Source organism: Thalia democratica, chromosome 7 (genome assembly GCF_965202585.1).
Source record: "Thalia democratica chromosome 7, ktThaDemo2.hap1.1, whole genome shotgun sequence".
NCBI lineage: Eukaryota > Metazoa > Chordata > Thaliacea > Salpida > Salpidae > Thalia > Thalia democratica.
In genome coordinates this window covers 58,299,438-58,371,526 of record NC_139171.1, presented here as the reverse complement: position 1 = coordinate 58,371,526, position 72,089 = coordinate 58,299,438, and the positions used below count along the sequence as shown (strand labels likewise).

Below are 72,089 nucleotides of genomic sequence, written 5' to 3'. Positions count from 1 at the left end.
TTTTTACTCAAATTTAAACATTTAAAAAACTTTAGTTGTAATAATCTAAACTGTAACAAAGTAAATTGAAAATTTATCGCTGTAGAATTCTAAGCTTATCGTCGCAAAAAATTATCAGTTTCTTATCAAAAAATTTAGCTTATTATATACAGCATGCGTTCGGCAGCTTGTTATTTTTTTTATTAAACAAACAAACAAAGCTATGTTAAACTTTCAAAACAAAGTCATTCGAAAAAAAACAATGTTATATAAAAGTTATTAGGTTTTTAAGAACAAACAAAACAAAACTGCATTTAATATTGCATTTCTAATTTTACAAACAAAAGAAACTAAACTAAATATTCATACTAACATAACATCAATTTAACTAAACACTTCATAGATTTCGCTAAAGAAAAACAAACAAAACGAAAATGCAAGAAGAAATCATCAGTACTATCAACCTAGATATTGACGAAATTCAAGTTCAGATGGATGAGGTCCTTGACGACCTCATCCAGGTGTTGGAACGCGATGTGAACAACGTGAACGAGGGAGAAAACAGGAACAACGAGCGAGCTATTCAGAACCAAGGAGGAGACGCGGGTGGAAACAACGTTGAAGAACGCGACGGAGACAACGTGAACGGAAACAGGAACGACGGGCGAGCCGTCCAGAACAACGAGGATGGAGATGAGGATGGAAACAACGCTGAAAACGGGGGTGAAAGCAGAAACAACGCTGAAGACGGGGGTGAAAGCAGAAACAATGCTGAAGAAGGGGGTGAAGGCAGAAACAATGGAGAAGACAGCGAGCGAGCGCAACCTAACAATGATAATGCTGCGAATCTAGATCCTGCAAACGGTGCTGATAATGCTGCCGACAACGCTGTAAACATGAGACAAGGTAACTTTGTTTTAGTTATATTTGTTTATGAAAAAAAGCTAACGAGAAAACTTCTCCAGTTGCTGTTGTTCAGTTAAAAGTTTGGTTTGCGGTTAGAATTGTCAATTGAAGAAGTAGTTTCTATTTTTATAAATCAAATAGAATTATACTTTTAGTAACTTGTGAGATTTGCTTTAACACAAAACTGCTTTTAAATTTTGTTAAAAGGTACAGAAAAATATTTTTTAACTATTTCAGCGCCTCTAATTACTTTGGACCAGCTCATGGACGTGCCCCACATTGAGGCGAGGTTCCGCACGGTCCGACAATTCGAATGGCCCGGAGCGGGAAATTTTCGAATTGAAGAAGACGCCAGCAGAGTGAGACATTTTGATTATAATAATGAGATAAAATAAGAAAAAAATTATTTAAAAAAAATGTTTAATCGATAAAACGTCTGTCACTATTTTTTCAACGGGCAGTTAAAAAGTTTGGAAACTTCTAAAAAAACTTGATTTATTTTTCTTAAACAGCCATTTTTCTAAGCTTGTTAAAAGTTGTGCTTAAAAGTAAACCTAATTAATTTTGAACCATGCTAAAACTTTAGCTTGAAGCGTTTACCTAAAAAACAAATTATTTTTTCACAGTTTCTCATTCAAAACGCGGTGACCTTCGTGAAAGTCCTCTTGGGGATGAGCATGCAGAATGCTCTGGAGGACGACAGTGACGTCATAACGCTCGATCACGTGGAAGAATCGAGCCGCTACTACCCGGGGTACCCAAATTAGCTGTTCGCGTTCACATCTCAGGGTTGTTCACGATTATTTACGATTATTTAATCAATTTCCTGGGTCGCCATGATAATTTACAGCTATTTGTTTATTTTTGTCAATTAATAAACATTAAAAAAATATCAATATTTTTGTTGAAAACAACTTTTACCCAGTGTTTGGTTTTCGTAGTATTATTAGCACCTTGGCAACCCTGGTTTCTAGTTTAAAAGTGAAAAAATTTCAATGTTACGTCATAATTTACAGTTGAACTGTTGTTTTTGTTATCATTTGTCCTTCTTTTTTATTTTTTAACCTATGTTTATTCTTATATTTGGTTTTATTATTTTTTCTTGGTGGAATAAAATTTATAAATTAAACTGCTTTTATTTTTAGATCAATGTAAAGTAATAAGTATGATTTTTAGTTTGAACATTTTAGAATAGATGCAACGCAAGGTTAAGGATTAAAACTGTAAATTTCAGTTCAACAAAAAAATCTTTATAAAGTTGTTTTTAAGTAGCGAATTATTTTAGTAAACCAGCACATCAGTGAAAAGAGTTGTACTTGAACTTTATTAGAAACTATATAAAGCTTGTTTTATTCTCAATAGCAGAACAAAACAGACATATAAGTTTTGAATAAAGTTTACCTAGCTGCAATTATGTGATAAAATGAGAAAACAAGAGAATAATGTATTAAAACTTAGTTAATATCATATAAAATAGCTTCAGTCGTTATTAAACTGGTCATTAAACATAGAACTGAAACCGAAAAGTATATTTCGGCAATGAAAGCATGTAAACAACTTTATTAGGTAAAGTTCTTATTTGGTTTACTTAGACAAAAAATATTAATAATGGTCTGTATTATTTAAAATAGTAGTTAAATCTTGTTAAATAAAACTTATAGTATTTTTAAAATTTATCTTTATTAAAAAAAAATAATTTTAATCCAATTTTGGCGTATTTTAATTGTGCTTGTAAGCTGTGTAATACGATAGTTATGACTATGATGTTACTAATTTTACTTATCAACAACTGAAAGTTTTAATTACAATTTAAAACTAAACTTAGAGCAGTTACACTTTTAAAATCAGGCGATTGTCAAACACAACAACTTAAATACGTTTGTACCAAATGGTCACTTTTTGTAAGTATTATTTAAAATTATAAAAATTGTGTATGCTTTAACACAGTAACTGATAAAACTTATTTGTTGTTCTACGTTGAAAAAAAAATCACTTGATAAAATTGTACTCCTGTTCAGTCAGTGTAAAGCTAAGTGTACGTTTAAGAAGGTTCACTTTATATTTTCAGTAGCTAATTAAAATGTTAGCTACAAAGGAGAATGGTCTTAAAATAAAAAATTGTATACTTGTTTACTAGATTTAAGTTACTTTAGTTTGACTCCTAACTCGTTTGTTTCGTATTATAAATTTAAAAACAAGTACATTCACGTCCATAACTAGTAAAAACTCATAAATAATCTATAGAAAAAAAACGTACTAAAAAGTCAAAAAAATTAAATATTAAACATAAAGTCTTTGTTAAACCTTAAAGCAAGAATATCTTCGTTTTCACAGGTAATTTTTAAAACTAAAAAGCACTGATTGATCTAAGATTTATGTCTGAGAGTTTAACTTTCAGACACCGGCCTTATAATACTAAAAATATTAGTAACGTGAATCAGATTTTTTGTTATTTTAACAAATTAAAAAAAAAGAGTTCAATGCTTTATAGCAGGGATCGAAATCCTTCAGCCCGCGGACCAAATGTTGTCCTTAAAAAAAAAAATTCACCCCGAAAGGTGCTTTTTAGCTTATATAAACAAATGCAGTAGAAGTTTTTATAACAAAAGCTTACATATACACTTTTTTTTGCTTGTTACTAAACCGTTTCCTTTTTTTTTGTAGTACTCATTTATTACAATATAGATTGTTTTTTGAATTCAAAATAAAAAATTTCAAAAATACTGTGTTTTGTTAAATCTTTTCCATTAATTTTGTTGCTTTCCTCATAAAAAGCTGCAGACCTCTAAATTACAGACCTTTTTTAAATATTGTAACTATTTTTCAAATCTAGAAACTTTATTACACTTTTAAAAAACTAAAAATAAAAAAATCGTTATGAAAAAAGTATATAACTAATTGAAGTACTTTTATGCTTTTTCAATACAAAAACACTAATTTAGTTTTTTAACTGAAAACAACTTTTATCGATATTTTCAAAAATTATTTAAACAGTTTTTCACTTAAATTTGTTGTTTTAAAACAGTATTTACAAAAAATACTCATATAAGTTTTTTTTGCTTCATCAATTAAATATTAACTAGTTTAAGCTTATAAGTTTATAAGTTTTGTTCATAAAAATTTTACTTATTGAGCCTGTAATGTTATTTGGTCTTTTATTTTTGGCTAAGTATCTTTAAAAGTTTATAAAAAACAAGTATTTAAAAGTTTTTTTTTTTTAATTTGATGTAAGTTTCTGAAGACTAAAAATAAGTTTCTAATATCTGTATTGCTATGCTTTAAAAATAATAAAAAAAACTAAAAAATTCTTAACTTATTTTTCTTTCTCAGCCGAAGGTTTAATAGTTATAAATATAAACTATATAAATGTCAAAACGTATCAAAATATTCAGATTTAAATGATTAAAATAAAACACTTATTGAGAAATCAATATCTAATATGTACCAATTTACTCATAAAACAACTAAAACCCTAAATGTAGAAGCTCTCTTAAAAAGTTGTTGCTATTAGTCATTGATTTTTATTTTTATGGGTTCAATTTTTAAATTAAAAATTGAATATTTTTCGTACCTTAATGAAGAGAACACTGAACTATTAAGTGTTAACAAACGCTGTTCATTCAGCGGTTTTCAATAGAAAGAATTAAAAGCAGTTTTAAAATGTTAACTCAAAGAGCAAAGTTGTGATAAGTGAACTAATTTAACTAGTGAAAGTTTTTATAAATAGTTTTCATAGAAGTTTTTGAAAATAAAACTTTCTCAAGTTTGGAGTTAATTTTTTGTTGGTATATTTTACTGTAAAGAGAATCAATACTGTTAGAAATACAGATTAAAAAAAAGCATATTTCAATGAGACAAAAACAAGAACTTACAAGTTTTTTAACTTCTTTATTATAAAAACAATACTTTCAAATGCATATTCGAGTTCTTTAATGTTAATTAACTTAATATTTTAGCTTTATTACCTCGTTAGATACTTACAGCTAGATTGTTTTTTGATAATATGAATTATTTGCATTTTAACCTTGTTCTATTGTACGTCTTTGATAAAAAATAGCTGAAATGAACTAGATTTTACTATGTATTTATGAGGTAGTTTTTAATTAAAAAAAGATGTCATTATTACCTTTTTTTGTAGAGAAGCATTGACTTTTTGAATGAGTAAATTTTTCGACGAATACTTATAAAAAATGTAAGCAATCTAATAAAAACTGATATCAAATGTTTTTTAAAATGAAGTAATTTTTATTGCTAAGTGTGAGACTAAAACTTTTGTAAGTATTTGTTTCATAAATTCTATATATATAATAATTGAGTTTATCTTTGTTAGTGAATCTTTTAATTAAAACTTTTAAGGTCAGTAGCAACAGGCTGTATCTGATTCGTGGATGGACTAAAAATACTTTTATTACTTTTTTTAATAGAGTCTATCAAAGAACGAAGTATTTACTAGCAAACTCAACAAAAAGTTCTTAAAGAGCTATTAATTTAGATCATAGTAAAATCTGTTCGGAAATTTGCTGTTTGATATCTTTACAAACTCTACTAAGGTACTAAACTTTTATTCAATAAACCAGTTCATAATGCTTGGAACATATTTTTAAAACCAGTATATTAAAATAGCGTTCGAAAAAAAAAAACAATTAATTAGTTATTAATATAACAAATCTGTTCAGTTCATATTCATAGGTAAACAGCAAAACCCCTTGAAGTCGCATCCAAAACTTACCACGTTGAAGTGCTCAACTATGCTCCTTAAGTATCTGAGAAAGTAGAAACATGTTTCAGAGATTAGCAGTTAAGCGGGTTGTATAGCGCGAAATCAATATTACAGCATTGTATTGAAAAATGTTCACTATTCAAAACATAATAAGAGACATGAAAAATCTTCCCAAATCAGTAATTCGATCGCCATGAAATAGTTTGAACTTATGTATAAAATCTTAAAAAGTATATTTTTTATTTAATTGTATTTAATGTCTTTAAAAATAAAATTATTGTGATTACATGTGAAATGACAAAAGTACACAGTATTTCTAAATCATAAATGGTCTTTCCAGCGTTTTTGCAGAAAAAATAACCTCTAATAATCATATGTTTAACTATTGGTTTGGTTCTTATATATTTATGAAGCAACTAACTATGCATTTGACTCATCGCACGACTTTCACTAATCTTCGTTTTGAAAGTAAAATATTTCTACTGTACTTATAGAATATTTAATAAAATTACTTTAAATAACTTATAAACGATTTCATCATAAATGAGGATTTTGCCTGAGTAATAAAATAAAAATAAGCAACATTTCACCTTGAATAAGTTTGGTATTATTTCGTGGTATAAGTTACTAATCAATTAAATGTTGTACAGCTTAAAAACTAATATCCAATAACATTGCACTAAGTTTTTAAACTAATTATTTATATGAGCGTTAACAATTTAACAATAAAATGAATAATCTCATAGTTTATTAACAAATAGCACAGCAAAAACACAAAATCTCGACTCAGGCTCTTTTAACAGCTTAAATATTAAAAATTGAAGGCATTGTATGTACCAAATTATTTGCATATTATAAATCAGTGTCATGTTAAAACTTTTAGAGCATTCTCTAAATTTAGTAAGCTAAAGCATGCATAAAAATAAAGTCAATAAATAAAGAATTACAACTATTTACAGTTTAAATAGAGCGAGCAAGTAAAAATATAACCATTATATACACTTAAAACAAGCAAAACATCATAAATAAAACGTTTAACACAGCTATAGTTAGTATGATGAAAAATTATTGTGTACTATTAATTATAAAAAAGTAAAATTAGCTAGTTTGAAAAATTAAAACAACTTTTTTAAACTTGAAGATTCAAAATAAGAGTTAAATTTGGGATTACTTTTGGTTTTAATAAAAAAATATTCAAAGCTTTTAAATCATTTCAATTTATTTAACTTTTGTTATTTCAGTAACAGATTTTTTTAACTTTAAGATAATTTAAATGAATTTTTTACTTTTATCAATTAAATAAAAACCATTATGTATTACTTTAATGACTGAACAAATTATTAATACTTTAATACTTTCAATAATGTACTAATTTATTTCTTAATGTACCATACTTAACTATTTTACTTTTATCAAATTCTATGCTTGCTAGTTTTATATTATTTACATTAACTTATTTGATTAATTTTATGTAATGTAAAATTAAACATTCAAGTATAAATATTTGTTTTACCTTCTGCATACAGTGTTTCTAACAAGCTTATGATTACAGTAAAATTCAAGTTTTAGATTAATAATGTTATTAATAATTTAATATGAAGCTTATGATTAGAATTAATATGTTTAAGTATTTTGGATTGATATTTTTTTCGTATTAAATAATAGTTAATAGTGGGAAATCTTAATATAATAAAAATAAAAACAACTATAAATGAGTACTGAAAAGAACTAGACTAAAATGTATAAAATACTAAAGCTTTGCATAAAATAGTATAAAAAACAAAACAACAATTATACTAACAAACAACCAAATTAAACCATACAAACTCATATACATACTTTTTAAAAATGGTTAAAAACTTTGAATAATAAACAAAGACAACAACTACTCATAAAATACTAAAAAAAAACTTGACTAAAAGTTTTGCATAAAACACTATATAATGAACAAAATAACATTCATACTAGTTGAATAATAAACAACCAAACTAAACTATACAGGACTCATATAAAAGTTTTAAATTATTTTATTAACTTATTTTCCATATGAAGATTGAGGTTTACCGGCTTGCATCATCACATAAAACAATCCTCCAACTATAAAATTATTAGTATTAAATTGTAATGTAAAGTAATAAACTAAATTAAAAAAAACTATAATAGTCGAAGCATCATAACATTATAATTTTTTTTTTTAAATAAACCAAAAAATAACAAAACTTTAATTAGTATGTTTAGCATCATAACATAAAACAATCCTTAAGTAGACATATATTTACAAATGATGATTATGTTATTTTTACTGATATTTGTTCATTTCACATCTTGATAAATTAGTTAAAAACTCAATAAAGATTAAAACTTAAACAAGTTAATAAAAAAGATGTTTCTAAAACTGAAGAAAAATCTTTTCAAACGTTGTAATTCCTTGCTTTATCCTGATTTTAACTTAAAGTACTCATATAACTAACCGACAGCAAACGACGTGACAAACAAAGTCAATGACAAAACAGACAGCGATGAGAACACGTAAGAGCAAACTCTTATAAAAAAGTGCATTGTTACTACTATCCATACCAAAGCCATCAATACGTTCCTGTTAATTAAAACTGTTTTGAAATATAATTTATTTGAAAAGTTGTCACTATCCACAATGTCATTAGTATGTTCTTGTAATAATTGTTTATTACATAAGAACAAACTCTTATAAAAAAGTGCATTGTTACTACTATCCATACCAAAGCCATCAATACGTTCCTAAAAATTAAAACTGTTTTGAAATATAATTTATTTGAAAAGTTGTCACTATCCACAATGTCATTAGTATGTTCTTGTAATAATTGTTTATTACATAAGAACAAACTCTTATAAAAAAGTGCATTGTTACTACTATCCATACCAAAGCCATCAATACGTTCCTGTGAATCAAAATTGTTTTGGTATAAAATTATTACTTATATGAAAATTTGTCACTATCCACAATGTCATTAGTATGTTCCTTAATAAATGTTTAACACATAGGAACAAACTCTAATGAATAAATGCATTGTTACTACTATCCATACTAAAGCCATCAATACGTTCCTGTTAATTTAAACTGTTTTGAAATATAATTTATTTGAAAAGTTGTCACTATCCACAATGTCATTAGTATGTTCTTGTAATAATTGTTTATTACATAAGAACAAACTCTTATAAAAAAGTGCATTGTTACTACTATCCATACTAAAGCCATCAATACGTTCCTAAAAATTAAAACTGTTTTGAAATATAATTTATTTGAAAAGTTGTCACTATCCACAATGTCATTAGTATGTTCTTGTAATAATTGTTTATTACATAAGAACAAACTCTTATAAAAAAGTGCATTGTTACTACTATCCATACTAAAGCCATCAATACGTTCCTAAAAATTAAAACTGTTTTGAAATATAATTTATTTGAAAAGTTGTCACTATCAACAATGTCATTAGTATGTTCTTGTAATAGTTGTTTAATACATAAGAACAAACTCTAATAAAAAAGTGCATTGTTATTAATATCCATACTAATGCTATTAAGGGCATAGGGGAATCCACCTTGATTTTTACAAGTTGATCTTATTTTATCCGAGCTATCAGATATTTTTAACCGTTTGAAAAAATTCAAAGTATTTTTTGAGATATGAGCAGTCAAAGTCAGTGACCTCAATAGGTTCCTAATGGAAGGCGCAAACTAAAAACGCGAAAAAAGACCATTTCACTAAAAATCTTTCTCCTCCTTCATTTTTTAAGCAATCTTCTTCAAATTTTTACACAAAGTGAAATATTAAATTTAAAAAAGATTGAATGCAGGAATTTTTTTAATTTTGAAAAATAAGATTTTTATTAAAAAAACCACCTATTATTTTTGTTTTTTTATCTAAAATTTTTATTTTTTAATATTTTTCAAATTCCAACATTCAAAGTCTTTTAAACTATAAAAGGAACGTTTCCTGAAAATTTGAGGTCTTTATCACAAAAAGTGAAGGAGAAGATAGGTTTTTAGTGATTTTTAAAATTTCCGAGCAAAATTGACCCCGAAAAACTTGCGGTCCATATGTTTGTATTGGAAAGTTTTTATAAAAATTACAATATCTTAAAAGTTAAATAATATTTTTTAATTCTTTAAAAACTGGCTTGCAGTTTGAACTTTAAGCTTACATATAAGATCCAATGTTATTTTTAATAAAAAAAAATGTTGGACCCCCCCTCCTATGCCCTTAACACATTCCTGTAAGTTGTGTTTGGTAAGAAAAACATTACTTAAAAAAAATTTTTATATTTGTATAAGCTTGTTTATAGAGAAAAATAAAGTTTAAAATTTCCTACAAATTTTAAAGTTTTTAAAACATGAGTAAAACCGTATTATAAGCATAAAGTTTCTAATATAATCAAATAGTTGCTTTGTATAAGTTACACTATCTATATTTAAAATTAAATACAAAAAAGGGTTACTTTTCGGTATAGGTCTACATTCAACATTTTGATATGAAGCACTATTTTTTAGGATCATGTTTATTGTATACTAAGTTTTATTCATCTTAAATAGTTTTAAAAATGCTATAACTAATAACAGGCTTTGTTTTATTTTCAACTCAATATACTAAGTTTCAAACAAACTTTTTTTTGAATGGGTCTGCATTTAACATGTGGTAATATTAAATTTTACCAATATGTTTAATCTAATAATTTATTTTTCTACTGATGAACTATTTTTTTTAATATTCTACATTTCAAACAAACCTGATTCTTTTTTGAATGGGTCTGCATTCAACACCTTGGTAATATTGAATTTTCATTTCAGAAGCTTCTTTCACAGTGGGATACCTGTTATTCTTCAAGTGAAAATCGAACAAATCGTCCTGAAATTATTTTTGTATATTAATAATTATAGAATGATTATAAACATGTATACATATAAGTTTTACTAAACTAATTAAGTTGCCCTGTTTATCTTTTAAATTTTTTGTTTTTATAATTATTTTGTTAAAATTGAACAAACATTGCTGTATTAAGTAAAGTTTTTTTAATTTACTATCTAGTTGTATAAAATTAAAAGTTTTTTGTATAAGTTTACAAGTATCTAAATATTTTATATTCTTTAAATTAGTATTTAAATTTTTTAGAAAGCTTTAGTATTTAAAATTTAGTATTTTAATATAGTGGAAACTGAATAAATTGTTTTGCAGTAAAAACATACCATTATTTTATGAAAATATGCATAAAACTTATTTTGCATATTGCATTTATTCAATTGTCAGTTTGAAAATATTTTAAACAATAGAACATTCATATCCTGTTTTAAATATATTTTATCATTAATTTAAAACACAATCACTTTACAATCGAATAATGATTTTTTTTTAAATTTTTACCAAAAAATTGTTGTAAAGTTAAATTTTTAAAATATGAATAAACAAAAAGTTTTAATACCAATATTCTTTAGTCAAAGCACTAGGTATGAAAAATTTAAAACAAATTTTTATAGAAAGAAGAGTTAGAATAACGAACCGAATCATTCAACTCTTAAAAAAAACTAAAAAACTTATAACTTATTGTAGAAGATATACTAATACCTAACTTACTAAATATTTGTTTGGAATTTAATTCAAATAGGTTCAAGTAAAGATAGTATATGACAAAAAAGTCTTAAAAGTGTTTAAATACTCAAAAAAAAAAACTTTAAGAAAGCTAAATAAAAAATCTAATTTAAATTTAACTATTTTTAATATATACATACGTTTTTACCTAATTTAAGTGGACGTATTTTGTATTGTAATTTATAAAGAAATACATTAAGTTAATAGGAGTTTGTAAAAACTAAACTTAAACTATCAAATTCTTTGTACATAAAAAACTTGTAGCTTTAGTAGTTAATTATTACCGTCAGCAATATTAGGTAATACAAACACTTGTTTTTTTTTAGATTATCTAACTTAAATATAGTTCTCAATTAATTTACAGCATCTAAATAATATCTTTTTTTCAACTGAAAGATCATAAAAGTTTTACAGCAAAAACTTTAAAAAACTAAATCAATGTTTGTATAAAATTCTAAACCATGATTCTGTGCACAAAATTTTAAATAATTGCTTTTTATTCACAAAACAAGTGCGTAATTTTTATACTTCTAAGTTCTGTACAGTTGTTTATCGACCGAGAAAAAAAAAATTATAAAAGTAAAACAGAGTACATACTAAACTGTATAGCTCAGAATTACCTTTTCAGTAGAAGAGTAAAGTTTTAAAAAAATTTAGGAACTTATAGTAAACTAACTTTGTTAACATGCTTTATCAGGTTTTAAAACAACTCACTTATTTATAAACTTAATTTTAAATAAATAATATTTACGAGTAAAATAACTAATGCAAGCTGAATAAGCAACATAAACTAGTTTTTAAGATCAATGAAATAGTGGAATATTATTTATTTTCAGTTGTTAAAAGGCAATTAAAACAATCGTTTGAACCAGCATTTCTAAAAAAAAATCTTCTACATTAATATCATGAAAAGCTGTATTTAAACAAGTATTTTTGGTGAAAAAGTTTGAATTAGTCAATTTAATATTAAAAAAACATAGATAGTATAAATCTATTTATTTATAGACTAATTAATTTTTTATAAAAATACTGCAATGCTCATTTAATTAATATATGAGTTTTTAGGCACTACTTAGTAGACTGTAAATTAGTAATTTTTTTTTTTCAACTTTGTTATTTTACATTAAAAATGTGGAGGTGGAAAACAATAAAGAATGTAAAATTAAAAATTCAATTCTTTTCTATAAAGCTTTTTTGCAGTAAAACTCTAACTTGAATTTATTTTACGTAATAAAATTTATCATTGACGGCTAATACAAATATTAGTTTATACTTTTGTTTATTTTATCTCTTACACAGTATGAAGAATTTGTAATTTTCCAACATTATCAGAACCCATTACAATTTCCAATTACTATTGAATTCTAGTAAACATATTTCTTTTAATTTCAGAAAAAAAAAAACCGAAAAATCTTTCAAGTTAATTATCAAAAAGCTTGTTTAATTCACGGTAATATAATTTTAAAAGCACCGTTTTTTTCTTTTATTAACAATTAATGTTTATTAAAATAGTTTGAGTATATATTCAAAACAAAAACATGATACAAGAATAAATTAAGTTGCGTTTGAAAAAGTTAAACGTGCATAAACAATTATCATTTGATGTTACTTCGCGTGTATATGAGTATAAGAATAAGTATATAGCTCTAAATATATATAACTTTTATTATTGATGTTAAATAGGTTATGTAAATAGTTATTAATAAATAACAAAACATGATACCTATAAGCAGTTAATACTTTCTATAAACATATAATAGTCATAAGATATATACTAACTTATGATGTTTATATAACTCATGATTATAATCACATGAACTAAATAATAACACCAACATACTCAACCACTAATACTTAAAATGTAAGGGATATTTATTTTGGTTGTTCTTCATAAAGAAAAAAATTGTGCAATAAACTATTTGGTTATAATTTCCTATTGCTTAGTCTAACAAAACCTCATAGTTAAATATATTTAAAAAATGTAGTGTATTTATTTATAATTAAATGTTTTATTCTAATTTACAATTACGAAACTTTAAGCTATAAATGTGATGAACACTTATGTAAAAGATACTTACAAAAATTTTTAAACTTAGTATTACGCTTTAATAAAAAGTACGAACTCTGTTGTTTATGAAACGTATATGCTCTTTGTATGATATGAGCTTTTGATTTTATCAAATGTATACAAAACTGATTTCAAAAATACCATAAGCTAAAGTTTGCTTCAATTAAACACAGTAGTGTGCTTCAATAAAAACAATAATATAATTTTGTTCTTTCTATAAAACAAAATATTATTCTCGATATTTCTAAAGTCAAAAAGAAAAACTATCTTAGAGCAATTATTTTATTTTATTTGATTCTTCAAGAAACAATTAACAATTTTTTTGAGGAGTACCTAGTATAGAAAATAGTATATTAGCTTTTATCTTAATATTTTTGAAAAATATACACATAGAAACAAAGTGTTATTAGGCTTTGTTTTTAACATGTATACCAAAATATAGACTTAATGTTAAAAAAGTCATTACACCAAATCCAAACTACATTACAATAGTACTTTTAAGAGTATTATTAATATTGCAATTACTAATCAGCTTTGTTTCAACTTTAATACGTGAGAGTGAAATACATTTCGAACAAACTATTTTATTTTATTAAACAAATTATTTTACCAACTAAACAGGTATTAATGCAAATCGATTAAAATAAAAACAAATATTTTTGTTTGCAGACAGTAAAAGTGAACTTTTTTTAACCCTATAAAATATTTTAAAGAGTTATCAGAATTTGAAAATTATCACTTATTTTATTAGTTTTTTTAATTTCTCGCAATTTTAAATAACTTAAAGTAACATTTTAACAACAGTGCTACTAACGAAAAAAAATTTTCGTGACCTTCATTTAAGCTATAGTTTTTAAAGTTAAAACCTTAAAAACTGGTTGACTTTAGTAGTTAGACTTGAACTATATTATATTCATAACATTGTAATTAAAAAATGCATTTAAGTTTTATATAAACAGTACAAATAAATTAAAATTTAAATCTTAATTAAATAGTACTTGTAATACGATTTTTATCCTGAAAAAACATGTAAGCACTATTAGCTTTTGTATTTGTGTGTTAAAAAAATATTAAAAGTTCAAGTAAAGCATTCTCTTTGCTTGCTTAAATTTATGTTATATAAGTACTTATAATATTCAAACCTTTTCCCTGTAGATCTGATGTAGCCATTCTGAGTTTTCCTTTTCGTCTTGTGGAACATCCTCAATCGGAATCCTTCTTATCAGACAACTGTTAAAAATAACAAAATTTTTATTATTATCATAAAGATACTTTTTTGTAAACAAAATTTATTACTATATATATATATATATATATAGAAGTTGTTGTTATATAAATAAATATATATGATAGTTTTTTTTGCTAAGAAAAGTTTATTTTCATTATATATATTTTTTTAATACTAATCACGCATATTTCTCTTGACAAAAATTTACAATATTACATATCATAATAACAAACTATACAGTATCCTTCCTTTATTACACCTAAATTGTGCCTTAAATACGCTTGAATTTATATTTTTGAATAGTATAGTTTTATAATATTACATATCTCAATATTATGTATATCATTCAGCCAGCTGTTTACAAAAAAACTCTCAACAAAAATATTATTTTTATTATTATTCATAAAACCTGTTGGTGCAACTTTTCCCTTGGACCATCTCCGCCAACGTCAGTTCAACTTTGTCTTTCCATGCCACAGTGACGTCATAGATGCAGGTTACTGTTGATGTGTTATTGCTTACTGTTATACTGTGTGACTGGGAAAAGCATGTACTTGAAATTTCGTGTTTTATTCAACTCGCAACTAGTGACAAAGTGTTTTACTACTAATATTATATAGTCAAATACTGAAAAATTTTATAAAAATTTGGTTATTTATTTTTGCTTTTTTTGACCTGTTAAAAGGATTTTGAATATTATTTAAAATATATAAAAAAAAAAACTGGAAACAATACTATAAATGTTTGAATCATTTTATCTTTATTTAACAATTTATTTCTTCTATATTTACTGCGTTTATCAATCATTAAACTAATTAAATAACTATTTAAAAGTTTTCTAGATTGACATATTATTTTTAAACAGTAATATTTTTCAAAACTTTGCATAAGCTGGCTAGTAGTAAAATTTAAGATAAAACTAAAGCAAAAGATACTTAATAAAATGCAATATAAATTTTTACAATAAGCTAACTTTTTTACCAAACTTAAACAAAACTAAAAACTGATATATAAAAGAGTTTAGAAATAATGACAGTGTAGACTAGTTTGAGGTTATTGCATTAAATTAAAAATTCACGTGAAAATTTTTGGTTATGAAATGTATCTGTTTTAATATTTGTCAACAAACAATGTTTGTGCAACCTCTACATTTCCAATTTCCACATTTTTTTATACAATAGAAAAACTTTTAAACTTTAAGAAGAAAACTGAACAACTTTAATTATTAACAACGTTTTCAAAACAAAACTAGTTTTAATATTTAATGAAAAATCTGACAAATTTAGTTTTACTTTAAAAGCTTTGAATATTTAAACTTTCACTAAAAAAGAAAAGAAACACATACCTATTGAACTTGCCAAAAAAAAAATCAAATTTTTAAATGTAAAGAATTGAAAAATTGAACATTTAATGAGAAAAAAGTAAAAGTTATTGCAAAATCTAAACATCCAAAGTACAGGTTTATGTTTAAACTATTGAGTAAACATTATAATAATTCCAATTACCATAAACTCCACGACACATATTGAGAAAAAAAGTAAGCTAAAAAAATTATTTTAATTAAAATTTTTATTATTTACAATTACGTTTTCATAACTAATGTGTTACAATAAATTTATATAATAAAATTTTGAACCAAGTACTTATTTATCTGTAAAATATACAAACAATAAATTTTATTCATTCCAAAATTAGTACATGCACAAATCTGTTTAAAAGTCATAGGGTATATTTACAAACACACAACAAATTAACTACTGTACAAATAATTTAGAAAGTATTTTTTTTTTTGCTAATGTGATTGGTAATAAAACTTTTACAACTTTTGCAAGTCAGGTGATAAACGTTTAACTTTTTTGTGGTTTTAATTTTGAAATACTCTAAATAGAAAACTTTAATGCAGAGTTAGTTAGCAAGCATAACGACTAACACAGCTAAAAAATTACATACAAGTTTATTTTGCTTGTGAGTAAACTGAACTCCTAACTTATGTTTATTTCATTAAACAGTGCTCTTTTATATACTTTTTATTTCAAAGCAAATATTTTCAATATTATCGTGTAGTGAACCAAAAATAATTTTTATCAGTAAATTATTCAAGTTCCTTGTAAAAGTCTGCCGACCCTTGCTCTTAAGTCTTATGACTTTGTCAATAAGGCTTTTTTCAAATGGCCCCCTTTAAAAAAATTAAAAAAGCTATGGCCCCCTTGTACCAAGATCACTCAAAAAATACCATTTAAAACACCTAAGACCTTTTTTTTTGCTGTTCATCAGCAACTCAAGAATATCTAGTGTAAGTTTCAAATTATGATATGACCTCATAGCCCCTTTGCTGCTCATGGCCCCCTGAGTATCTGTCATGGCCGCCAAGGAGGCAACTTGGCCCACTTTGGGGAAACCCTGTTTTATACTCATTGGTTGTTATACAAACCTAAATTTTTTATATTGTTTTAACTCACACTTGTTATCTTAACAATCGAACACTACATCAATTAATACTGTGGGTCAAGACTTCCAAAACTTGTTTTGATAACCCTTATAGCAAAAGTTAAAAACTAATTGCAAAATTACACTAGTTATTGCCCCAAGGAAAGATAACGCACACTTTGGGAAACCCTGCCGTAAGAACACTTTTATTTTTTATTTTACTAGGGAAAATAAACTTTTTTGTTTAAACTTTACCTCAAGTTTAGATAATGAAAAGCAAGCTTAAGTTAGTAAAATAAAAAGCTAAAAAATATTTATATGACTGCCGTGTAAAAAGTAAAACTACCCTCCTGAATTAATAAAACTTTCTAAAGCTGGGTTTCCAAACTTTTTTTAAATGGCCCCCTTTAAAGAAACTAAAAATGCTATGGCCGTCTTCAATAAGGTTATTCAAAAAACTACCATTAAAAACACCTAACCTTTTTTATGCTCTTCATCAATAACTCAAGAATATCTAAAGTAAGTTTCAAATTATGACCTCATGGCCCCCTGTGGCTCCTTTACTGATCATGCCTCCCCCCCCCACTTTGCTACTTATGACCTCCTGGGTATCTATCATGGCCCCCAAGGGGCCACTTGGTCCACTTTGGGATACCCTGATCTTAAGGGACCGGACCCCTTAGAAAACCAAACTTTAAATTATAAGTTCAAAAGTAAATGTTGTATAATAATAAAACTTATACTTATCTGTGCAAATATTAAAATTGTTCTTCTTTAAATTTTTAAGAAATGCTGACCTATCTTGTTTAATTTTATTGACTGAAACTTTTTGCTGAAGTCTTTTATTTTTCTATTTATTTATAGAATCACCAACCCTTATTTCCCAATGAATAAGATCCTTTAGTCCTTATTTACAAAATATTAAAACGTATATGACTATAATAAACAAAACTATTTTATATGGTTTTAAAACTATAAAAAGTGTGTTTATAAAACATATATATTTTTATACATTGACACAAACCAATTACCTTTCTCCCTCAATTTTATACTTGCGATGGTGAACCCCTTAGTAAAAAATTACAGTAAAACACTCAAATTGTTTTTTCTTATAAGCAACTTAATATATACATGTATAAACACTAATGTTATATTCTAACCTTTCTCCCTCAATTTACTACTTAACACTTCTCCTTCAAATTATTAGATATTTTTTAATTAGAAATTATATTACATATTGATACAAACCAATTACCTTTCCACCTCAGTTTACTACTTACGATGGTGAATCCCTTGGTCCTGGGCATAGAGTGGAAACTCAAAATGGTTTTTCTTATAAGCAACTCAATATATATATTTATATATATAAACACTAATGTTATATTCTAACCTTTCCCCCTCAATTTACTACTCGCGATGGTGAATCCCTTGGTTCTGGGCATGAGGTGGAAACTCAAAATGGTATTTCTTATAAGCAACTTAATATATATATGTATAAACACTAATGTAACCTTTCTCCCTCAATTTATTACTCGCGATGGTGAACCCCTTGGTCCTGGGCATGAGGTGATGCTTCAGCGGCCTCAGTCCCTTCTTCACCGCAAACTCCACGCTCTTCTTGTGCTTCTCCTCCGTGAACCGCGTTCCCTCGCAGAATATCAGCATCTTTTAAAAATAATAAAATAATTATGATGATTGGTAGTAATTTAAAATAAATAATTCATGTTTTGTGTGTTAGTATTTGGTGGTAATTGAAAATTTTGCAGAATTGTTTTTAGTCAAAAAAAGATTTATTTTTAATAGTTAAATAAGTAATTTTCTTAGTTATGCGCTTTGCAGAATATCAGCATCTGAATAAATAATTTATGTTTTGTGTGTTAGCATTTGGTGATTGGTAAATTTTGCAGACTTTATTTTAGTTAAATAACAAATTAACAAAAAAAATATTTGTAAAAATATAAATAAGTATTCTTTTTAATTATGCGCTTTGCAGAATATCAACATCTGAATATTAAAACAATTCATATTTTGTATATTAGTATTTGGTGATTGGTAGTAATTGAAAATTTCACAGAGTTGATTTTAATTAAATAAAAAATTGAACTTTTTTCATAATATAAACAAGAATTTTTTATTCAATTATGCGCGTTCCTTCACAGAATATCATAATCTTATAAAATTATATAAAATAAATTTTAATTTTTGTACATATTGCTTCTGATGGTTGGTAATAATTTAAAATGTTTAAAGTTGTTCTTAATTTAATAACAATTCACAAAAAAAACTTTCGTTTCACAAAACAAGAAAAAATATTTTTCATTTAACTGAATTTTTTCACAGAGTATCAGAGTTTGAATATTTATTGATTCCACCAAAAAAAAAAGTTTGTTCATTATAAACTGCTGTAAACAACATAAAGTATAAATATCAGCCTTAGAGTAGAAAAAAAAAACTTTTTGATGATTAGCATTTAGTAAAAAATTTAAATTGATATTTTTGAATAAATAATATATTTACAATGATAGTTTACTATTTAACAAACATTTAAAAAGTAATGTAACTTATTGTATTTAATTTGAATTTTTAGATTAAAATAATACCGTCATATACAAATTGGTCAGTTTTAGCTGGGAGTTTCGTTTGTTTAATCAATTTTCAGAAAGTGCATATTTTTGGAGAATCTTATGTTTTTGGATGGAATTTAATTATTAGTTTTATAAATATTTTATATGTTCTAAAACATATTGTTATACTGAGTGTCAATAATCATGAAAGCAAAATGCTTTGAAGTTTTATTTAAATGCGAATGTTTTATTAGAAACTGATAGTTGAAGCTTTGTTTAGTGAAAAAAAAAACATAATACACAAGTTTAATAAGTTTTTAACACTAACAGAATTGTCACTATTAGAAACAAATAACACTCTATATAAAATTACAAGCTAGCCTATTTTTGTTTTTTATAAAAAAATTATTTTAACAAAAGTATAAAAATAATTGAAGTTAAAACACCAACCCAGAAAGTAACATCAAAAGTTAAAAGATTCTTCAACCAAGTATGAATTTATTACTACATAAGCTAAAATAAATATTAATCAAAAAATCAAACCCAAAAATTGTCATCAAAAGTAGTGAGATTTTTCAGCCCAATATAAATTACAAACTTCAAGTAAAATAAAATCTAATCCACAAGTATAAATAAAAAATTACACAAAATAAAGCAAAAAAAAAGATCTAACCGAATAAATTATTGTTATTATTTATAAAGTAGTGAGATTTTTCAGCCAAATATAAATTACAACCTACATGTAAAACAAAATAAAATCACAAACACAAAAATTATCATCAAAAGTAGTGAGATTCTTAAACCCGGTATCAATTATAACCTACATGTAAAACAAAACAATCACTAACCCAAAAATTGTCATCAAAAGTAGTAAGGTTCTTCAACCCAGTATGAATTTATTACTGCATAAACTAAAATAAATATTGACAAACAAAAATCACAAACCCAGAAATTATCATCAAAAGTAGTGAGGTTCTTCAACCCAGTATCAATTGCTTTCTTGTCGTGTTCTATCGATCTCTCTAGACACACAAACTCTGACATCCAAAAACTCCAGCCCACCCCCGGTACGTAACGGATTACCTTCTTTACATAGCATTTTGCATTCTGAAATTTAAAAAATACTTATTTATGTAACGAACTACTTTCTTTACATAGCATTTTCTATTCTGTTAATAACAGGGTTGTCAGTATGAGTCGAAAAATCTTCCCTGAGTGACCTTAAACTTCCCTGAGTTTTTTTCAAATCCTTATTTTTTTAATATTTATTAAAAAATTACAATGTTAATTCTAAGAATATTGAAGAACTGTTGCAAAACTAAAAATTTAATAAATAAGCACTTAAAAATAAATAAAATCAACTTTTTTGAACAAAATATTGAAACTAGATTAACTAAATCTCATTCTAGATCTAGCAAAAATTTTACCTGAGATTTTTTTTTTAAATCTTAAAATTTCCCTTAAATTTTCAGAAAAAACCAAAACTACCCTGAGTTTCCTTGAGTTAAAAAAAAAGAATCATAATTCCTTGAGTTTCCCTGAGATTTTCTTTAAATTGAAAATTCAAATTTCCTGAGTGTGTGTTAACCCTTATAACAATATGTATTAATTTTTTTTTAATCAATTATGTATATTATTATCTTCTTTGCATAGCATTTTGCATTCTAAAAAAATATGAATATTTGTTAAAACTATATTAACAACTGGCATATATCTTATTATCTTCATTACATAGTATTTTGCATTCTGAGAAAAAAAAATCTTTTATACATAAATAAAACTGTGGGTTCTTAGTAATACCATAAATAACTACTACATAAAACTATTTTAAGTACACATCTTATTTTTTCTTTACAAAAAATTTGGCTTTTTGTTGGTATATTTTAATAAATTAAATATTTAATTAACTACATCTTTTTTACATAACAATTGGCATTCTGAAGATAGATTGTACAATGCACATATCATATACTTTTTTTTCTTTATATCATAGTGTTTAGCGTTAAAATCCGTTAAAACTTATTAAGCTATACTGCTTTTACGCCAAGTTTAACTTTTTCCTTAATTTGGCGTTCTAAATTTAGGTAATTGATTAAATTTCCTGCTAGTTACCAATGCAACATTTTGCATTTTGTGGGTGACAAATTGACCTAAACAAATCAGTATTAACAATTAAAAATCACTTTTTTAAACTTGGTAAAATTTTGTGACAAAATTGTTTACTGGTCTATCAAAACCACCTCAATGTTGCAAACTTAAATTAGAAATTTTTCCGTTAAATATTCAGAGAAACTGCATTTAATTTATCATATTATTAATAAGATGTTTAAACTTTATTTCAAGCGTGTTAAATTCAAAATTTACAGTACATTCTAACTTTAAAATAAATCTGTCTTAATTTCTCTATTTATTCTAGTTCTGTTTAATTCTAGTTCTTAAATTGTTAGAACTGTCTTAATTTCTCTGTAATATAATAGATCAAATAGTACGATTGTTGATTGGAACTTATAAGGGTATTATACATCTATAACAGTAATCTTCAGTGATTGAAGTCTGAGCACATTATATAGGAAAAAATATGTTCACCCCTATGCTCAAAGCTGACCTTTTTTGTTTTTTAAATCTAACGCCAAAATTTCTAGTGTAAACTTTACACTTCCAGCAATTTTTACCAAAGACATTATTTTTGCTGTTCATTTCAAACCCCTTGACTATCTGGTGTAAGTTTCAGCACAAACTTAATGCACCCCTACATGAATTTTGTGCACTCTAGGAGAAATTTCTTGCACACTGTGTAGATATGTGATCTAGAACAGTGCTTCTGAAATGGGGTTCCGCAACGCCTCTCAGGGGTTCCGCGAAGCCTTTCAAAATTTAAAAAAGAACATTTATTTAATTAAAAATTTTAAGTTAAATGAAAATTAGGGGTTCCGCGGAAAAGTTGAATTTTGGAAAAGGGTTCCGCGACTAGAAAAAGGTTCAGAAGCACTGATCTAGAGTATACACAAATATAGCATCTAATTACGACAAACTCCTACAAAGAGCGAGTTGCTTTATCTTGGTGAAACGTTAAACTTACAGCTACTGTAAAGCTGTTTGAAAGAATCAGTGATCAACTAAGCTTTTGATACGACTTTACCAGCAAACACAAGTGTTTATAAACCACTTTGTTGCAACTAACGGTGGTGTTTTTTACACAGTGACGTAAGCACTCGAGAACGTGAAACTGCTGAGGCGTGAGATTATGAGATTTCAGGGAGTCGATCGAATTCTGTGTAGTTCAACGTCTCTGCACGCAATGAATATCAAGTTTGAAAACAGTAACAATAAATGATTACAGTAAAGTAACGTGCAAGCTCCTATTTACTCGTTTTCAAAGCCTAAAACAGGATTTTCTAGAGGGGGAGACGTTAGTTTTTTTTTTAGGCATTTTAGCAGGTCGTTGGTCATTAGTTAGTATAGGGGATTTTCGAAATATTTTGCAGTTGTAGAAATTATATTTTTAAGCTTGCTACTCTACTAATTTTACTTTGGGTAATGAGCTCATTTATATTATATATTCTGAGGTTTGCAATGAGCGTAAAAAAAAAGTTTGAAGGGATACCTAAAACTTAAACTAGGTGTTCTGAGGTTTTTAATGAAAGGGGTAGCTATGAAAATTATTACAAATTTGTTTAAATATTGTTTATTTTTACTGTATATACTTTACGCTTCAAATTTTCAAAATACAGATTAAAACCTACTACTACTACTATATAAATCTATGAATGAAACTAATTTTATTTTTTTTACCTATATCTAATTAAGAAATAAAAAATGAAGTAATTGTATTATAGCAACAAACTACGTGTATTCTAGCGGGCTGACAAGAGATGTTGAACATTTTAAAACTCCTAACGTATAATAAATTAACAAATGCTAGAATATTATGAAAAACACATCTAATATCAACTTCTAACCCCCAGTATTTCGGCATAGTCGCACATTATCCACGAAACTATCCAATCGAGTTCCCCTCTATGGTTCATAAGGTTAATAGCTGGTTCCTTACCTGAATAATTCATTATTTTATATGTGTATATACACATATACCAAATATAAATAATCAATCAAGTTATACTATGTGGTTCATTAGGTTTATTGCTGGTTCTTCACCTAAATATATTAACATTTTATATAGAGTAGCCTCTCGCTTATTTACGCACATTGTGTCCACAGAAAAAATGCGTAAAGATATGAGAGATCGTAAAAATATGAGAGGTACCAAACATACTTACTATAATGGCTGTTTTTTTTTTTGGTTCTAGTCAAAAGCAGACTGGTGACTTTTCACTTTTAACAATTTGTTTACTGTATTTATAAATATGAAAACAAAGGTAAAACTACACAATATTAAAAAAAGGATTTAAATTTGTATAAACGCTTGTTGTGCAAAGCAAGTATTACAGAAGAAGAATTTAAACTAAAAAAGACGTCAAATAAAAATTAGTGATATGTTTACTAAAAACACAATTGAGATTTTTGTTAAATGTATGATCTATGTTAAGTGTTAAGTGTAAGCTCTTTATTAAGTATCACTGCTACTTTTTGCTGGGAAGTTTCATTATATTTCTTTTATAGATATTTATTCATATATAGGGCAAGAGTGCTGTATTATTTATTTGTGTTTTAAGCTCTCATTATTTCATTATACTTCATTATTTAACACGGTCATATTTCTTTTAGAAAGTTAATTCAATCTCTTATTGTTAAATTTTTTTTGATATACTGACGTATAACTAAATGTTTATCAATTAGTCAAGGAACATAAGTTCACAAAGTCTCAAGATATAGTGAAGTGAGTTAGCATTTAAAAACATATTTTACATTAAAAATATACAATAAACCTAATTTGTGCAATATTTAAAAAGTTAAAACTTTTACTTTTTTAATTTTTACAATTCTAAAATGCGTAACTAAACGAGAGTGTGTAACGTCGCGAGTGCGTAAAGATGCGAGAGGTTACTGTAAATATTAAATACTAATAACCAAAAAATTTCGCCTCTTAGACCCATTAGGATATTCAGGTTATTTTATTGTTTTTATTATTACTTTTATGATAGTTGTTATATGGTTAACTAAATTTTATGCTGTTCGTTGCCTAAATGTTAATTTTTTTAAATAAAATTTTAATACATTTATATAAAAACCTTTTCAACAATTATGCACATCTTATATTTAAAGTGGCTCTTATTTAAATTTATAAACTACTACTGCTTTATACAGTACAAACTAGTCCCTTAGCTAATATTGTAAACTTACACCATCAATATGCAAGTATAATAATAAACGTTCAGATTTACTACCTACAAAGGCAAAAATGAAGTTTATTATTGCTAACTTTATAGTGTAATAATTAAATAAAATAAAAAAACAAGTAGCTTACCGAGCAGGTGGAACGTCTCTGGTGTTGCGTAACAATTCACGTGGAGGTTCGACCACCATTGGGCTAACGTGGGTACCACTGTTGAGAAAATTAATTACCATAGAAATATATTCACTGTTGGGAAGATGATCATTATCATGAAACAAAAACGCTGATAGGTGCTTTAACACTATTGCACTAGCCACTGCTAAAATATTTATGTTATTACTTTGTAATCTTTAGATTTGACTACCATTGTGCCAACGACTGTTGAGAAATAAATTTTTGTTTTGCATGCTTTTAATTTCGATACCGTATGAAATGAAAATGCCAAACCCGATTTATTTTTTAAATTTATCAGGTTCATGATCCGAATGATAAATTACACACTGAATGAGTTTGTTACCAGTTAAAATTACGCTCAAACTAGTAACTAAATTAGATTAAAACTCTGTCATTTCTTGTTTTACTGAAAGATGTATCTAATTTTTTAAGCATTGAATTTTTATATTATAACAAGCACATAGACAAAAATTTTTTTTTTAATATAGTAATCAATGAATGGGATTCTTAAAAATTACTGTGACAACAATTATACAACACTCTATGTGTGATTTTCATTAAATTACTTACATAAAGTGTATTTTGCTGGCTTAGAAAGTTATTATGAAATTTAAACTTGACATAGTAGTTTCAACGCTCGGGTAGTATAACATCATACACAGGCTTTTTTAAAAGCTATCTTTGAAGTAAAATTACTTCTTAAACTTATTGAAATTTGTGTAAATCTAGTTATGTTGTAAAAAACTTTACAAACGCTGAAAATATTTCTGACAAAGTGTAATATTAAACCCATTAATTACAATATTAAAAGTAATGAAAAAAATCTAAGCTTATAAATAGTAGTTAAATATTTTTGCAACATTTATTTAACTTCACACAATATTAAAATGTTTACAATTTTGAGTTAAAAAAACAAAGTAAGGTAGCAAATGCTTTATATCTACAATAGACCAGTGAATCTTCAGCTGAAATCCGAAATGTTTATACTAAAATTTGACATCTTTAAAGTTAAATGATAACCTTTTTAGTTTAACCAAGTATATCTTACTAGATAAAACTATGTGTAAGTTATTTAACACATAGTTTTGTCTAGTATTCAGCTGAAGTGTTGAATTTTTAAATAAAATATACGTAACTACTTAGAATGATTAACAGGCAACTCTGCAAACAATTTTTAATTTAAAAGCAATAAACTACAAAACTAACAAGTCAAGTGTGATAAATTAATATGTTTCAAGTTTGACCAATTAAAAGGTTATATTTGAATAATTTAAACATCTAAACAACACTTCATAAAAAAATTTAAAAAAATTGGCGAAAGTCAACTGAACCGAAGCCTGGACTTTAATATGTCGTGAGACAACCTCAAGTTAACATACCAATTAGATCATCAGACCGCAAGCTTTTGGTAGACCGAGACCGGTTTCGTCCTTGTGAGGACTCATCAGTCAGTCACAACCGAAAAACTTGAAGTCTTCAATCTACAAACGGTTAATACAAAAACAACAAATTGTAGAAACTAACGGGTCCAGCGCGATAAATTATTATGTTTAATTTTGAACAATTAAAAGCGTACATTTAAATAATCTACTCGTCTAAATTATGTAGAAAACAACAAATTGTTGAAACTAAAAAGTCCAGTGCGATAAATCAGCCTGTTTTAAGTTTTACCTATTAAAAGTGTACATTTATGTGATTTAAGCATAAAATTATATTTTTAAAAACAAAAAAAATCACTGACAAATTCGTCCTTATGAGGACTCATCAGTCAGTCACAACCGAAAAACTTGTCTTCAATCTACAAACGATTTACACAAAAACAACAAATAGTAGGAACTAACGCGTCCAATGTGAAAAGTTGAGCAGGCTGATCGCCTTCCTGTAATCACTTATCCTTCCCAAGTACCACAGTGGCACCATGCATATCTGTATGAAGTTGACGATGAACCCTGAAGCGAGGAACACGTACGCTAGTATGAACTGCGTCACAGGGCTCGATTTTATTTTGTCTATCATTTTTATTTATTTTTCTATTTGAATCTGTGGAAATTTTTGATGCAATAAAAATAAAAGGTTGGCAAAATGTTGAAAACAAATCAAAGTTTTTTTTTTTTGCTTGACAGTGTAGGCTATTGCAATTTGATTTTTTTGTTAGCTAAACAAGCTGTGAGTTACTTTGTTCGTTTTATTTTATAAAAATTTTAACAAAAACAAAGAAATATTTTTCTTTAAAGAGTTATAAGCTGGGTAAGTTTTTTAAATGTACATACAAGAAAAAAAAAGAAATCACGTTTTAAATAAAGTTTCTGTTGCATGTTACAACAAAAATTTTAAGTTTATTTAGAAATAATTTAATGAAAACACTTTTATATAGAAATTTTAAAATCAGCAATGATTTATTATAGTGTTTAAGTTATACATTAAATAAATTCAGCAGTTCATGTACACTCAATAAAAATTTAAGACAACTTTTATAAAATTTTCATGCTTAAAATTTTACAACTCAATAGAATTTTAAACTTAAATTATAATAGTTTAAATACAATTCAACTACAAAAATAAAATTTTACATATTTTGTGTAACTTCAATCCGAAAAAATTAAGTAATGTAAAAAACTATTGCAAAAAGTGAAAAATCATACTGTACAAGAAGAGAAGTATATAACTAGTTCATAGAACACAAAAAAGTAAATTTTTATAGCCTTCATTATGGTATAAAATAATACTTTAAAATCAAAAACAAAATCAAGCTACAAATTAGTACATTTTAAATATTTAAATGTACGCTTTAATAAAAAAACGAACTTTAACTCACAAAAATAAGTCTTCTTGTAAAAACACGAAAAAGTAGGATACAAACAAGTATTGTCAAACTTTTAAAATAGTGTTGATTTCTTAGCATAAAAGATACTAATTTATTAAATCATGCTTATCTCATAATTCTACATTCATCACAGCATTTTTTTTTTGTTTATTTGATACAATACCACCACTTTATAAATAAATATTCCTTTCATAATTAACAAATTGGTATATTCAAAACAATTATTGTTTGTAGTTATGAGTTATAATTTCTTCAAGATTTTTTACTTGAAAAAAGATATATTCTTGATTAAATCAAATCGTAATGTTAGACAATATTATTACCAAATCTAAATCAAGGGGTGGAAAACCGTAAATTTAAAATTTATTTAAATTGATTCATTGCAATACTAGTTAAAAAAATTCTCAAAAATTCTTCTAAAAGTATTTTTTAAGTAATAACTGGTTATTTACTTTAAGGATTGCCAATACCTGATATACTACATGCTTATATATTTTACAAAAAAATAAATTATTATTTTATTTAAAAAATGTTCAATGTTTAGTTTTTATGAAAATTTATGCTCTTACTGCAGTCATAAATTACAAATTGATTGTTTTAAGCAATTTAAAGTTCTTAATATTAACAACTGCTGACCCTTGATCCAGATACTAGTATATTTAAACAGAAGAAACAATTTTTAAAGTCACAATAATCATCAAAATAATTTTAATTTTTTTCTATTAAACAACATTACTCAGCTGAAAAGTGTTCAGCCTTTATGGTAGTTGATATTCTTGCCACAGTCAACGTACTGGTACTTTGTGCTGGACACCTGCTCTGCGTGGCCCCAGTGAGACATTGAAACCTTTGCGTCGAACATAAGAAAAATTAAATGAACAGCTATATTAGCCCCGCACAACTTAGCAACTATCGTCTGGCTGTTTGCGGCGTTGAAAAGAGCGTTTCCCACCAGTTTGAAGGACTTTGTTGTCAGCGGAGACACGCTTTGGGTTGTCAGGTTCAGCGTTGATTCCCCAACAACAGTGCCGTGGAAACTGATGTCTACGTCTATTTCTTTCAAGCTCATCTTGAAGTAGTTTGTGTTTGTGACATTGAACTGCATCAGCAAGTCTATTGATGTTGTCTGTGAGTCCTCGTATATTGACACATTCTGACCTAATACCTAATAAGGTAACTAAAGTTATTGATGAGATTACTAATTTTGAACACAGATCTACTCTTTAATTTCATTGATACTATATTTAATTTTGATATAATGATTTTTTATTGGTCATTGAAATTGAACACACAATTGTTGAAAATTGTTGAAATGTATTTGTGTAGTTTAGAAAAAAACATTGTCTTCTCTTGTATCAAAATTTTTAATATTATGTGCTTTTAGAAATTTAATTTTAAATTAAAACGTTCTGCAACTTGTTTATTTTTTGTTGCAAGATCTATCTCATTAATAATGTCTAAACATTATCTTTCGAATGCACAGCATGCAAAAGATCTTAGTAAATTAAACGTATGACCAAATATGTTTTAAAATAAAAATGCTGTGAAGAAAATACTTCAGATATATAAAAAAAATACACATACTCACCTCACACTTGCTGAATATTACAGTCCTTGGCCAGAAGAAGAACAGCGCTAATCCAAAAGCGACCAAACATACTGCCACCGCAAATATGACGTAGTATTTTGTCCTTGAAGGTTTAAGCCTCTCATCATCGTAAGGTATCAATGCCACTAAATTCTCCTCATCGTCTTTTGATATCCTGCCTGTTCCCTGGCATGACGGGCATATCTTGCCGCTTGTCTTCTCTTCTATGGAGTACCCGTCAGCGTCAGGGGTTTTGGTTCTGCTTGAGTTCATTGGCTGGTAGTCCATTGTGTGTTTGAGTTGATGAAAAAAATTAATAAATTTCTGTAGATGTTAAGCAAATATTATTTGTTATACCTTATTTGTTTAACAATAGTTTGCTTTTGTTTGTAATGCTATTTGCGTTTGTTTTTAATGTTTATTGTAATGTATTTTTTCTAATATATACTTGCTATTTCTATTTATTTTTGTTACTGAAGTATAATACACATTTCTTTTAATACTATGAAAGGTATACTTTAGTTAGGGCTTTAAAAATATAATTTTAATCTTTAAAATAAGTAGAAATTTATGATTTATAGATTACTACTCTACCTATCAATATGGATTTTATTTATCCTTGTTTATAGCAAATACTGTGTAAACTTTGTTCTAGCTGCAAGTTTTTAAGCTTAGAAAAGATTTTAAACCAAAGCATGAAAATTAAAATGCAGAAAAATATTTAACAATATATATTTCTGTTTTCAACTGATATATACTATAGGTGTTATTGTTGAAGAAACAATTAGAGTTCATGATGTTACACCGATATCTAACTAAATTATATATTTAGCTATATATTCATATTTTATTTGATGTCTTTTATAACCATAATTTTGAGCTAAAACTTGTTAAAATAATGTTTTTAGTCTAACATATTTTTTCCAAAAAAAATATCTTTTAAACAAGCTTTATAAATAATAGGTGATAATTTATTTATTTTAAACTAAAAAACTTATTTATTTAATTGCTTTTATTCTAGATATATATGTATTCATAACTTACAAACAATTAAGAATTGTTAAATTGTAGTAAGAACAAACTTAGTACATAAAACTTATAGCAATATAATTATTTATACTGTAAAATATAGATTGTGAATATTAATTACAGGCTTTATACTGTGAAATAAAGACTATTAAATACTCCAGTTGTATTAATTTCTGTATATACATTTTTTAAAACCAAAAAACTTTTTCAGACTAAACATATTAGGCTAAAAGCAATGATTTTTAGCTTAAAATTATGTTTAAATAAGACATCAAATAACATATGAATATAAGGCTAACTATATAATTTCAGCTCAATATTGGTGTAACATCATGCTAGGTATTAAGAAGGTAATGTCTAGGATGATGTCGCACCAATATCAAGCTGAAATTTTATCATATTCAATGTCTTTTTTAAGCACAAATTTAGGCTAAAATTCAATTTTTTAAACTTAATATGTTTGATCTATGAAGGTACTTTGTTCTATACAAGCTATATAAATACATAGTAAAAATTAACTTTAATTTTTATAAATTAAAATATTTAACAAATTTTATCTTACAATATCTAATTGATATAATTGCTTTATAAAATCACTGAAAGAAAACTGTTTGTAGGTTTGCAGGGTATACACCAACTTGTGAAAGTGTAGAAGCAGGAGTGCCACGAGGCTTGGTTTTGGGACCCTTGTTGTTTCTGGTGTACATCAATAATTTACAAAATTATACAACACTAAAACTTATAAATTTTCTTGATGATACACTGTTATATACAACATTTAAGAAAGACACCTAAAAAAATAAAATGCATACCTAACCTCCTAATTATAAAATGTATCAAGATGGTTAATGGACATCAGACTTAAACTTAATCTAAATAAAGCAACATACATGCTCTTCCACTCTGGCAAAATTGATTGGAAAACACAAAATTAGGTATAAAAATTGATAATTGAACTATAACAAAGGTAAATAATTATAAATATTTAGGTGTTACAATTGACAGTAATCTTAATTGGTCTAACCATATTGAAACTTTAAAAACAAAACTATTAAAGACAATAGATGTTTTATAAAAACTTTGTACTGTTTAAATCAAAATTCTTTGTACTACTTATTTATTCACTTCTGATAAGTCATGTTAGATATGGATTACTATGTTAGGATAGGTCAAATAGAACTAAAATTCTCTGATTAATAATCTTATAAATAGAGCAATAAGGTGCATGTATTTAAAAGTTGGAATGAAAATATCAGCAGTATAAAGTTATCAAAAAACAATTTAGATGTTGAAAACTAGTTTCATTATGAGTTAAGAGTATAAATGTACAAATTCAAAAAAGATATATTGCCAATTAATTTTGAGCCTTACTTTTCAAGTATAAACAAAGTTTACAATTGTTCAAAGAGATTTTCAGTGACAAATAATTATTTTCCTAGAGCAAATAATCTTTATGATTCTAAATCCTCATGGTATTCTGGATGTAAAGTATGGGAAGAAATTCCAAAAAGCTTAAAAGAACAAAAATATTTTATAACATTTCATTCTGGACTAAAAAATGTACTACTCAAAAATAAATCAGACATTTAAATAAATTTTATATTTTATATAATAACACATAAAATTATTTTTTGGTTCATTATGTTTTTACTGTCTACTTCTCTTTCAAAGACTAATAAATGCCAGTAGTGTTAGTCTTGTTTATGGTTTTTGAACATGCAGTTTTTGTTTACCAACTTATTGTATTTATTTAGTTTTTTCAAGTGAAATTTGTAATTAAGTATGATTTTTATGTATATATATTTTTTGTTATAATTTTTATGTTTATTTTATAAGTAACAAAAGTTTGGAAATTTTATAGTTGGAATTTATTTTGTTTATTTTTTTGTTTAAGTGAGATTTAATCACTAATTTATTTATTATTTACTTAAGTAGTTATTAAGTTTTTTTGTTCTTTTTAATGCTTATAACATTTAGTTGTACATTTATAAATTTGATTTATTTATTTTTATTTTCTTACATGTATCTGGTATTTATAAGTGTGAGAACTAGATATTGTAACTCAGTAATTTACATATTAAAAAAGTATAAGAAAATACTGAATATATTTGCTTTTTAGTACTTATAAGCACATAGATGTTTAGATCTTATTAGAGCAGGATATGCTCTACAGTTAATGCTTATACTCATTTTAGTTTTTACATATATAAAAGAAAATGTGTTAGTTATAGCAATTTTAACACTTATCCCTTTTTGTTATATAATTGACCTCTTTATTGTATTTTTCAAGGTTGCTCTTTTAGAGAGGGCAACTAGATAAATGTCAATGTACATGATCATAAAAATCAAAATCTTTTGGAGGAGACGGTGTGGTGCCCATGGTAGACTATGGTTTTCATATTTAATGTTGGAAGTAAAAGAGTGCATACCTTTTTTTAGAACTAAAACCATTGTTTAATTTAAAAAAAAAAAACTCATATACATTGACCTTAATCTTAAACATTTATTCAAGTTCCAATTAAAACTTACCAAAGTTACTTACAAAATATATGGTGTAAGGCTCAATGACCAAAAGGTCTTTCTCCACGCCAATCCATTGACTATAGTTGTGAGTTCACATTTTTTCTTTTTCTTATATTGTAAAATAAAAGCAATTAAATATTTAAGTTTTATCAGTTTATGATAAAAAAGTTTGATTTTATTTATATGTTAATAAAACATAAATTTTTAGCCTAAAATGATGTTTAAAAAAGACATTGAATATAATATAATATAATATCAGCTTGATATTGGTGCAACTTGATCCTAGGTAATGTTTTTTTGGTTTTACTTATCCCTTTACAATAAGTTTAGACTTTTTTATGGTAAAAAACATCAGTCTCAAACTCTACCTCTTGCAGCAATAAACAACTGTACTATATTATGAGTTTAAACATAAGTGCTTTTTTAGTTTACAGTGTACATTTATTTAAAATAATCAAATTTAATTAGTGAGGTTGTATCATGTATATCTAGCATATTTATACGTTTGTGTACTACTCACTTTACTATTTACTCTTTTGCTTTGAGTAAAATAAAACAGTTGTTATATATAACATAACTAGTCTTATCACAACAACAAGTATTTGCAGTATTCCCTCTACTGCAACTACTCATATAAATCTCAACCAAAATGATTTTTTTTTTGATTAAACAGTTTTAATTTGAAAAATATTTTAGTTCAATACATCTACTTTGCTTTTTTTTTTAGTTTTTTTAGTTTTTTATTTGTCAACAACAATTTTTGTTATCAAAAACATTAAACCCAACAAAAACAATGAATACAAATAAAACGAGTCAAATCAAAGTATCAACAAAGTTTTGTCACTAACAATATATGTATATAGCTACCGAAACCCTTAGAACTTTTACTAGTCAATTTATCATAATTTGTATTTTTTTTTTGCATAAAGCAGAATCGTACTAACTTCATTATCGAAAAATGCTTGTTTACTACACTGATCTAGATAGTCTTAAAATAGGTTAGCCGGCACAGCAGCCTTTTATAAGTCGCAGGCAATTTTCCTAAAAACAATTTTTCGCGGGCCGCACTTTAAATCAAAAGTCTTTTGGGGGCTGCATTAGATAAAATTCGCAGTAATCAACAATAAATATAATTAAAAACCAAAATTTGATAAAATAAGCAATAGTATAGCACTAGTAATTAATAAACAATAGATTAAGAATCTACTTGTAAGCTTTTTTCACGAAAACTTATTTTATTACTACTATTATAGGAAGGTTTTTGAACGTGTTTATATACCATTTGCAACTTAATATCAAAAGATTATTCATTTTGTTTTTTATATTTTATTACTCCAAACAAAGCTTTTCAAAACCATACGAGTTTCATTCTCAAGTGATAAAAAATTTTATCTGACATTTAAAAAACATTTTGTTAAGTGAACAGGTCAAAAAATAACTTTTAATTATGATGTATGAATAAATTCAAAAATACAAAATTAGAGATTTAGCAATTAAAAACTAAAAGTATGTTTATTAATAGATTGTTTATAATTTTGTTTTTCCATTTAATGATACTTGCGTATTTAAATTAGGTCGCTCTTCCTCAATCAATATTGATTCCAGGCTGTAGAGTTCGCTTTGCTTACATCGTTTTAAAACTTTAAAGTTTTGAACTATGTCAGAGTTTTGACAGGGTGTGCAATTAAAAAGATGTTCAAATATTGCGCTGTTTTTATCTCTTCCGAGGTGGTCTGTAATTCGTCGGAATATTTGCCGTGATGTTTCTCCAATGTAAGAGATGCTCTGATCTCCTGAGCAGGTATATTTATAAATAACATTTGTGTCAAATACTTCCAAGCATTTACTTTTGTTGCTGAAGTAGTCAGAAACTTTTTTGCTGGTGTAGACCGGTTTAATATTAATGTTGTGGTTTTGAAATATGGGTGCTATTCGTTTTTGGAATCGTATTAAACAACTACCTAAGTAAATTGTTGTGAAATAAGAGTAGTTTTCGGTTTCTGTTTTCTTTTCATTTTTTGTGTTAATATTTTCATTTTGTTTAAATGTTGAATTGTCTATTTTGTCAGCTTCAAGAAATTTGTTGATTTTGGGCTCTATAAGGTTTTTGGATGCTGATTCTTGAGTAATAAATTTTAATTTTTAATTTTTGTAAGTTTATCTTTAAAAGCGGTACAATTTGAGCATATATTAAGCGCTCTGTTTAGATAAAAGTTTATTAAATCGAGTTTCCAAAATTTAGGACAAATACTAGTATATTGCATTATTAGACCTGTGTCTGTTGGTAGACGGTGTTGCAATGGGCAGCCCATTAGCCCCAATCTTAGCCAATTGGTTTGTAGCATCAAAAGAAAATTACCAACTACAAACACATTCAAAAACAAAACCTCTATTCTACACAAGGTATGTAGATGATATATTCGTAGTCACACAAGACCAAACTGAACTAACAAACTTCTATCATGAAATGAATACTCTACACCCAAACTTAGAATTCACTTTAGAAAGATCCGTTGATGGAAAACTACCTTTTCTCAACACTGAAGTAAAACAAATATCAAACCAACTACACACAAATGTGTACAGAAAACCAACAGACACAGGTCTAATAATGCAATATACTAGTCCTAAATCTTGGAAACTTTAATTTTAATATTGCATCAAAAACTTTAAACCTCTATATTAATTATGATCTAAAATCAAACTAATCTAGTGTTTTTAAGGTGTCAATTTCTATTTGTGATTCTTAGTGGTTCTTATCTAATGGTTATAATTTAGATATCAGTTCACAAATTTAGCATTCGACTTTTACAAAAACAGTAACAAAACACAAGTCAATTAATATAAGTAAAGATTTGTATAAATAAAGTTTTCAGTATAACATTGTTGCCCTGTTCCTAACATGTTAAAAAGCACGCTTTGTTTACTCGAACTTTTGTAATTATCATCAAAATCTTTGAATAAATGTAGAAATGTTGTAAACAGGTTTTATTGTTTGCCATTTAGCATTCAGTTTTGCAACCCCAATGCAAAATTGAAAAGTGTACTTTTATTTACTTGTTGTACATAATACACTTTTTTACTACTATTTTGTGAGTTGCATAAGGAACGAAGTTATTATCCGAGTAATTATTTTCAAACTTTCTAGGAGCTCATTAATTTCAAAACGTTTAAAAGAGCTTATATTTGACTTCGTTCCTAGTCTAAATGTAGTAAAAATACATTAAGTCATTTATTATATTTAAACTATTTATTTAGCTTTTTATTTGAAGTCCAAATCGAATGGGAGAATTTTAATAATTTAAAGCAGGGGGCAAATTTTCTGATAAGTTACGCATCTCTTAGGTACGCACTACTTTTAAAGTACGCATTGTTGAGCAAAAATGTCTATGATCAAAATGAAGCTTGTCATTTTGATGGGCACTTCATGTTGCTAAAGCATTTTTGAGCTGTGTTTTTAAGGGAGCAGTACACACAACACAGAAATTTAACTTATGAAATAAAATACATGCAAAACAGTACAGAACAATGTTGAAATATAGTCACAGTTCTTGTTCGCCTATCCGGACATGTTCGGCAAGATTTTTTTATAAACATGTTCAGAAAAGAATTTTTCCTGACAAGTACAAAAGTTTAGTTATTTCATAAAATAATATGATACAGACATTATAAACATTTCAAGTTTTTCGGTTGTGACTGACTGATGAGTCCTAATAAGGACGAAACCGGTCTCAGTCTACAGAAACTTGTGGTCTGATGATCGAATTGGCATGATCAACCCTTTTGTCAAACATTATAAATGCATTATAAATAACAAATGCTCAGCTTCTTTTTTCCTCCTTAAACTTTTCATCACTTTTTAAACCTGCCTTTGCTAAACTGTTTCATTTAAAAAAATTTAGCACATAGTTTTTACCGTTTTACAAATTTCAAGTTTTTTTTTCAATGGTCAGTGCAACTCGTTCTCTTTTTTGATGTTTTGTCTCTAAAACCTAGCAACTTACAGTGCGTCAAACTTATATAACTTATACATAAAAAAAAATTCATGCACCTCACCTTGATCAAAAAGTATTTGAAATAAGAATTTTTATAATATAGTTTGAAATAAAAATCAGAAAAAAATATTTTATAATTTTTTTTTTTTAAATCTCAGCCAGTATTTGTTTTGGCCATCATCAACAAGTTGAGATATTCTACCCATCGATAGTAAACAATGAACTTCACCGCACGACCAACAACAAAAGCATACAAAACAACCTGCGACCGGTTTAGTCCTTTTTAGGACTCATCAGGCAGGTATTGTATAGAGAAACCGCTGATGGATCTAAACCAAGCAGGCTCAAGTGCATATACACTGAAGCGATCTTTTAAGGGTAAAGTTTTTAAAAATGACCCACCCAAATCGTTCACAGCCCAACGTTGAAAACATTGTCAGCTTTATGTGAGATTTTAGTCTCTACGCTCGATTTTATCAGTTTTAGCCAGTATTTATTTCGGCCACCATCAAAAAGTTTTGATGTCTAAAAAACTTAGAAGTGAATCAACTAAAAATGAAACAAAAAAATTTAAGTCATTACTTAAAAGGTACAGTTTAATTTTTCTATAACTCACTTGTTTTATATACAAAGGTTTTTGGTAACTAAATTAGTTTTGTAAACTTTGAATGTAAGCTTTAGTAGTATCGTTAAGTCATTAAAGTTTTCATACAGTATGAAAGCTTAAATATTTGTATCACTTAAAAATGTTTGTGTTTAATATTGAATTTTTTATGAATTTGATTTTCAACTGAAGCTGTTCGGATAAGTGAGCGTCCAGATAAGTGAAGTCCGAATAAGCACTGAACTAAAATGTTTGATAGTAAGCGAAGTAAACAATAGCGTATGCAATATTCAAACATAAACTTACTTAATTTGTTATCTAGTGTCTGGTTACACGTAATTTCAAAAAGTGCTACACAAATAAAGCAAATTATAAAGCAGAAAAAAAACATAACAATAAGGTAAAAATAAGATTAAGATTAACATTCAGTTTATGTAAGCAGTAATTAACTTTACAAATTACTATAACAATGGTAACAGCTTAATACTGATTAAAAGTAGTTTTTTTAATTTGAGAATTATAATAAGAGTAATCTATTTTTTTAAATGAACTTGTGGTTATAATAAGTAAAATAGTAAAGTAGTTTTATAATCTTTTATTTATTTTATTAATATACATTGGTACGAATGATAACAATATTGTAAGCTAACTTGTATGTATTTACTTTGTGTATTCAAGAAAATCTTAACAACAAAACTTTAAAGTAAGGTTATTCAGACTAAACTAAGAAAGCTGAGCTAAACAATGTTATTTTTGAATAAAATAAAACAATTTTTGTTATTTTGAGTTGTTTTTGAAAAATGCTTCATTCAGATTTTTGTTAATGTATTGTTTTGAAGGTTTGAAAAGTTTAGTTAATAATTTTTTTATATTATAAATAAAAATATTTTTACCTTACTATGATAGTTGAAAACGTCTTTAAAGAAGTGTTTAGGTATGTTTATACTTTTTCAATAAATATTGTTTATTTGACCATTTTTTGGTAATTTGTACAAACTAATTTGCTTTATTTTGAAATAATTGCTGTTATTAGTAAAATAAATTATAAACGTGTTTTTATTATATAATCTTAAACTTAAAAAAACAATAAAACTTATCGAAAAAAATAAAAAAGCTCAGCTCATTTACTTTTTTAATAATTTTATTTTTGCTACTAATATGCGTTGTACTTTTTCGGTAAAAAACTTTAACTTAAAAAAAATTAAATAACGTCATCAAGGTGTCAATGCTTTATATGAGATAAAACACATTAACACAAAAATGTCATAAAGATAATACTTTTCAGAAATGTAGTAATCTACTATCTATTAGCAAATATCGTTTTTTCATTTTTGCTAAATAAAAAACAAAACTCAAACAAATAATAAAAAGAACTTTTTATTTAGATTTTATAATATGCCTTGCACAAACTCAGTTACCACGCCGTCCGGCAACTTCACCTTCCACAGCGAACTGTTGACAAAATGCGAGGCCGTGGAGAAATGTCGCCGAAACGGCCGCATGCTGGCGCCCATAACCAACAAAAATGACGTCAACATTTTGATGAAAGCGGTAAAATCAAACGACTTGGGTTGTGACGTAAACAGTGGCGATTTCACGCACTACTGGGTCGGATTGGATGTGGATGAAGATGAAGATGGGAGGAAACGGTTTCATAACGGGGAAATTTTCAGGTAATTAAATTTTTGCAGAAAATAAAATAAAAATGTTTTAGCAGCTTAAATTTAATTAGAAACAGTTTTAATTAGAATATTTATTATAATACTGATCTGTTTTAGTTTAGTTTTATGAAATTTTCAAGTGCTACTCTGTTTACTTTCAAAGAAATCTACCATGTTTAACTTGTTCTTGATTTTATAACAACTTTGTTATGAAATAAAAATACTTAGTATAATATGATTCAATTTTTTATCGTGCATGTTCTAACTTAATTACACAACATAATTACTATAAGTTTTTAAAAACTGTGAACTAATCTGAGCATATTCTTTTTTTTCTTCTATAAAAACAAACATTTTTTTTTACAATTTAAACAACAACGTTTCACTACATACAAACTGATTAAAAGTAAGTTTAACATATATAAATTAATAAATCAAATAAATTTAATGAAAAGTCAAGAGGCTCATGGCCGGTTGTACGAAGACTGGAACGTGGATTCCATGTTGTACAATTTACGAACACCGCACCCTAGCGGATGTAAAATTGCTACTTTTGCGCCTTTTATGCACAACAGGCAGCTGGTTATAAGTAGGGAAAGTAACGATTGCAAGTTCAGGTACGAAAATTTTTATTTGTTTATAAACTAGCTTATATATAAAAGTTATGATCTAAATAAGAGCTTTTCAAAGTGGGCGATATCGCCCTCTGGGGGCAAGTTTAGTAAGTTGGGGGCAATAAGTAGTATAGGGGCGAAAAGGGAGGGGGTGATTTTAAAATTTTGAAAACACACTAGATATTCTTGAGTTGTAGATTAAGAGCAAAAAAAAGGTCTTAAATGTTTCAAATGGTAGTTTTTTGAGTAGTTTTTTTGGAAGTGGCAATAGCTTTTTTATTTTTGTTTAAGGAGGCACTTTGAAAAAAAAAATTGGGAAACCCTGATCTAAACAATAAGTCAGCTAGTTTTTCACGTATATTAAATCAAGTATAAAAAACAACTAAGACTTTCATACAATTAACTATTTGTTGTTATTATACCAAAATATCTATCTAATAAACTTAGTGATAATCACGTACATTAGTTTTTTTTTTGTAGAAACTTGTTCAAATACATCTGCCTGGAACCTGCTGTTGCACCAAAAGCTGAAGCTAGGTCAATAGATGGAGGTAAAGAGCCCACTGCCGCTGAAGCTGAGTCGACAGGTGGAGGTAAAGAGCCCACTGCCGAGCAAGGAAAACAAGTTGTTGTAAAGGGGAATTTTCTACCCTACGTAGCAGTAGCAGGGGCGGTTTTGATGGTTGCTTTGGTCGGAGTGTACTTGTACAGGAATAAAAAAGAGAAGCAAGTAACTGTCAGAGAGATTGTAGCTGGTAGGCAGAATGTGGTGGAAAGTCTGCTGTGATGGCTGACAGTATTTTTTTGCATTTTTTTTAGCAACAACTCTGCTATTTTGGGTTATAGTTTTTATTTTATCGGTTTAATAAGTTTAGTGTAATATTTTGATAAGTTAAGCAAATCTTTTTTTTCAAATCAAGATAGTTTTATTGTTTTTTGTATTAAAATTCGTTAATAGCTAAAAACTTCCTTAGTTATTTATTGTGATGTTTTTTTGTTGATTGCAACAGTAACTAAATCTATAACTAATTTCTGCATTGAATGGACTTATTACTATCCTATATGTAAAATATTATTGTAAAATATACAGGTTAAAAATACATGCTAAAAGTTTATTAAGCGGTTTAACGAAATAAAACTTGATGGTAATTAATTTTTAAAACTATTCAAAAATGTTGGTGCCAATTAAATGTTATATAATAATAAATACTAAGAGTTATTTATTTAAGATTTAGAGAAAGAAGATGTTTTTTTGCATTTATTATAGTTTGAGTTTTTTTAAACGTTTATGAATTTATAAAGCTCGAAAAACATTTTGGAAACATTTCTTTATTATTAATTACATTTGATATAGCTGAAAACACTAGTAGTTAACAGATCAAACAAGCGCATAGTAAAATATCAGATTAAAATTAATAACATCTAGACATTCAGTTGTGAGCAATTCAGATTTGTAAATTTTTTATCTGTACACACAAAAAAAAAACACTTAAATGCAAAAGTATCAAAGCAGAGGTTTGAACAACCAAAGACTTCATCGTGACTAAGTCTGCCTAGTAAGTCGTTAATATTCATAAAATAGATGAATAGTTATGAATTTGCTCGAAAATATGAATTTTGCTCATAAAAAGAAATTACTTGATAAGCCGCCGAACTTTTAGTTAGTATTAATGTAAGTTTTTTTATTTTTTTGTTTCTATTTTAAAAACATCAGAAACTGACATTAATTGATAACTTAATAAAACTATCAAATAAAGCTTTAAATTTTCAAAACGTGTGATAATCTTATTTAATTTTTGAAGTTGTATAAAAGTAAAACAAAAAAATAGTATTCCTTTTTTAGATAAACTTTTTAATTTTAAGTCTCTATTTTTAACTAATATACTTTGATAACTTTTATTTTAAATGGATTATGCTTAAAACTATCAAAGATTTTTACAACTTATGTGTTATATATAGGATGATTAAAACCAAGTAGTTGTTAAAATTTATAAAAAAACTTTAAAGTTTTTATAACATTAAAATAACTTTTTGAAATTTTTCCAAAACTAGAAAAGGTAAATATAATATTTTTTAAAATAGAAAATAAAACTAGTCTAGGGTTTTAAAATTTATTATGGCATACTAAAAATTTGAAACTGCCTCTTTTTAAGGTTTGTGATTTTTCACTACAAAATAAAGTTACAAAATTTTTATTATTGTTATACTCTTTATTGTACAATGTTGGACTCAGGCATTAAAACCTGAGCCGCTTAAACAGGACATACAAGAAAAAAAAACCAGGTTATACTCAACAATTTAAGATGAAAAATAAACATAACCAAAACTTAAACAAAGTTAAATTTATAAAAAACTTATTTATGAGTTTAAATTTGTTTGTTTAATATAAAGGACGATAAGTTAGTACAAACAGAAAAAAATACTTAATGCACATCTATAAGAAAATTCAACCAAATAGATAAAAAAGCATTATTAATAAGACATAACATATTTGTTCAAAATTGTTAAAAGTAAATTAATAATCTGCTAGATTGATTTGTTTGATTGATTTTTAGTTTCAAAAATACATAACATAGCTTTTGATAAATAAATTGTTTTAACTCATATAATTAAAAAAACAATAACTTTACGACAAGTATATGAAAAAAGTTATTAATAGGTTTTTAAGAACAATTAAATCCTTGAAAAATTATATCAGATTAATTTCTGAAAAGAAGTTTAAGAACTTTTTATGTTCGATTAAACGAAGATTTTTGCTTTGCTAAGAAAACACAATAAAGGAAAATAAAACTAACAAAAAACTTTATGACTCCATTCCAAACAATAATTAACAAACTTTACAAGCTATATGTATAAGCTTTATAAAGTATTATTCGCTATCTAGAAAATTAAAAAAAAAATAATTTTTACCAACCACATATTGTCACCTTAGAATAATTTACCATGTAAGATAATTTTAGAAACTATCTGTGTTTTCTAAAGTTTTTGAGTAACAGCACTGTGCATATTTATCATAAAACTAATGACTACTAGACTTAATTTTTTGGACTTTATAATTTTTTATTTATTTATAAACTAGGGGTTGATCAAGTTTGAAAGTTGAAATAGTTTTAAAACCTTTTTTTGCTCAATATAAATTTTAGTTTATTTAACTAAAGCACAGTTAATCAAAATATTATTATTGTTTATTGAACAAAAAAAAAGCGCTCAAATATTTGGTCCTAGGACCTGGTGTACGAAAAAACCTTTTGGTTATCGATTCATACACCAGGATACAGTTTAAAATCATGTCCAGGAATATTTATTGATAACAAATTTACTGAGCTACAATCTTTGTTTTTGGGATCATGTATAAAAAGAAAACTATAGTTTAAAACTCATAATTTCTCACAGTTCTAAAGCTCATAAAACTTTTATAAACCGCGTTTAATTTTTATTTTTATTAAGTTAAATCAAATCTATAGTTTGTTTTTATATTTTTTAACTGAAACGAGTTCAAGTTACGAATTAAAGACTAGTGACTTATTAGGTAACAGTTATATTTTACTTAGAGACTGTAGCAAAGTTACCATTTATAAATCTATTTTAAAATAAAAACTATATAAAAATGGAATAATAAGTTAAAAAAAAATCTTTTATTAAACATTAAGTGCTCAAAAAAAATTTTTATAGCACCATGTTCTGCAGCTGTTTTTTTTTATTATTACTTAAGATTTGATATATTATTACATGTTTTGTAAAATTTTCATATAATGTCTTAAATAATTTAATATTTGACTTATTTTATTTATAAAACTTACTTTCATTACATTTTTTTTCAAAATTCTAGTTGCTTTTATCACATTTGAAAACTATTTTGTTATTTATTAAACTAAACACTTTTAATTAAAACAAAAAACTATGCGTAAATGAAACAATATTTTTGTTCTGAGTTTACTAAACAACCTCCTTAGTTAGCAAATAAAAGTATAAAAAAGGTTATGACAAACATTATATATATATTGAAAATGAATACAGTTTTCACTTAAACAACAATTACTTAGCAAAGCAGACAGCACTCAGCAGTATACAAGAAAATACCAAGGAAATAACTTTAAGCTTAAATGTTTATTACTAGTCAGTAAGTCTCAAAGCAGTTTATAAAAGTTTAAAGAAATAGTTTGAAACTTATAAAAAAAATCACAATTAAAAAGTTTCGTATAAAGTTACGGGTTCTTTGTGCTTAAAAATAAATGTTGTACTTGATCTAAATCTTTATAAAAATATTTGGATGTTGAACTTTGATAAGTTTCCCAGTTTAAAGTATTATCCTTTGAAAAATAAATTTATGAATATAGTCTGCAATATTGTTATAATTTTAATTTATTAAGTATTTTGTGGTTAAATTTACAAGAAGTTCCTTTGTCAGACTGTTATTATATTATCAAATACCGTATAGAAGATCATTTAGATTAAATAGCTTTATTCAAAATGTAAAATATTTAGTCTAGCTAAAAATTAATGAAAAAAAATACTGCTCAGTAGATCCAGTTATTTTTGAAGTTTTTGCAAAAATCAGGAAATAAAATTAATATCCTAGTATAGTATTTTTTTTTCTAAAACTGAGGCCAATTTCTATAAATTTTTTAATTATTTTGTTTTTTGTAGTTATATTGTTTTTCATTGAAATTTGAGGTATTAAAGCTTGTTACAGTATATTTTTATTTTGTTTTTTGGTGTTATTCCAGAGTTGACATAACTTTAGCAAGTCAAAATAACTCAGGCAAGTTTGTTTAACATTTGCTTGTTTTATTTTTGAAAAACTCTGGCAGCTTGTTTTTATTTACAAAACTCAGACTGGTTTGGATATACTTCCTAAATCTCAGGCAAGTTTTTAATAATTTTTTAGAATTAAGTTTTTATTAACTCCATTGGTTTTTTTTAGTGTTAGAGCTTTATTAATAATGTTTATTTTTAACTATAGTTTTTTTCTTAAGTTTTTTATAGACCAAAAGTTTTTGTATATGTGTCAGCCATTGAATTTAATCTTGCAATGTTTAACTCAAATTTTTTTAAAGATGTCAAACCCTACAGCATCATGCCACTTAAACATATATATATATATATATATATATAAACTAAAATCATTATTTTCTAGGCTTTTATTGCTAATATCAGTGCGATTTTATTGCAGTATTAAGATTTGTTGATCTATAATAAAATACTAAATGAGTGTCAACTTTTGTGCATGGTTATTGGTATATTTGCAATAACTATAAGTTTTATGGAATAATTTTTTTTTATCTTAAAAAAAAAATTCTTGAACTCTACATCTAGCAACAATAAACACTTTCTGGAGAAAAGTAAGTGTGCTATATCATGTGTAATTTTACCTGCCCTAACATTTAAGTTCTGATTTTCCAAAAAAAAAAAACAAAAAAAACAATCTTTTTAATAAATAAAAAATCCTTAGTGACACACCGTACAAGAAACAATATGTTCCTTATAAAAAGTGCAAACTAAAACATCAAAAAAGACTATTTCACTAAAAATCTATCTTCTCCTACCTTTTTTGAAATAATTACCTTAAACTTTCAGGAAATGGTCCTTGCAATATTTAGAAAATTCTGCTGGAAAGAATTTTTAAAAATTTAGAAAATTAAGATTTTAAAAATGAGATAAACAAAAAAACTGTTTTCTGTTTTTTTTTTGTTATAAAATTATAATTGTTAATTTTTTTAAACTTTGTTCTGATGACAGAATTTTCTAAATATTACAAGGAACATTTCCTGAAAGTTTGAGGTAGTTATCTCCTGAAATGTAGGAGAAGATAGATTTGTAGTCATTTCAGTTTTTTGCTGTTTTAGTTTGCACCTCCCATACAGAACCTATTGTCTCTCTGACTTTGACCGGCTGTATTTCAAAAATTATGTTGAGTTTTAAAATTCTGTAATAAGTAACTTGTTGCTTAGTTAAAATTCAATACAATAAGACTAAATTATGAAAAAGGTGATTAACTCCCCTATGCCCTTAACACATTTCTTACCTTAAACTTAACTTTCAACTAAAAATAGACCCAAAAATGTGTACTTTAAAAAACATGGAAAAAATTTGCCAAAAACATTTGGCAACCCTGTGTAATAATGGTTGACCAGTTTCACTGGCTGTTCCGTTTAGTTGAATATTGACTCATATAGAAGAAAGTTACAGTTAAGTTAAAATGAGTCTGATGAAATGTTTTTCAGGTTATGTTCAGCTATATGTATACTGAGTTTGGGCAGTAAAATTATTTCTGACTACCTTGCTAATACTGACATGTTGTTCAATTAGACATTTGTAATATTTGTTATTTATTGTAAATTTCTTTATTAACAATGTTATTTCTAATAGTAGGTTTTTTATTTAAAATCAAAGTAGTTTGTTCTTAATATAGTTAAATTCTTGAAAATATTTCTGTTAGATTAAATTCTTGTGTAATAAGTTTTGACCACATTCAAAGTATTTTCTAAATTATGATGTTCTTTATTTGTTAGTGGTTGCAATTGTTCTTTAATATAATAATTTAACACCAAGTCATACCTAGTTTGTGAAAGTAGTATAGAACAACTTTAAGTATTACTTAGGATAAGATAAGTTTAAAGTTTAATTAAGGACTATATTGTGGTTGTACCTTACATGATAACCATATAAGTTTATTTTATGTAGTGACATACAATAATTTTAGATTTTAACACTTTTATGACTGACTATGTCATTTTGGTAGTGAACTAAGATGTCTCTTTAACTCTTACTGACATTTACACTTAATGTCATTTAAAAATTTTATAAAAAATACTATTAAATCAGTTTTTTTTTGAATAATAGAAAGTAAAAATGAAATTTCATTAAGAATTAAAAAGACAATTAGCTCATGACTAATTTGACATCAGTTTTATTATTTGTGAAACCCAGGCTTGATTTAATTAATATTTTTTATAAAATTAATTTAATTAGTTATATTTTTGGCCCTCAGATGATAGTCACCATGTTTCCAATAGAAAACTGCCACACAGTCACTCATGCATGATAATTTAAACTGAAGATCTTTATTCAGCATTCATACATCTCTGTTTCTGCAATTAGGACAGCTTTCTTTGGTGGTGAAAAATGGAGCAAAATGGCTCTTGTGAAATTTCCTGTGAAAATTTTCACAGAGCTGCCACAATATTTAGGCCAACCAAACCATTTAAAGTTGAGAACAGCTCAAGTTGATAACAGCCACAAACTCAAGGTACTCAGGGAAACTAAGGATATTTTGAAGTTCTAGAAAATCTTAACTCAAAGCAGTTTTTATTTTTTATAAAAATATCAAAATAGTTCAAGATATTTTTGAAATATCAGGGCAGATTTTTTTCTAAATATAGAATGAGATTTAGTTGATCTAGTTTTAATGTTTTGTTATTTTATATACCTAATTTTGTTCAAAAACATGATTTTGTAGATACTGAAATACTTATTAATGTTTTTTCACCTTTCTTAGTAATATTGTTGTAGTTTTTGTTTTAAACAGGGTTGCCACAAGACCTGAAATCCTGGAAAAACTTGGAATTTGACAATCTTTGCTAAAAAACCTGGAGTTTGATAAATTTTCAAAAAACCTTCAAGTTGAGAAATTTTCAAAACATCCTGAAATTTTGAAAAAAGTTCACTTAAAAACCTGGAATTTTAAGCAGCTTTTACATGTTAAGATTTTGATTTCACACAAAAAATATATTAAATAGCTAAAAATTTTGTTATTATCATTAAAGTTTTTTAATATTTAAAGTTTAAATTTAAGTTTGAAGTTAACAACTGTGTCAACTCAAGTAGTATAACAACATTGAAAAGATACTGAAAAGCCACTTAAAATGTTTTTTTCAGTATCTTTTCAATGTTGTTATACTACTTGAGTTGACACAGTTGTTAACTTCAAACTTAAATTTAAACTAAAAATGGACCCAAAAATGTGCATTTTAAATACCAGGAAGAAATTGAGATAACCTTGAAGAAATTTCTCAAAAACCAGTGGCAACCTTGATTAAGATAAACAGATAACAAATACCAACTAAAAGCAATTAAGCAATATCTGCATATAACAAAAATTACTCAATCAAAGCATTCTAAACTTACTCAGTATACTGGCTTAACAAGAATTTGTGAAGTAAAGATTTAAAAAAAATTATAGTTTCCCTATGAAAATAATAAAAAATGGATTTAAAAATGTTTTACTACTTAAAATTATATTTTTGATTAAATTTCTAAAACAGTTACAAATTAGTATTGAATCAGTTTTTTGTTGAATGATACTAAGTAAAAATGAAATTGAATTAAAAGTTGAAAAGACGTTTAGCTCATTACTAATATGACATCAGTTTTATTATTTTTGTAAAACCCAGGCTTGATTTAATTAATGTTTTTTATAAAACTAATTTGATTAATTATATTTTTGGCCCTCAAATGATAGTCACCATGTTTCCAATAGAAAACTTCCACACAGTCACTCATGCATTATATTTTAAACTAAAGATATTTATTCAGCATTCAAACATCTCTGTCTCTGCAGTTAGGATAGCTTTCTTTGGTGTTAGTATAAAACTAAAAACTTCCTGTGAAATAAAACTAAAAACTTCCTTTGAAAATGTTCACAGAGCTGCTACAATATATATAATAGGCCAGTCTGGCTATCTCACAGTTGAGAGCAGCTCAAGTGAGAACAGCCACAAACTCAAAGAAACTTATTTTTAAGATATATTCAAGTTCTAGAAAATCTTAAGATAACTCAAGGCAGTTTTTATTTTTTAAATAAATTTCAAAACAGTTTAAGATACTTTTAAAATATAAGGGCAGATTTTATTCTAGATCTAGAATGAGATTTAGTTGATATAGTTTCAATTTTTTGTTACTTTATATACCTAATTTTGTTCAAAAACATGATTTTTTTTGATTTTGAAGTGCTTATTTAAGGTTTTTAACTCTTCTTAGAAATAAGATTGTAGTTTTTGTTTTAAACAGGGTTGTCAAATTTTTTATATTGTTACAGTAAGTTTATTGATTTCAAATAATTCTACTAAAGGAACAATGTTTTGCAATGTCATCTCTAAAAAAAACTTTAAAAAAAGTTTTACTTAAATGCTACCTAAATAAAAGTTTTAACTACTAAAGGGATAATTCCTAAAAATTTAAATGTACACATCTCTCACAAAACTCTTTAACTAGCCCATTTTTTAACTAGATATAATTCTTTTACAGACCAGTAAGATAAAAAGCTAATTAATTTTTATTCAATCTTTTAAAGTTGAAACCAAGAATCATTTTTTGTAACTTTTGAGATAAGATTAGTTTTAAAACTATTTTTGAGTACAATGTAAAATTGTACAAGCATACACAAAAATTTTTCATACAAACAATTCTTACAATTGTAGTGAAAGCAATCTCTTAACATAACAAAGATCACTTTTAAGCTAGCTTATTATGAACTAAACAATTTTTTTTTTACAGACTACAGTAAGGTGAGTAATTAATTTTTTATTTAACCTGTTATGGGAGAAATCATAGACTGGTGGAAACCACTATCAACTTTCAAAAAAGTAACTTACGGCTCGACTTTCGCGGCAGTATCAGGTTCCATAACTTATTATTTTTGGCTAAACAGGAGATTCTTCTACGACCCCAGCAAGAAAAAAAAGCACATTTCAAAGTGGGAATAAGCAACCAAACAAGATGACTGAAACAAGAAGCATTGAGATACCACTTCAAGATTCTGATGAGGTTAGTTAATGTTTTATATTTTAAAAGCCTATTCCAAAGGTTAGTAGTCCATGAGGAACAGGCTAGAACTGAAAAATTTGTTTAAAGGGGCAAATTGCAAAATTAAGGCTACTCATGATAACTAAGGCTAGTTTTGGAAATGTCATGCTGACTCTGGTTATTTTTAATACGTTTTCTAAATTTAAAGTTAGTTCTTTATATCTTTATTTTTCTTGCGTTAAAATTGTGTTTTATTAAGTCCTTCTGTTATTACTTTAATGTTTTTATGTATATAACCTAGATAAACAGTATTTTTTTTCAGTTTTTGACACATACTACTATTTTTTTCAATTTTTTTATAAACTCTGACTGATTCTTGCTATTTTTTGGTTACTCATGATGAGGACAACTTTTTTTCATCAAAGAGTGGCTACCCTATTAGAAGCAGTAGTCTTTATGTTAAGGATGAGTGTTTTGTAAAAATATAAAATATCTCAATGTTTTTATGGTTTCACCAAAAACAATCTTATAAATTATTTATAAAAACTTTGATTAATTACTCATTATTTATATTGTACTTAACCTATAGATAATACTGAGTGGATTAAATTCTTAAAATCTTGACCTTGATTTCTTTTTATATGTGACTGTAAAATAATTTTAATTTCAAAAACTTGTTTAATAGTGTGAACATTTAGAAAAGTTATTATCAAAAAATTTTTTTCAAGTATGTATGAAAAAAAATATGGAAAATAAAATAAGCTTGAGTTTTAAAATTATGTAGTTATAGACATTCTGTTTAAGAGCTGTTTCTACAAAAGATTTTTTTAAGAATTGATGTTTAATTATTTTAAAGCTTAACTATTTAAAGTTTGTATTGAATATGTGGTATTAATATTGAAAAATAAAGTTTCATTGCTTCTATATTAGATAATTGTAAATTGTTTGAGTTTCAACTAGTTGTACTTAAGGTTTTTGACTTCATATTTTATCTATAATATTTACTTATCTGTATAATATTTTACATGCTTTTTTATACTTCAAGGTAATTGAGTTGGACTTGACTGAATTGCCAGACGTTAAGGAAGTACTTGGAATTTTGACGCAAGAAAAAACAACTTTGAACATCTGGATCACACTAGCTGTACGTTTCTTGTTATCTTGTTTATTTTCAAGTAAAAGTCATGAAAAGTATTTGATGCCAAAAATATTTCGAAAATATTTTAACTATGAGTATTGAAGTTAATTTCTCATTTATTTTGTACAAAATTCATTCTGTTTTACAAATAAAAAATTAGGAAAGCTTTTTTTGACTATTATTATATAAATCATTAACATTTTTAACTTCAATATAATTTCCAGCTTGAATATTGGAGGCAAAAGAAAGTTGAAGATTTCAAAACACTTTTGGAAAATGCCAGAAATTCTGCAAATCTCGAATACCAAGATCATGAAAAAGATCAGGTGAATTGAGTAAAAGTTACATTTAGTTTAATTATTATAACAAGTTCTATTCTCAATGTAATGATGAATCCAAAAAGTATGTTTGTTATTAAGGGCAATTATTTTTCAATAGTTGATAATTTTTGATAAATGTTTTTAAATTGTTTTTAGCTGAAAAAGTTTTAAATTCCAAGAGCTCTTTAGTTTAGATTATTTTGGAGTACTTAAAGTATAAAAGTTAGTTTTCTTACAAATTATTAAAGGAATTTCAGGCTTTGTTATGTTCAATCATTTAATGCCATCAAGCGTCAAAATGTTTCAAAGTTATATCCTTATTGTAAAAAATCAAATAAAAAGTTTCAAAACTTTTTTATGATAAAAAAGATAAAAACTTTAATATGATGTAATTACAGATGACATGCCTGGACACACTAGCAGCATCCTACGTCCAGCAGGCCAGAAAGGAGAAAAGTAAAGACAAAAGACAAGAACTTTTCATGCAAGCAACTCAACTTTACACCATGGCAGATAAAATCATCATGTACGATAAGGTAAAAACACTCATCAACACATCAGCTTAAAAATGTACAATATATATCTAACAAATCAATTGTACAGTATGTATTATACATTTAACATTTTTAAAGATTCACAGCATATGATACTAATTATTATAAAAAGATTGCTGCATTATATCTATATAAAATTTCTTAGTATTACATAGAATTATTTAATACTCTTAAACGATTGTGTTTGAAGATGTACTTAAAAAATTACTACAAAAAAAACTAAAAAAACTATCTTTCAGTCATACGCTCATTTACAATCTAAAGTTGTTTTTAACGAAGCTGTTATAATTATTTCAAATTGTTTTATTTACATAACCACCTGTTAGGCCGTGCATGTTAATTAAGTATTGATAATTAAGCATGTTATAAGAAACTCAGTTTTATAAAATGACAAGGTTTAGATTTTGTTTGCTGGAAGGAGACAATATATATAAATTATTAAATTATTTAATTTTTTTTAAAATGCCACAATTTCTGTCTGCCTTCATGTTGGGTTACATAAAAAACACTATTAATTTCTAAACAGAACCACCTGTTAGGCCGTGCATGCTTCTGCTTGCTGGAAGGCAACAAAATGGACCAAGCCGACGCGCAGTTCAACTTCGTGCTGAACCAGTCGCCCGACAACATACCCTCGTTGCTGGGCAAGGCTTGCATCAGCTTCAACAAGAAGGACTACAAGCAGGCCCTGCAGTTTTACAAGAAAGTGCTCAGAATAAACCCCAACTGTCCCGGTGAGTTGATTATGTTTTTAGATATGTTGCAACAATTTTCAGATATATAGTACTATCAATTAAGGGCATAGGGGGGTAAATACCCTTTTTTGGTTTTTTATTTTATTTATCTAATATTTATTTATTTTTATATACCTGCAGTTAAAGATAATTTGTTGATTCTGTAGTGTTGAAGTGTTAAAAATCAACCCAACTGATTTGTTGGTATCGTTTGTTGAAATGTATGGATTAATTTTTTTTATAGTGATTGCTACATGCAGGGTAGCTAAAAATCAAGTATCCTGGAAAAACCTGGAATTTGAGAAATTTTGCAAAAAACCTGAAATTTTTAACATTTTTACATGTAAGTAGAAAAGTTTTGATTTGACAAAAAAAGCTATCATACACTTTCATAAAAAGATTTGTCATCAGCTAAAATATTTATTAAAAACATATTTATAGTAACTTTGCTGTATGTTTTCAATGTTGTTTTACTATCTCAAACATTTTTTACCTTTAAACTAAAAATTGACCCGAAAGTACTTTGAAAAATATGAAAAAAAAATCAGAAAACCTAGAAGAAATTGGCCACCTTGATTTAAGCATTGTATAGCTAAAAAATATCAAAGTTTTTACTAAATTATAATGTTAATATATTTTAATATCATTGACATACTTCCAATTGACACCAATAACCATTTTGAATTTAGAAAATGAAAAATCATGTGTAGTTTTACCTACCTACCCTAGAAAAAATTTCTTAAAAAGATTTGGCCACCCTTTATATAATATCTATTACATGCAAAATTGTTTTATATATGATTAATAATGATATGATAATGTTTTACATATATTTTGTATAGACATGTATTTCATTAAAAAAGTAAAACTGAAAGATCTGAATAATACAACAATCTCAAAAAAATTAATATTTTAGAACTGCAAATTATCACAAAAAGTTTATCAGTGTGTAGTTTTTGGTATTTTAACTATTAACATTTCTCAGCCGACGTGAGGCTGGGAATGGGCCACTGCTTCTACAAACTGGGCAACCTGGAGAAAGCGAGGTTGGCGTTCTCGAGGTGTCTGCAGCTCGACAACAAGAATGTGGGCGCCATCGTCGGTATGGCTGTGTTGGACATAAACTCAAATTCTGTTAGTTTTTTCGACTTGAAATTATTAGTTTGTCGAATTTTTTAATTTAATTTTTGTTTGTTCTTTAATTGTTGGTATGGCTGTGTTGGACATCAATTCAAATTCTGTAAGTTTTTCGATAAATAATGTTTAAGTACTTTGTTTTTTTTTATAACTTTTTGTTTTGAGATATGTACAGTGCTTCCTCGCTAATCCGGTCCTCGCTAATCCGGTTCCTCGCTAATCCGGTCGGTTTTAGTCGAGAAGTCGACTTATTTATTTTAGCGTTTTTAGCGTTTAATTTCATTTTACTTCGAAAAAGTATTCAATTTACGTTTTATAAGTATGCAAGCAATATATTGTTACGTCATAATAAAGTATCATTTGTATTATCTTAAGTTTTTTTTCATACTTTTCTCGCTCAGTTGTAACAAACTTGTTAATTATTCATTTGCAATTTTTCTGTTTTTGCTAAGCAAGTTACACTTTAATATACTACAATCAACATATCTGGTAAAAAATGGATAAGACAGCAAAGAAACGAAAACGCGTTCAACTAACAATTGAAAGCAAGTTAGAAGTTTGCGAAATGGCAAACAATAATGTGCCTAAAGCTGTTATAATGAGCCAGTTTAACATTGGTAAGTCAACTTTAAATGACATTTTGAGAGGCGAAGAAAAAATCAAAAAGTTTAAAGTCGAAAAGGAGGAGTCCATAAAAAGGGTTTATAGAAAGTCGATTCTTAGAGATCTTATATCGCAATCAACTTTCACAATTGAAGATTTTTTTAAAAGAATCGACATGACAAAAGTTGTCTACACCGTTTTATCTGTTTGGGGTATGGTAAAGCCTTCTTCCATTAGAAGCTCATGGAAGAAATTAATGCCATTACAGCAAAACGCTTCCATGCAAAACATAGACCCTTCAGAAAAAACTCAAGACAACGAGTTTGTTCAGCAATTTGCGAGATTAAATATCACATTTATAGAAGATGATATTCAAAGATGGATGAGTTGCGATGGTCCTGGATATGAGCATATGGTCGAGCAAGGAATTGTTGAACTGGTTACTGGGGATAACGAAAAAAAGGCTGTTGAAGTTGTTGAAGATGAAATTGGTGTTTCCCAGCCTTCTAAGTGTCCATTTTCTCATGCTGAAGCCATGCAGAAAATGGACGATTGCTTAGCTTACTATCGTTTCCAACCAGAAGCCATACCTGAAGATGTGTTAAAACTCATCCAATTTCGTGAGTTTTCTGCTAAGAAACGAGAAAGCACTGTAAAACAATCTTCCATTGTTTCTTTTTTCAAAAAAAAATCTAATTTAGTTTAAGTGTTAACAGTGTAGTATTTTTTTCCATTAATTTTGAACTTATAAAATTTTGTTTCGTTTAGTTTTGTCTGTTTTAATTCTTTTTCTCCGAATAAAGTAAAATAAATTATATTAACAGAAATTTTATAGTACGTTTTGTTATACACATTCATAAAATAATTAAGGTAGATAATTTGTAAAAAAAGCGATATTTTGTTCTTATCCGGCCAAAGGCAAATCCGGCCTGATTTTCAAAAAAATCTTGCCCAACTTGGCCGGATTAGCGAGGAAGCACTGTACTACCTTAACGAAGTAAATTGTTTGTGTTTGAATAGACCATTTAAAAGTAGGTAGTTTAGAAAAGTTATGGATTATTTTGCATAACCTGTATAACTTTGTTGTTAAAAGTGCAAATTTTAATTTCTTAACAAACTAATCAACTATATCCAATATGAAATAAATACAAAAGGTGGAAAAGATAAGAAAAGGAACAACAATGTTGTCGACTGGTTACAGATTGGATTCTACAAACCCCATGGTCTTAAACAGGCTGGCAGACCATTTCTTCTTCAAAAAGGTTTGTTTATTGTTTAATTAACAACTGCTAAAATGTTTATTAAACAGTTCTGTTTGATATAGTAAAGTAATAATATTTAACTTTTTGTTTTGATTTCAAATATATCATTTTAAATAATTAAATCCCTTTGTGTTCTGTTTATGGTGTAAAAAAAAACTTTAGATGTAATAGTTAACTTTAAACTGTTACAGAAAACATACAACGTTTAATATTTAATTTATTGGAAAAATGTATTAAAATTTTAATGCATATATTATTATTAATACAGGCATACGCCAGAGTGAAACACTTGGCACTGCACGCATATCACAACACTGAAAATGAAGCCATCCAAGCGGAAAGTTGCTATCAGCTGGCCAGATCTTTTCACGCTGAAGTTTGTGTTGATATTTTTGTTTAGTTATAGAAAAAAAAAGTTTTGAAACTTTATCATAAGTTATAAAAACAAATAGTAAAAACCTAAGAAATATAAAAAATATTTTTGTAGTTATAATTAAATATAAAACTATTTAAGTATTACAATAACTATTAATTCGTCATTCATCAAAATTAGTATATTATAACTCTGTTATTGTTTTTTAATGTATCTTGCTTTTTTTCTTATGCATACCAACATGAATAGCACATTCTTTTCTAAAAATAGCTGTCATAACTTTTCATTACTGAAAAATACTTCACTTAAAGTACTTCTACTTGCTCAGCCATGTAACTGATACTTAGAACTTTTATTAAAACCCATTATTTGTTAAAGTTTAATAAACACTTTCATTTAATACAGGGAGATTACAACCAAGCTTTCCAGTATATGAATAGAATAATATTATATATATTTTTAGTTTTTAATTTCTACAAAAATATGAGTAAGATATTTTTAGGGAGAATACGATAAACCCTCCCAGTATCATAACCAATTCTCCAGTTCAAAACAAAATAGTACTATATATTTAATTTTTAATATCCACACAGGGAGATTACGACCAAGCTTTCCAGTATTACTACCAGTCCTTAAAATTACATATATATTTTAAAACTATACAAAATAATTATATTAAATATATTAAAAAAGTAAATACTATTCAAACACAGGGAGATTACGATCAAGCTTTCCAGTATTACTACCAGTCCTTCCAGTTCGCTTCGCCCACGTTCGTGCTTCCCCACTTCGGCTTGGGTCAGATGTACCTGGCCAAGAATGACGGCAACGACCAGTCGAACAAGGAAAAAGCTTGCAACCATTTCGAAATTGTTTTGAAGGTTTATTTTTATTTGGTATTTTAAAAAAATTTACATAATTAATAATAGCATTAATAAGGAGAAGGCTTGCAAACACTTTGAAATTGTTTTGAAGGTTTATTTTTATTTTAGTATTTTATAAAAATTTACATAAATAATAATAGTATTAATAAGGAGAAGGCTTGCAACCACTTCGAAGTTGTTTTGAAGGTTTATTTCTATTTAGTATTTATAAAAATTTACATAAATAATAATAGTTTTAATAAGGAGAAGGCTTGCAAACACTTTGAAATTGTTTTGAAGGTTTATTTTTATTTGGTATTTTATAAAAATTTACATAAATAATAATAGCATTAATAAGGAGAAGGCTTGCAAACACTTTGAAATTGTTTTGAAGGCTTATTTTTATTTGGTATTTTATAAAAATTTACATAAATAATAATAGCATTAATAAGGAGAAGGCTTGCAAACACTTTGAAATTGTTTTGAAGGTTTATTTTTATTTGGTATTTTATAAAAATTTACATAAATAATAATAGCATTAATAAGGAGAAGGCTTGCAAACACTTTGAAATTGTTTTGAAGGTTTATTTTTATTCAGTATTTTCTAAAAATATAAAGACATATGAATAGTATTAATAAGGAAAAAGCTTGCAACAACTTCGAAATTGTTTTGAAGGTTTATTTTTAATTAGTATTTTATATAAAATTTAAGACATATAAATAGTATTAATAAGGAAAAAGCTTAGAATCGCTTCGAAAATGTACTGAAGGTCTGTAAGCTTTTGTATTTACAAATGTTACTTATTTAGTCGTTTGAAAAGTGTAAACAAGTCTAACTAAAATTTTGTATAAAAGTATAATGTTACAAATATTTCACCTTTTTTTTAAGCCATACCTAATGGATAAACTTGTTAATAAAAACTATTGTAATAAGTTTGTTTAGATAGTTCTATTATTATTAAGTTTGATATTATCTTTTTATTAAAATAGACCTTCCCTGACATTTATGTAACAATGAAAATATTTTCCAGTCTTTATATATATATAATTAACTGTTTTTATTATGTAGACGTTTCCTGATAACTACGAAACAATGAAAATATTTACCAGTCTTTATATATATCTAACTAACTGTTTTTATTATGTAGACGTTTCCTGATAATTACGAAACAATGAAAATACTTGCCAGTCTTTACTGCGAATCTGATGACCCTGAAAAACTGGAGAAGGCTAAAAAGTTCTTCAAAAAGGTAAAAATTTAGCTTTATTATCCTATTAATTTTAAGCTGTTCGTAGCTTGTGTCATTTAATTATTCATTAACGACAAAAAATAAGTTTATAACTAAGTATATACAAACAAAAGGCTTTATAAAACCTAATTGAATCAATACTTAAATAAAAAGACTTTTAAAATTTAGTTTAGCATCATTCTCACAATTCAGTGTTTGTCTAAGTTATATTCACGTGTACATTCACGTGTACATGTCAAAAAAAAAAAAACTTGTAAAAAATTTAAGTAAGAATACTTAATTCGTTATTTGAGTGAAATAACTTTTAAATTTCACAATGAATGTAATAATTCAAAAAGTAAAAACTACATTGATATTTATGATTACAAATTCTACATCTACTTTAAAACAGGCACATGTAAAAATCAAGTGTTAGATAACTAAAATAGATTAATTTATTTTCGACAGGTAACAGAAAACCAACCGGAAGATGTAGAAGCTTGGGTTGAACTCGCTCAATTGTTAGAAAGACAACCTTCTTCTAACGAGGGTGTTCAGGGTGCTTTGAAAGCTTATGGCAAGGCTACTATGCTCATCAGGTATTTAAAATAATAATTTTTTATGTTTTATTATTATTTGATTTCATTTTAATGGATGTTCAAGGGTCTTTGAAAGCTTATGGCAAGGCTACAATGTTTATTAGGTATTTAAAAATACCTACTTATTTACTATTTAATATTATTGTGTCTGTTATGTTATTGGGTGTGCAAAGGACGTTAAAAGTATTTATAGTTATTATTAAGTTTATTTATTTCATGTGTTTTGTTATTGGCTGCACAAGGTGCTTTTATACCTTATGAAAAGGCTACCTTGTTGATTAGGTTGAAATTTTAAACAAATATTGTATTATAACTTATATGTTCAACAGTAGCTGTATGCACTTATTTGTGTTACTTAATAGTTTGTAGACATGTTTTTACTACACAGACACACAGTTAATTTCTTAGCAAGTTGAATATGCTAAACCTAAATTGTTATTAATAAAATTTCTGAATTAAAAAATGTTGAAACAAACCAAGTTAAACTCTTAAACCACCAATAATTGTTCTTTAAAATATTTTAAGTAATAATTTGATATTAATTGAATTATTTTTAGGTCGAAGGTCGAACAAGACATACCTCCAGAAATTCTTAACAACATCGCAGGACTGCATTTCAGGCTGGGTAACTTCAACGAGGCTAAGGTAAAAAATATTTTACGATTATAGATTTAAACTTAAATAACAAATTTTGAAAATAAAAAATATAATTTATTCTTGGCTTTTTTAACAGCAATGTGTTAGCATCTCAACTGTTTTTTAACTGAACTCTCTATTATCTCATAAATTTTATAATAACAATAAAATTTCAACAATTTTTAAAAGATATAATTCATTAAATTATCCTAAATCGTGATGTTTGTAAATTAGCTGTAAGCTATTAGAACGCTGATATATTCGCTGTAGCAGTGTCTTTCAAATTTTGCACTTCTGCAGAGTGGTGTGCACAGTCATAAAAAAAAACACTGAACTTATTAACCACAAATCTTAACAATCGAAATTGTGTCTTTTTTTTCCAAATATAATAGTATCCTAATTTTACTCTTCCAACTAAAATGCTTTATAAAAAAAAATCCTTCTTCGCAACAGAGGTACTACCAGCGAGCGCTTGACAAATAAAACTAAATAAATAATTCTAAAAAACAATAAATTATTAAGATCAAAATATAAATTATATAAAAAATAACAATATTTATTCTTAACACAGAGATACTAATAACAAGCGCTTGACAAATAACACTGAATAAATAAAATTTTAAAAAATACCATAAATTATTCTGATCAAAGTATAAATAATAATAAAAAATAACAATATTTATTCTTAACATATAGATACTAATAACAAGCGCTTGACAAATAAAACTAGATAAATAAATACTTTTAAAAAACAATAAATTATTTCAATCAAATGAATAAATATAAAAAAAACTCTTATTTCAACACAGAGGTACTACCAACGAGCGCTCGACATGTGCAAGAAAGATCCCGACAGCAAATATTTATCGAGCATAATGGTCACCATACAGTACAACATGGGGAGAGTTCACGAATCATTGTTTCAGTACAACGAGGCTGAGAACATTTACAAGGACGTGTTGCGGACCAACAACAAGTATATCGATTGTCAGTTTTGTTTGTTTTCTAATAATGTTTACAAAAATATATAATAAATACATCGATTTTCAGTTTTGTTTGTTTATTACAAAAATAAACAGTTATTATTTATGATTTTTTGTTTGTTTTATGTCAAAATATGTACGCTAACAATAAGTGAATCAATTGTTACATTTGTTTATAGGTACATATATGTTTCAAACTGGACAGTTAAAATAATCTTTTGATTTCAGTTATTATCTTTAATTTAAAAAAGTTATAAACAAAATAAATTAATAAATACATATGCATAGTATTTTATTAGTTTTATAAGTATTTAAAAATAATTTAAACAGGTTGTCTAAGACTCGGGTGTATGAAAAGAGATCTGGGTTCAGTTTTCGACGCTTCTAATTGGTTCAAAGAAGCCATCAATCTCGATAATGTTAGTTTGTTAACCAATCATAAGTTTTTATATGTTTTAGTGTTTATTTTGAATTTAAGTGTAATTAATAACTTACTTTCTTATTTATGATTTAATTCCGACAAGTTCTAGTTTGTAATAGATATCAAACAAGTAAATATTTGTCAGATACTTTAAATTCTAATAAACTTGTTTTACTACAGCAACTTGCATTACCAACTATAAACCATTTTGCAATTAGTTTGTTTATTGTAAACTTTAATAACTTTAGTCACATTTCAGAACTAGACAGAATTTTAAATTCACTCAGTAAACAAATAGTATTGTATTAACGAACTTTATCTTTGAATATATTTTTTTATAGCACAACGCAGACGCCTGGTCGTTATTTGGAAATATGCACTGCAAACGTTTTGAATGGCACCCAGGTCAGAAGAAATTTGAAAGAATTTTGAAACAGAATGACAAGGACGTCTACTCTAAACTTGCACTAGGTTGGTTGTTATGTTGTTATAAATTTTTACAACTTGAAGTAAATTATTTAAAAAAACTACAATTGTTTAAGAATTATAAATCAAGGTTAAATGGAAAAAATTGACTATATTTAGATGTTTACAAAAAATCTATAGGCAGCAAAATCTTTTGCGAAGAACATTTAAAAGTATTAAAGTTAGGTTTACAAATTAAGGGTTAAGGTTTGTTGATTTTTAAGCTACACCACAGAAAAAATTTTAGGTGATAAGGCACGAATATTTAGAACAAAGCTCCAAGGACTGAGGGTTTAAAGCTTAAAGATTATTCAGATGTATTGAAAACCTTTTTATGAATATTATTTGTTCCTGAGGTAGCATCTGACTGCTTAACCCTACCAAGCAAAATTATACTATTTTTAAACTAAGTAATACTATGACGTCACCAATAAAGTAATAAGACGTTAATGTCACCCCACAAATAAACAAAACTAAACTTTTTTTAAAGGCAACATCTGGCTGCAAACGCTTCACAACCCGCACAAGGACAAGGAAAGGGAGAAGAGGCACCAGCAGAGGGCGCTGCAGATGTACAAGAAAGTTCTGAAGGACGACCCCAAGAACATTTTCGCCGCCAACGGGATCGGCGCCGTGCTGGCTCACCAGGGGCATGTCAGGGAGGCGAGGGACATATTCGCACAGGTAATTTGAAATTAATAATATTTTTATTCTAAGTTGGCTCACTAAGGACTTTTTGTTAAATCAAATACTAATTGTTTTTGTTTTCTTTGCTTAAAGTTTCCACTGCATTTAAAATACCTTTCTGAAAACTGCCTTCTTCTTAATTAGGTTTTAATATCAGTGAGATGGTAGTATTTATTAGTCTTAATAAGTTACTCCAGGGCTCTCAGGTTATTTTAGATTTCTAGCAAGAGTCTGTTTAGTTTGTGTATTTTTTCTAAATCTCATGCAAATTTATATGATTTTAAATTCTATTATGTGTTTTTTGCAAAATAAAGCAGTACTTGAAATTTACAAGAACCGGTGATTAATTAACAGTAAACTTTTTCAGTTTTTGTATTTTATAATATTTTTACTTTATTTTATTTAGCTCACTAAGCACATATATTTTTTAAAGTTTCTTATCTAAATAAAATACTAATTGTTTTTATCGTCCGTGCTTAAAGAACTGTAACTGCGTTTAAGACATCCATCTGAAAACTGTCTTCTTGTTAATAAAATTTTTATAGCTTTTATCGATGAAGTTTTTATAGCTGCTCTAACACTGTGCACGGATTAGATGCTATTTTATTTTGGGGTAGGTCAAAAAAAAAATTCACTGAATGTCAATAAAAAAATCTTTAAAACTCAATGAAAATAACAATATATTATAATATTAGGTTTATGAGAGGCCCCAGCAGACTACTTTGGGTCAATTTGGCTCACGTGTATATAAAGAAAAACTATATTATAAAATTTATTAACTTTACAGGTCAGGGAAGCCACAGCAGACGTGTGTGATGTCTGGGTCAACTTGGCTCACGTCTACATGGAGCAGAGACAATATTTGTCAGCCGTGCAAATGTACGACTCATGCATGAGAAAGTTTCATAAGAGGGGAGATCCCGAACTTCTGGTATGTTTATGTTTTACTTAATGATAAAATAGTAAAATTGTTATGTATTCTTAAAACAGTAACACATTATGGTACGCTGGATTACTTGGTCGCAATAATATGTTTATTAATTTAAATATGGATTGAAAAATATTATTTAAAAAATTGATTCTAAAAGAGATGTTATTGAATAAACCTAATAAGTTTTTCAATACAAATATGAGTGGTTGAAAATATTTTTAAATTGATGTTTATTTAAAAGCTTAAAGCTAGCTAATTAACTATATAGATCAGACCTTTAGTACTACCTTGACAAACAGGTCCTGAGATTACTGAATTATATCTAAATTTCTACTTCATTTAATAAAACTATGACATCATGTCACTATATAATTATCAAACAACAGCTTAAAGTAATAAAAAGTTTCAACAATACTTAAATTATCACAAAACAGGTGCACTTAGCAAGAGCGCAGTTCAAATGCGGCAAGCTGGCCGAATGCAAGAAAACTTTGCTGAGAGCGAGACACGTGGCACCCCACGATACAGCGGTTTTGTACAACGTGTCTTGCGTGCTGATGCAGGTCGGTAAAGCGGTGCTGGTCGACGAAAAATCCAACTTGCAGACCGTGCTCATCGCCATTTCCGATCTCAAGCTCGCACAAGAGTTAGTTTTTATTTATTTAATATATTATGTTCATTGTGTTGCCAGCAGTGTCAGATTTTAAACTTGCGCAGAGTTAGTTTTTTCTGTTTATATCCATTTTAAGCGTTTGAAATAAATGGTGCAAATATTTAAAACAAACGAACAGTTACTTCACCTGTCAACATGCGGCGACCGAATGAAGTTTTGTTTGAAGCGTAAATTAGATAAATAAATAAAATAAAATAAATATAAAATATTTCAGTTACTTCACATACCTGTCGACATGCGGTGATAGAATGAAGTTTGATTTGAAGCAGGCAGCCACTGAAGCTTCCAGGTGCAGAGATCTGCTCTCACAAGCCAATAACATCAGGTATATGATTATTAAATTATAAGTGTAATAATATAAACATTTAATTTTTATGATATCAGGTATATAATTATTTATCAGGTATTTAAAATTTAATTTTTGTAAAATTTTAGTAATAATTTATTACTAATGATGTAATAATTATTTAGAATTTTATCTACATAATAATTGTTCTTACACAAGTTCAACATTTAAAAGAATTTACTAAAAAAACTGCGTTTCGCCTTTAGTTAGTTCAGTTATAATTAAGTTTATGTATAAGTTAATTATTTCAGGTAAAGTTTGTTTATATGTTTTGTTTTATTTAATGTTATATATGTATTAATACTTTATGTAATATCAAAATGACTCAACAGGCAGAGAGCTCAGACGAACGAGGAAGCAGAAAAGAAAATGAAGGAGGAGCAGGAGAAGAAGAAGCAAATAATCAGGCAGAAGCAGGAGCAAGAAAAGGTAAATTAATAATATAATTTGATTAATTATTTTATATAGAACAAGGTAAAGAAACAAACTTTAAGGCAGAAGCAGGAGCAAGAAAAGGTAATAGAATTTATGTCATTTAATTAATTATTGTATTATAAGAACAACAAAAAAGATATCGGGTAAAAATAAGAACAAGAAAAGGTATTAGAAATAATATCATCTAATTAAATATTTTGTTATAAGAACAAGAAAAAAATTATTAGCTAAAACAAAAAACAAGAAAAGGTATTAGAAATAATATCATCTAATTAAATATTTTGTTATAAGAACAAGAAAAAAATTATTAGCTAAAACAAAAAACAAGAAAAGGTATTAGAATTAATATCATTTTTATGTGAATAATTGGATTAAATAATTAATATTATTGGTTGATTTGAGGTTTGTGCAAAATTAGCACCCGACGTGTTTTGAAAGAAAGAATGGAATTTTTTTCCAAATCTTAATTTATATAACTAATAAAAAGTAATGAGTTCAACAGAGAGACGAAATGCTTGTATTTAAATCAAAGTATTTAATGTAAACAAATTGTTGTTTTTATTTAGATGACATAAAATAATGAACAGATAGGCATGACGCTTTCTAAAAATCAGATTTTTATTTTTTGTTATTATTTATTTAACAATTGATTTCCAAACAAAAAAACACAATGATTATTGATATTACTTATTTAACATTAAAACAAAAACAGAATACTAGATATCAAACTGATTAATATATAATATAAAAAATAATATGCCGTTGAAATAACAAACTAATTAATGTTTAATATTCTAACAGAGAAACAAAATGCTGGCAGAGGAAGAAAGAATGAGAGCTTTGATGGAGCAGAGGCAACTGACCAATAATAAGGTGAGTGTTTGTTTTATTCTTATTATTTATTTTATTAAAATGAAATAACGCACATATAATACGGTGATATATATATATAATACTTATTTTATTAATTTTTATTATTAAGATGATGGTGCAAAGACAACTGACTAATAATAAAGTAAATGTGTATATTTTTAATGTTATATAGAAAATGTACAACATTTGTTTTAATATGCAACCTTATTCAAGTTTATATTTTCAATAGGTGAAACAACTCAACCAGAACGAATTTGTTAACACCGACAAGGAGAAGAAGAAAAGTCACAAGGTGAGAAATCTATTTTGTTTATATAAAATGTTTGGATTTTGTTGGTTTGTCATAATTAAACTTAATTACATTTTATTTTTCCTAAACAAACTGATCTCGTTTTAACGTTTCTTTATATTTGTTCTATAGTCTAAAAAGTCACTAGGTATAAATGATAAAAAAATATTTTTGTGAAATAAAATGTATGTATTTATCCTAGATTCGTTGGTTTGTTATAATTAAGCTTTAAATATTTTTATTTTTCTCAAATAAACTGATCTAATTTTAAGGTTTCTTTATACTTTTACCATAGTCTAAAAAGTCACAAGGTATAATTAATCAAAAAAAAATTTTTAACTTATAAAACATTTATTTCACGCAGTATTGAAAAACATAGCTTTAACATCAATCTTTTATTAAGTACTGAGATATTTAAAAAAGTAAAAAAAAAATAAAATATGTGAAGAAATAAGCACATAACAGTGTTTTATTTGTTAAACAACTGTTTTATAACCTTTTTAATAATAGCAAATACAACAATAAATAACAATTTCAAAAATAACAAAAATTTTTTTGTCACAAACGTAAAATACAGTAATATAAACGTAATTTTGCAGTCTTGCTAATTGTATAATATATTTTAATCAGAGAAAGAAACAGACAAATAACGATATTGGAAAATTACAAGATATTTTTCTAAATGTTTTATATTTATATATTGTTTTTTTAATCAGAGAAAGAAACAAACAAATGACGATATTGGAATGTCTTCGAGTGACGAAGAAGGTCAACAATCTTCCAACAAAAAAAGAAAGAAACCTACTAAAAAGAGAAAGGTAATTTATTAATTTTGTTTAATATTTGTCACGCAGTAAATACTAGTTTAGTTTGAAAAGCTCCAGTTGTTAATTAAAAATTCAATAAAGTTATACCAAGGAACAGAAATAAAATGTTGGTTTTTCAAAAACGTTATTCACGTTATATCTAAGTATAAAGTCTTTAGCTAACAAAGAATTAAAAATATATATTAAATATAATATTAAATTAAAATCATTTATTTATTACTCTAGCCGTATGGTTTTTTAAGTAATTTCACTAGTTAAATAAATTTTTGCAAATAATTGATAAAGAATGAGTATATCATCAAAATTATAATTATCTTAATATACAAAAATTAACTTTTTTTTACAAATGGTTACAAAGAATCAAATATCTCAGAATATTGTTTAGTATAAATATAATAGTAAATTAATAATTATTTCACAGATTATCGAAAACACTCAGTTATCTCAGAAGCAACAAGCTAAAATCAAATCGAAAGAAGTCATTTCTGATTCGGATTCCAGTGTTGACTCAAGTGATAAGTTAGTTTTTAATAATAATTACAATATTAAAATAGTTATAATGAAATTAAAGTCGAAAGAAGTAATTTCTGATTCGGATTCCAGTGTTGACTCTAGTGATAAGTTAGTTAAAAAAAAATTAGTTATAATAAAATTGAATAGAAAGAAGTCAATTCTAATTCTAGTATGGACTCAATGATAAGTTAATCTTTAAAAAAGTACGTTTAAAAAAAATTATTAAAATACTTAAATTTTTTTTATTCATAAAATAATTTTATAATACGAAGTGGGGAGTTAAACAAAAACAAGTGGTTATTATGTCTTTCGACCATTAATTGACAGAAAAATTTAGTTTTATAAAACAATGTTTCAAATGAAATAAAGTAAAATTAAAATAAATTTATTCAGCGAGGAACCGATGCAGCAATCGGACAACGACGTTCTACCTGACGTGAGTTCTTCCTCTGAAGACAACCAAGATGAAGATGTGAGAGGGGAGTCCCCTCTTCCGAAGAAGAGGGCGAAAATGCTCGAATCGTCGTCTGACGAAGACGGTGACCAGGGCTTTAATCAGCAACAGCAAGAAGGTTTGTTTGTTTTCGAACAATTTTTTAAATGATGGTTTTATAACAAACTACATCTTGCCTGCAACAACAAGATGAAAGTTTGTGAAAAGTTGTTTGCAGGAAATCTTCAAAAACTAAAACCGACTTTCAAGGTGATTTATATGAGTTGCTTTAATTTTAATATATTTTGTTTAAAGTATAAAGTTAATAAAAAAAAATAAACTGAAGCTTGGATAAAAATTTTTGCAGTTATGAGTCGAATAAATTTTTTAATAAGTCAATTAAACAGTTTTTTTTAAAAAGTAAATACTTTTGTTAAAATAATGAATAGTTTTGTTTAAATTTTTGTTTAACAACAAAGAAAATAAAGCTTTGTTTTTTTTTTTAATTTATTGACTAAACATTTTCAACTTTTAAATTTCAACGTTTTATTTTTTGATTTTCAAACAGAAGCCAGCGGTGACGAGCAATCAGGGGCCGAAGAACAGATGGAAGCTCAGGAAGAAAATCAGGAATCAGATCGGGAAAATCAAGGTTCGGACCAGGAAGGCGCCAATTCTCCCGACCAGGATTCCGAAGGCGCCAATTCTCCCGACGCTCAGCAACATGATTCGGAATCGGAGGGAGAAAGTCACCAGAACATCCAGAACTCCGAGATCAACGTTTCCTCCGATTCAGAGTGAAAATATTCAGAGTAATATTTTAAATTTTTGTTATTCGCTACATGCTTCTCAGTTTATTATCACAATAAAATAATTTTAGGTTAATGTTCTCTATTTTTTTCTTTTTTAGATAGAATTGTTAAGTTTGAAAAAAAGGCTTTAGGTTAAAATTTTTTGAGTTAAAGTTGCAAAGTTTTGTGTTTGAAAAAACGCTTTAGGTTGGATATTTTTAAGTTTATAGAAATTGTATGGAACTTTTTTTTATTAGGATGTTTTGTTTTTCGTGAACTAATATTTTATCGTGTTATTGATAAAAATAAATTTAATTTTTGATTTTGAAGTGTTGCTGTCAATATTATTTGATTTTTCTTTTCAAAATCTATTAGTATCTACAACTATTTTGTAAACTCTCAAAATCTTAATCTTTTGTAGTGTTAAATTCTAAGATGAAAGTATTATAGTTTTAATACACGGTTAAAATAGAAATAACACAGAAGTAGATTCAAATTAACGATTATATATTGAAAATTATATTTATTAAAAAATTACAGTTTTACAGCTAAACAGATTTGACAAACTACGCAAAAACAGATCATTGGTAAATGTAGTTAAGTTTCAGACAAAAATGATGTATAAATTTGGTTACTAACCAAACTAAAATCTTATAGATGATTTTGAGATTTAATTAATAAAATTGTATTAATAAAACAAAATTTGTTACATTTTATTTTAAAACTAAGTTGTAATAGTTAAGAATTGAACTATTTTGTTTTATAAAGTATAGAATAATTTTAAATGAAAAAGGCTTTTTTGAAAAGTTAGAATGGTGTTTTAAACATAAGGAATTAATTAAAACTATAGTAGAGAAAAATCTAAATACTACAAATACAGCATGAGATATCACAAAAGTATCTGGTAAACTTTACAGAAAACAAAGCAATTATGTAAATAAAATATTTTAACACCAAGAAAGATACATACAATACTTATTTAGAGCAGTGAATGTATTTTTAAGGATAAGTTTAAGTAAGGTCTGATCATCAGACCACAAGCCTTCGGTAGACTGTGACCAGGGTCTCGTTCTTACTAGGTATCTTTAATTAGTCGCAACCGGAAAACCTGCAGTCATCAATCTACAAACGGTTAATCATTGTTTTATGATCAAACATTACCTTACCTAGTTAAATTTTTGGTAGCTAGCAAAAGTAATGTTGGACCACAAATAATTTCTCAGGGTTTTAAAAATTTGAACTAATATATTGTAAAATTTGAGCCAACTCTTTTAAAATTAAGATTTTAAAAGAAATATTTTCATAAAGAACAAAATATAGAAAACGAGTTACAAAAATGTTATTATGAGTTTCAGAAACATCAGTAAAAGTTTTCAAGCTGGTCGTTTTGGAAATATCTCAAATATATTTTATTTAATTAGTGAGCAATTTCACTTTATTTTGTTCAAATAAAAAAAAAGTTTAGTCTTTATGTGAAAAACGTTTTTAACATAAACATTGATTTTCACAGTTTTCTAAAACAGAAAGTAGATTTAATCATCGACATCCGAGAACTCAGGTGTTTGTTCGATGACATCTGAGTTTGTACCCGATTTCTTATCGGCAAGCTTGTGCATTATTTTTTAGAACTTTTTTAATAATGATTTTTTAAATCTGTATTTTCAAAAAGAAAATTCAAGAGTTTATAGGAAATTTTTCGACAAAATAAAAAATAAGTTCGTTTAGAGAGTCATGTCGTAATTGAAATGTTTGGTATGGTTTGTCGAAGGAAATTCGCAGAAACCTCCGTTTCAACTGTTTCAACTGAATTTGAGTTTTCCAAAGGGATCATGCACATTTTGTTATGATAAAAAATGTCGTCGATCCTACTGGCACACTGGATTCAGGTTCCGTGACACACGATGGTAGCTGGTTTTTATCAGACATTTGTTTGTCGAGTTTTTAAAAAACTCAATATCTGTATATCCACCTTAAATGCATTTTCGGTGCACTAACAAACCGAAACTTCTAATACCACTTGCGTCAGGTGGAAAAGTTGCAGTAACTATAAAGTTTTGTTTTAAAGTTTTCAAGTTTGTTTATTAACGATTATATAATTTTCACGAACAAAGAGTTTTTAAAAAATATCTTTACTTTTCGTTCGTTTAACTGAGTTGAAATTTTAAAATCGCAGAAAACCTTATCGCTGATTTCCTGTACAATTTTTTTTTAGCTGTTTAAAAGTAGTAAAAAATTTAATTAATGGTTTAAGGACAAAGAAAAACTATTATGAAGTAAAATTTACCTGCGAAAAACTATTTTCGGTAAAATAATAAACACACTCGAATTTAAATTTCTAATTCATCAAAAAAAATTTAAGTTTAATTTTTTTGGTTTACAATCGATCAAACAGTCTACAAACATTTTATTGTAGCAACAGCTTAGAAGTTATTGTGAAATAACGGATTGCGAGTATAACAAAACCTAGAAATGTTTAAAACTTACGATTTCGTTTAGTATATAACCTATAAGTGAAGCTAAGAAGTTTAAATAAAAACAGGTCAAAAACCTCCTTTATAGTACACGAGTATTATAGAGGTATAAAATAATGTAGAAAAAAATAGTTTTTAGATTTTTTTTGTGTTTAGTTGTTCAGTTTAAAAACAGTTATTAGATTGTATTGATTGACTTTTTTTCTATATCAGGTATATATACTTGTTTCTATAAATGTTTTTTGAAGGAACTTTTTTATTTTTTAAAGCTGTTTTATTTTTGGCTTCAGCTAAATAAAATCTCATTTTATGTTGCAAAGACGCTATAAGAGAGTTTTAATTCAAATGTTATTTTTTGAAAGGCTATATGTTATTCCTTAACCTTGTAATTCAATTAACTTCCTATTAAAACGTCGAAAAAAGTATTAGTGTACTTGAATTGTGTTTAGCAAATGTATACATCCAAAAATAAAAACTTTGAACTTGATAGTTTTACCATAAATGTTAAGTCAATTTTTTATACTATTTCAATGTTGTATGTAAATTTTTTTATGGTTTTAGTGAAAAATACATTGCACTACAAAAGAACGCTTGAATAGGTTCAAGAAAGAGTTTTACATTTAGATGCTTGTATTTGAGTACTATCAACGAGCTTTAGTAATTTTTTTACAAGTTATAGTTATTTTTAAATTGTTTTAAATGAATACTGCTGTTTTTATATTCTATTAATCTATCTATATTTTTATCCTTCGAAGTTAAAAATTATTAACATAACTTGCATGTTTGAAAAAAGTTTTGTAAAATTAAAAGTATCAAACTCTTAATTGTATGTTAAAACGAATTTCGGTTACTTTTTTCAAACACTTGTTTTTTATATATTTAATACTGAACCTGCATATTAGTCTAACACTTAAAATTATTTTCTAAAAATTTTTAATAAAGATTACGAGTATAACACATACAAGTTTAAATACTTAACATTCTTAAAATACTATATGTTGCTTTCAAAAGTTTGTTTTCGACAAAGGCAACATCAGGACCTGATATCAAAGCTTTAAAAATCTCTTGTAGCAACATATGCTTGGTTACTAAGTTTTGATTGGCTAGTTTGAATTTTCAAATTAGTTGTCAAACTTGTTTTTTTATTTTCTGTTGTTAAGTAGTGTTCAGTCAAAACATAAAACCTTGATGGATGAATGGAAGACCAAAATCTCACTTCAAACAACCTCTATGGATGCATAAAATGACCACCACAATTATGTAAGTAAAGCTGTTAGTATATAATATAGTAACATATATTAGTAAATAAGTTATGTGGCATAAATGTTAAATATAGTGCTAGTAGATTATTATGTGTTTTTTGAAAATAAAGCTAAAGCTGGTTATATTCTTTTTTAATATTGTACTTAAAGTTAAATATTTTTTAAATCTCAAAGTTTGTTTAAAAGTTTTTGACTGCAAAACCACTTTACCTGCCTACTAGCACATATACTAGAAATTTATAGACACTATTTAGAAATACATGGTGCTTTACAATATCATCATGATACTAAATATTTTTATGTATACTGACATTACCAATTCTGCCCTCTTATTTAATTTTGAGTCAACTAATTTAAATTTTGTGGTTGCTCTTGTTGGAAGCAAGAAAAATGTGAAAACAAAAAATCAAAATCTAGAGAAATGTGGAGCCCATGGTAAACAATGGTTTCCATGGTCAATATTGGCAGTAATTTGTTAAAAAGGGTGTTCACCATTTTAAAACTCAAGTATTTAAAAAAAAAAAATTTTTTCAATTTATTTTATTTTATTTATGTCATAAATTTAGATCAAAGTACTAGTTACAAGCAAATGGTGCACAGCTTGATGACCGACCGCAAAGTTGTTTTCCACACCAATCCATTGACCTTACTTGTGAGCATTACAACTTTTTTTTCTTTCT

General features: G+C 26.5%; 3 protein-coding genes across 3 annotated transcripts; 1 reads left to right on the top strand and 2 right to left on the bottom strand.

The window, feature by feature from the left end:
* Positions 1-7,439: 7,439 nt before the first annotated feature.
* Positions 7,440-27,013, bottom strand: LOC145840711 (1-acyl-sn-glycerol-3-phosphate acyltransferase gamma-like). Its single transcript, XM_082948038.1, has 10 exons — positions 26,821-27,013; positions 24,938-25,015; positions 23,472-23,563; positions 20,458-20,619; positions 18,460-18,613; positions 14,931-15,021; positions 14,436-14,523; positions 10,369-10,487; positions 8,077-8,201; positions 7,440-7,702 (listed from the first exon to the last, which is right to left on the bottom strand). Exons 1-10 carry the CDS (start codon positions 26,993-26,995, stop codon positions 7,641-7,643), a joined length of 1,146 nt encoding a protein of 381 aa, XP_082804164.1. The 5' UTR covers positions 26,996-27,013; the 3' UTR covers positions 7,440-7,640.
* Positions 27,014-27,687: 674 nt separating this feature from the next.
* Positions 27,688-29,711, bottom strand: LOC145840581 (transmembrane protein 106B-like). Its single transcript, XM_082947884.1, has 2 exons — positions 29,392-29,711; positions 27,688-28,968 (listed from the first exon to the last, which is right to left on the bottom strand). The coding sequence occupies exons 1-2, from the start codon at positions 29,677-29,679 to the stop codon at positions 28,555-28,557; spliced, it is 702 nt and encodes a 233-aa protein (XP_082804010.1). The 5' UTR covers positions 29,680-29,711; the 3' UTR covers positions 27,688-28,554.
* A 19,605-nt stretch (positions 29,712-49,316) lies between these two features.
* On the top strand, positions 49,317-67,884 carry LOC145840710 (RNA polymerase-associated protein CTR9 homolog). The gene is made up of 26 exons (XM_082948037.1): positions 49,317-49,582; positions 50,607-50,705; positions 50,924-51,025; positions 51,418-51,555; positions 52,100-52,307; positions 53,293-53,441; positions 55,202-55,309; positions 55,578-55,685; positions 56,396-56,563; positions 57,694-57,795; positions 58,243-58,373; positions 58,931-59,018; positions 59,819-59,996; positions 60,323-60,411; positions 60,755-60,884; positions 61,369-61,562; positions 62,353-62,496; positions 62,931-63,142; positions 63,384-63,494; positions 63,848-63,944; positions 64,752-64,823; positions 65,053-65,115; positions 65,829-65,930; positions 66,361-66,458; positions 66,846-67,024; positions 67,454-67,884. Exons 1-26 carry the CDS (start codon positions 49,535-49,537, stop codon positions 67,684-67,686), a joined length of 3,351 nt encoding a protein of 1,116 aa, XP_082804163.1. The 5' UTR covers positions 49,317-49,534; the 3' UTR covers positions 67,687-67,884.
* The last annotated feature ends 4,205 nt before the right edge of the window (positions 67,885-72,089 follow it).

What these genes read in the sequence shown, in the direction of transcription:
- LOC145840711 (XM_082948038.1), bottom strand. Translation starts at nt 26,995, where the DNA reads ATGATAGACAAAATAAAATCGAGCCCTGTGACGCAGTTCATACTAGCG. An exon ending in CTTTTGATGATAATTTCTGG is followed by an intron (nt 18,614 to 20,457) that starts GTTTGTGATTTT and finishes TATTTTTAAAAG; the next exon opens with ATGCTGATATTCTGCGAGGG. An exon ending in CCCATTCAAAAAAGAATCAG is followed by an intron (nt 8,202 to 10,368) that starts GTTTGTTTGAAA and finishes TTTAATTAACAG; the next exon opens with GAACGTATTGATGGCTTTGG.
- LOC145840581 (XM_082947884.1), bottom strand. Translation starts at nt 29,679, where the DNA reads ATGGACTACCAGCCAATGAACTCAAGCAGAACCAAAACCCCTGACGCT. An exon ending in TAATATTCAGCAAGTGTGAG is followed by an intron (nt 28,969 to 29,391) that starts GTGAGTATGTGT and finishes TTACCTTATTAG; the next exon opens with GTATTAGGTCAGAATGTGTC.
- LOC145840710 (XM_082948037.1), top strand. Translation starts at nt 49,535, where the DNA reads ATGACTGAAACAAGAAGCATTGAGATACCACTTCAAGATTCTGATGAG. An exon ending in AAGCCATCAATCTCGATAAT is followed by an intron (nt 60,412 to 60,754) that starts GTTAGTTTGTTA and finishes ATTTTTTTATAG; the next exon opens with CACAACGCAGACGCCTGGTC. An exon ending in AGTGTTGACTCAAGTGATAA is followed by an intron (nt 66,459 to 66,845) that starts GTTAGTTTTTAA and finishes AAATTTATTCAG; the next exon opens with CGAGGAACCGATGCAGCAAT.